Source organism: Aphelocoma coerulescens, chromosome 4 (assembly GCF_041296385.1).
Source record: "Aphelocoma coerulescens isolate FSJ_1873_10779 chromosome 4, UR_Acoe_1.0, whole genome shotgun sequence".
Taxonomy (NCBI): Eukaryota; Metazoa; Chordata; class Aves; order Passeriformes; family Corvidae; genus Aphelocoma; species Aphelocoma coerulescens.
The window spans coordinates 59,706,026-59,778,114 of NC_091017.1; positions in this window are offsets into that span (position 1 = coordinate 59,706,026).

Consider the following 72,089-nt stretch of genomic DNA (forward strand, 5'->3'; position numbering starts at 1 on the left):
TTATCAGATACTATCAGTCTTATGAAGAGGCAAGAATCAATTTACAGGACATTATTCCTCTATTATATCTAGAGTCATATTAAGTTTAACAGCACTCACCATGGAATCATAGAATGGTTTGGGTTGGAAGGGATCTTAAAGATCTTCTAATTTCAAGCTCCCTGCCACCAGAAGGGATGCCACCCACTAGATCAAGTTGCTCAGGGCCCCACCAAATCTAGCCTTGAACGCTTCCAAGGAAGGAGCATTCACACCTTCTCTGGGAAGCCTATTCCAGTGTCTCACCACCCTTACACTATAGAATTTCCTTCTAACACCATATTTAAGCATAGCTTCTTCTAGTTTAAAACCATTCCCCCTTTTCCACAGACTTAAATTTGCTTTACACTGGGGATCATCATCTGGAAACAGAAGAGACAAAATGTCTGGTAAATTGCATCAAGACTATAGGCTAGCAGCCTGATGGAGTTATAAAAAGAAAAGTCTGTTTATCCTAGGTTATATCAGAATATTTCCTGTAGTCAAAATCCCTCTTTCTACATGATAAATCTGTAAGAGCTTACAGAGGTTATTTTCAGGAATGGTTTTCTGAGAGTAACTTCTGCTGCAACTATTTCATTAAATGAAATCTAGATATAATGGAATATAAATATATATTTATTTGTATATTTAAATAGATCTAGATATAAATGGAATATTTTGCCAGCAATGTGTCCTTGCTGCAAAGAAGGCTAACAGTATCCTGTGCTGCATTAGGAATGTTCAGCAGATCAAGGGTGGTGAAAGAGCAGCACTGGTGAGATGTATCTAGGGTGCTGGGTCCAGGTCTGGACCACTAAGGTACTGAAGGGCCTGGAATATCTCTCCCCTGAGGAAAAGCTGAGAGAAGTGGAATTGTTTAGCCTGGAGAGGAGAAAGCTCCGGGGGAAGTCTCATTAATATATATCAATAGTTGAAGGGAGGGTACAAATAAGACCAAGACAGTTTCTTTTCAGTGGTGGACTGCAACAAGAGGCCATGGGCACAAGCTGAAACACAGGAGGTTCTGTCTGAACATCAAGAAAACACTTTTTCTTTGTGGGGGTGACTGAGCACTGGCACAGTTTGCCCAGGGAGGTTTGGAGTCTCCACCCTTGGAGATTTTCAAAAGGCATCTGGACATAGGAAACACTGCTTGAGCTGAAGGCCTGGGCCAGATAATCTCCAGAGGTTCCTTCCAGCGTAATAATTATGTGGTTGTATGAGTTCTGTGATCTTAAATGTAGATCCTTGTTCAGAGATCTTTGGGCAGGAACCTTTCCTGTTTCATTTTAAACAAATTTCTCTGCCTGGTTTTTTTAGAGTGGGCCTCTTCATGGCCTCAGTTTATTAACTGTTGATGGCCTAGCTTGAAAGTAAAACTGGCCCTAAAATAATTTCTCATGTTTGAAACTTTTAGCTTCATTGTATATTCGTGTTCTTTTAATGAACAAACATTTTTATAAATCGAGCTACACATAATTCAGCTGCAGGCTGTTTTCTTAATTTTATATTTCTTGACAAAATTCACCTGATTAAGCAAAATCCATATTTTCATTGACTGAAATTCTCAAAATGTTGTATTTGCAACAAGCTTTCAAAGAAACATCTGTTCAGATGGAAATACCATTTTTTTTCTACCATCAAGAACTTGCCTTTCTGCTCTATTTTTTGCTTTGCTCTTTAGAGCTGATACTTTATTCATGAGACCTACAAATATGCTTTAAAGCAATTTGACATTTTGTTTTAAACTCTAGTTCCTTAAACTACTATTTCTACAACTTTTCTAGCTGGTTTTACTATGTTTTCTGAACAAAACTAAAATGATGAAAAATAACTCATTTGTCTAAAATGGACTTTTGGCTAGTTTTGTTTCTTTATAATAAAAAGTGATATAATGATACCCTGCAATAGTGTATTCTGTAATTTCTAGGCCTATACCTGTGAATGGTACTTACACTTAAAAATTATTTAATTTCTTACGTTTGTTACTTTTTTTTTTCATGGGGGGGGGGGGAGGGGCGTTGTGCTTTTTTCAAAGTTTCAAAGGCAGAGGAGTTTGAAGGTATAAAGAAAACTTTTCAAATTCTGAAGTAATGCCACTGTCAGAGCCTTGTCTTTTTCTTAAGCCTTTGATATAGAAAAAATGCTTGTTCCATGATACTTTAGAGACTGGAGCATAGTGGTAGTATGGGAGGGAATCAAAGTACTGTGTTGTATAAGTAGAAACATTTTTGAGCAGTTTATCTGCTTAGTTTTCCTTTCATATGAGGAAGTCAACATTTCTTGTATGTTGATTAATTCATATTGCAGTTCTAGGGGAAAAAAAATTCCATAAGTTGTTCCATTAGCCTAACTTTTTTGTTTAATTTTGCATTTAGCAATAAGATTGCTTCACCGAAGGGATTCCTGTAAAGGTACTTACCTACTGTGTCTGGCCTCTTTACACAAGGACAGTGCACATTTTTTCACACAAAATTTCCTGTTGTGATGGTTTTTAGCCCAGATTTTCCTTTAGGAGAATGTAATCTTGAAATATAAATAACTCTCAACCATTTTGTTGCTTCTAGTTCGAGTTTTGTTATAAAACACAATCTTCACTAAAAGGGTGAGGTTTTTCCATAGGAAAATAGATAAATTGTTCTTCTGTAAAATTTTATGCAAGTCTACTAGTTGTTTATGCTTTTTTGTTTGTTTTTTAATTTATGAGCTACAAAAATATATCAAATAATTTGTTATCTATTAAGAACGGATACTGGGAAATCATGGCAACTAGAATTCTCTTTCTTTCAGTAAATAGTTTTAGAAAAGCCATTTTGGTGTGGGATTGTGGATAGAAAACTATAAGGCTCTGTAGATTAATCTCTGCAGATTAATTTTTTTTAAATTTTGGGTTTTGAGCTGTTTATATACATAACAAAGTAGCCTTACTGTGATGAAAGAAAAACAAAAGCAAGAACAAAAGCAAGAACAAATGAACAGCTGAAGAGTAACATTTACAGAAATACTGGAAAACCTCTTCCTGGTGGCTATTTATGCCTATTGCTGCATCTAAGCCTAGCAAACATCCATCTCTATACCCTGCAATTTCAAAGGTCCTAACCTTTAGCGTGTGTGTATATAGTCCTCTTAACTGTGTGAGTAGCTAGGCACATGTTGTTGTAGGCCACTTGGTTCCTTTCACTCTTGAAAGGAACTGATTAGTCCAGTAATCATTTTAAAACCACAGTTGAAAGGTTTCTTACTGTTTAGAGGATAGACTTTTCTGAACTGCTTCAAGAATAGTCTTCATAAGGAAATTCAGCTTAAAGTTAAATATAGATGATATTTCTGTATCTGGAAGAGGAAAAATGGATTCAGAAGAAAAGGAAGTCTCTCCTTCAAGCCAGTTAAACAGAACCATATTGACCTAGTGTTTAGTAATTCCTTTGTGATGGTGAAAATTTGCATTCTATTTATGGAAATGATAGCATCCTATTCATTCCCATTTTATCCTAATGCTGTCTATGCATTATACAAGACATTATTTTAAATGAGTGTCAGAGTCAGAAGGGTACAGTTACACACATTTATTCTTTCCTTTGCTCTATGAATCTAGATTTTTTTTCCTTATATAACACTGCAAAGCTTTACAGGAAGAAAATGGAGAATGACTTTCTCTTATCCTATTCAAAAAGTATATTTATACTTCTGGCAATTATCCGGAAAAGTACATGTTTTGTGCTGGCATACTCTTTAGCAGATACAAAAGCATTCAGCTCTATTTTTGTATAATGCAATTATACAAAAGTCTGTAAATATAGAAGTATTCTAGAAGTACTCCTGTGTAGTCATCTGCTTCTGTGAGGAGCCCATGTGTATAGAAATCAATCTCCTTGAGACCCAGTTTTCAGCTGTCTTAACATTCTTATGAATATTTTGACTTTACAGAGTCAAAGTGCCTACTGGCTTGGGCTCTATTTTAAGGCCAGATTCTCAGCTCTAGGTTGATTTAGATCTTCTTCGCTCTCTCTTCTTTTGAAGAAGGTATGTTTTCTACTTCTAGCAGTAATAGCTTTACTATTACAAGCAGCATAAAAGCAAAATGATCAGCATTATAATACCAGTCCCTAAACACTACGTTAATAACATTACCTTAGTAAGAAGTGTTAGTGTTACTCCCACTTAGTTAACATAGTTTTCACACAACAGCAATCGTGTTTTGTTACCATCATCAGATAGTATCCATTAAAGATTGTGAATACAATCAAGGGTCTTTGAACATTTTCGGAACATGTGTTTCAAACTTAATGTGTTCTTACATATTGGGGCATGAATATAGATCCTTATCTTGTTAGGTGTGTTTGACTGCAGATGCTTTAGGATGGTTAATTTACCATTTTTATTCTCAGGGAAGATGTGCATTTACTTCTGTGTAGCACCACTCATGAATAGGCGACTGCTAAAAAAGAGTGTAAAGCTAACATAAAACAGAAGTTGAAATTGTGATACATGAAAAAAGCCTGCAGCTTGGCCACTGAATTTATGGGATTGTACCAGAAATGCAGAGGATTTGAGGGAATTCTTATGTTTTATTTCCTTTAGATTTTATAGAACCAGCATGACCCAGGGAACTTTCCTGCAGTAATTGCTCTTAAAGTCACTTCATGAAATCACTACTCTTCTGTTCAACAATTGTGGGTCAGGACCTAGTTATTTCTGAAAGTCTGACAGTCTTTGAAACACAGTTTGCAGTATGTGAATCCAGCATGAAGTGGGAGTGAATTACAAACTTCTGCAGTATCCCAAAGTACCACATAATTTTTTTTGGTGAACATAGCATGATAATTACTCACCTGTAACTGTTGAAGTTTTTATTGCTGCAGAGCTTGAACATGTGAGGCTGTATTTAGTCTGGCTGAGATGAAGTTAATTTTCTCTACAGCAGCCTCATAGCTCTGTGCTCTGCATTGGTATCTAGAAAGGTGTCAGTAACACACCAGTGTTTTGGGTACTGCTGAGCAGTGATTCCACAGCACCAGTGCTGTCTCTCCAACATTCCACCTCTCACCAGTAGAGTTCAAGGAGATATGATTGACCCAAACTGACAGAAAGGGATATTCCATATCACATAATACATAATGTCTGCTCAGACATAAAAGTTAAGAATAAAGAGGAGGAAGGAAATCAGTCATTATTACATTTGTCTTCTAGAGCACCTGCTATGCATGCTAAGCCCTGCTTCCCTGGAAGGGTCTGGACATCGTTTGATGATGGGGAGTAGAGAATAAAATATTTTGATTTTTTTCTTTGCTTTGTGCATGCAATCTTGCTTTTGCTTTATGAAACTGCCTTTATTTTGATCCACAAGCAGTTTTTTCATCTTATTTTCTTCTTCCTTGTCCTGCTGAGGATCAGAGTGCTAGAGCAGCATGGTAGGCAACTGGCATTCATCAAGGCCAACCCATCATAGAACCACAGAAAACAGTTCTGAGATACAAGGTCAGAACCTTTAGTTAGAGAACTGCTAAATGGGTAAGCTGTCCACAAGATGATATGATGCGTTACACCTTAGAAAATATGTTCTACAAACTTATAAGCTAGCAAGAATTCTGTAGTCTAGCTTTGAAAATTAAGAATAAAATACTGGGCAGGAGCCAGTGTTAGCAAGAAATAACAAGCTTTTTTCAGCTTTTCAAGGCTCAAAGACATTGCCAATTTTGTCTGTTTTGGTCTTAGCCTGTCTGAATAAAATTAGTTTGCTTAACCATATCATCTGTTTTCTAATGAAGTCAATTATTACTCAATTTATTAATTTTAATTTAGATTTATATAATCATGCAGCATATTTCTTCTATAGATGGTAGTAGAAAGTAATTATCCTATATAGAAGGAAATATTTGTCACACTAACAGTAGTAGCAATATAAATGCAGATATCATAGAACAGCAGCAGTCTTGAAAGGGACACAGTACAGTGTAAAAGGGTGCAGACCTACAATATGAAAAGGAAGGCACAGGATTATAAAGGAGATCCCATAGGTATAAATAGCTCACCAGTGGTCATTTAAGAAAATGTAGACTTGATTGCTGTCCAAAAGCAATTTTTGAGATCAGTGAAGAAAAATTAAAATAATTATCCAATATATGTAAGATACTTCATATATTTGACTATAAAGTAGAATTTCAATCAAGAAAAGCAAAGTGCAAAGCCTTTAAAACGATTTTTTTTTTTTTTCTTCTTGTTCTATAAAAATTCAATGTGGGCCAATAATCATTGATTAGTCTTAAGGTTTCAACAAAAAAATTGGCTTTGCATATGAAAGCGTGTTTCCTGTTTTTCTCAGTTCCTGCCAAACATTGCACTTAACTGATTTTAGCGGAGCTCTGTTGCTTTGTAGCAATTAGAAAAATGGTTTATGTTGTTAGAACTCTTCCAGTGTTTTCAATGTCAGGAGTTGATTTCTGTTGTCAACAATTTAAAATGTTCTATCAATTCAGTATCTTGGGATCATCTCTCTGAAAACAGAAAGAACAGTTTCCCCCTCACTTCAGCTTTTTCTTAAAGGAGAAATAGAGCTCTTTATCATTGCATATTCAATTGGGCAAATGTAAAATTGTTGTCCTCCACTACACAGAGAGTATATTACCATACTAGTAACAGGCCACAGTCTTGCAATAAGTCCACAAAGGCTGAGAATTTTAACTGATCCAGCTTGCTTTTCCTGAATTTGGCCTACCTGGAACAGTTTTAGCAATCTCAATAGTTGCTGAAAAGCTAACTGTGTATTATCTAATTTATTTCAGGTTTAGCTTAGCATAATTTTTTAGTGTAACACCTACTGTTATAATATTTTTTTTTTGCTTCTTGTAGGTAATGGCTACTAATTCTGTTCTATTAATATTATGACTGAGAGATAGTAATAAGCAGCACTTATTCTGGGGAAAATTAATTATCTATGACTCTAGAGTAACAGTGTAAGGATATACACCCTGCATGTCTGCACAAAAGATAAGAACAGAGTCCCCAGGGTTTTAAAAAAATCATCAGTCGTCAACTACTAGGCATTAAAGAAATGCTACCTTGGAAGTTGGGTGGGACCAGTTTTAGAGACAACAAAAGAAGCAATGTCCATCACATTTATACTGTACAACACGCAACACTTACATAGAAATCATAGATTATGGACTAATAAAGAAAAGGGGAGCTTTAGAGCATATATGAACTTCAACAGACAACATCATTTCCCCTCTAATAAAGAACTTGAGAATATAAATGACTTGTCATTTGCAGGTGTGTATTGAGTTCTTTGGTTTTTTGATTGGGGTTGTTTTGGTTTGGGTTTTGCTGGTTTTCCTTTTTTTTCTTTTGTTCAACAAAAATGGGAAGGTAAGAATAACATCAAAGAAACAGGCAGATACTTTTCAGTTAGATCAGTTTTAACTGTGTCATGAAAGGGAATGACCAGTAATTGGATACACTGGTCTATAATTGTTACTATCACTGTAACTGTACTGACAAAAATTCTTCTTTTATTTTAATTCTTTAATTAGAATGTCAAATGCTTGGGTTTCTATAAGTTTCTCTAGCCCACACAAATTTTATGATGTAGTTGGTCTGGTACTGAACCTTCAGATTTGGTTCTAGTGTGGATACAACTATGTAGTGCACTACCTGCTATTACATGAAGTTGTGCTAAAGCTGAGTTGATAATGATATGAAGGGGAAAACAGAGGTGACAGAACTATATAGGTGATTTGAGTTGCCTATTTCTGATTTCTTTCTCACAAACAGTTCCAGATTTGAATCTGCTGACACTTGTAACCTTTTCCTTATTATCATATATTCATAATAAAGTGTGTACAACATATTGCTATTTCTCTGATAATGATATCCATAGAGGCTCTGATTTAATTAACATGAAGGACTGGACCTAAAACCCACAGGTAATTAGAGACCTGTCCGTGTGACCTCAGTGCCTAAGAAGACTACACAACAGATTATCTTGACTGCAGTTCCATGACACATACAGGACAACCAGGGAATCAGGGCCAGCCAGCATGGGTTAAGGAAAGGCATGTCCTGCTGACCAACCTGATCTTTTTTTATGACCAGCTGACCAACCTAGTGGATGAGGGAAAGGCTGTAGCTCTTCTCTACCTGGACTTCAGTAAAGCCTTTGATATTGTCTCCCATTACATTCTCCTGGAAAACCTGGCAGCCCATGGCTTGCACAGGTGCTCTTTTTGACTGGTAAAACCTGTCTTGATGGCTGTCCCAGAGGCTGGCGGTGATTGTGCCACATCCAGTTGGTGGCCAGTCACTGCTGGGGTCTCCCAAGGCTCAGTACTGGAGCCAGTGTTGTTTAATACCTTTATCAATGATCTGGATGAGGGCATCAAGTGCACCCTCAGTGAGTTCACAGACAGTGCTAAGTTGAGTGGGAGTGTTGCGTAGGAGGGCTCTGCAAACAGATCTCAACAGGCTGGATCAATGAGCCAAGGCTTGTGAGGTTCAATAAGGTGAAGTGCCCTGTCCTGCTCTTGGGTCACAACAACTCCATGCAGTACTACAAGCTTGGGGAAGAGCAGTTTGAGAGCTCTTCAGTAGAAAAGGACCTGGGGGTGCTTGTCGACAGCTGGCTGAACATTAGTCAATGTGTGCCCAGGTGGCCAAGAAGGCCAATGGCATCCTGACTTGTGTCAGAAATAATGCAGCCAGCAGGAATAGGGAACTGATTAGTTCCTCTTTAGTCAGCACTGGTGAGGCCACATCTTCTATCTTGTGTCCAGTTCTGGGTTCCTCACTACAAGAAGGACATTGAGGTGCTGGAGCGTGTCCAGAGAAGGGCAACAGATCTGGGGAAGGGTCTAGAGAATGAGTCATATGGGGAGCAGCTGAGGGAGCTGGGGTTGTTTAGCCTGAATAAACAGAGGCTCAGGGGAGACCTTCTCACTTTCTACAACTACCAGAGAGGAGATTGTAGCCAGGTGGGAGTCAGCCTCTTTTCTCAGGCAACTAGTGATGGGACAAGAGGAAATGGCCACAAGCAGTGACAGGGGAGGTTCAGGTTGGACATCCTGAAGAATTTCTTCACTGATGGGTTGTCAAGAATTAGGACAGGCTGCCCAGGGAAGTGGTAGAATCACCATTCCTGGAAGTGTTTAAGAATGACTGTACCTGGCACTCAGTGCTATGGTTTAGTTGCCATAGTGCTGTTTGGTCAAAGATCTTGGAGGTCTTTTCCAACCTTACTGATTCTATTATAGACTATATATGTATTTGCAACTGTAACAGCTGTTTAGAAGACATTTAAACTTTAAAGATATGGTACTGTATACTACTAAGTTACTTGTAACATGTAGATGGTGCAAGATAAAGCTTTTAACACTTAGCATGTTCAGAAAATTATTTTCTTTTTCTTTTGCACAGAGATACTATGTTTTAAAAACAGAATAAGAAGAAACTCTTTCAGAAAGTACAATTTTCACACAAATATATGGTGATAAATTACCTGTGAGCCTTTATTTTTGAGAGAAAGTGAAAGCTGTGAAAGTGTATCAACTTAGCCAAATGAGTAATTTCTGAATAATATTCATTCAACAGTAGATTTACATTAAATGCTACACTACTTCATTGTATGTCAAAGTCTTGTCTTTGTTCAGATTTTAGCTATTTTGAAAAGTTTAGAGGCTTTGTCTGAGCTTTGCCATAACTGACAACTGAGACAAAATAGAAGAGATGAACAGTTTTCATATGCAATGGGCAGAACTGCTGAATACTGGTTTTTTTTCTGAGGAGAACAGATTGGGTAGCAGAGGGATTATACATTATACATTGCAGGCAGAGAAAGGACTCATGGCTATAGAATATAATGAAAATACAAAACATCTTTATTAGACCTTAAAGACATTGCAAATATTAAAATTCCTCGTAACTTACAATATCATTTTTCTAATCTTATTCAGAATATTGCTTAATAAATGATTTGATTACTTGAATGCTACTATATCTATTCCTTGGTAAAATTTGAAGATATACCACCAGCTACAAGAAGAAGTATAGCCATATTACTGAGTTGTGTGGTTCAAGCTAATTACTGGGAGACACAGTAAGTGAATCCAACAAAATGCCTGCTCTCTACCTCTGCTGTTATGGTATAAGATCTTTTCTTGGAATGGTGTTCCATTGCACAGATGCAGCAGTTCACGACTCTTTAGAAGCACCAGAACTTGTTGCTGAATGAGGGTTGAAGTTACAACTTTGTTTTGTTTGAATCCTCTGTGGTGATCATAATATTGAACACAAGGTAAATATTGGCTTATCCTTTAATTACTGAAGCAAGGAGGTGGGTGGAAGAAGAAGCAATTTATTGCCCTGCTTTAATGTTAGGGTTTGTACAGCTTTATCTAGTCCCTTCTGTACATGGTGTTTGATTAGCATTGTAACTTCACAGTGTTGATTTTTGAAATACACTGTCTCTAAATACCACCTTAAAGCACTGGATTGCATTGTCCTTCCACTTTGTCAGACATGCATTTTATGATCTAAAGACAGACACTGCTGGGAAGGCTGGTCTAGCTCCATCAGCTTCCATTTCACTGGGCTCAGTGATGATCTAATATCACTTTAAATCTGGAAAGAGACTAAGTCAGGTGGGAAGGGAATCCTTAACAATCCAGCTTTATAACTAGTAGTATGGATCGAGCACCTACACTAATAAAGGACATTGTACATATAAATGTTTGTTTATTGACCTCTGAAAGACTTAATTCTTTTTCAGTTCTTTCTTTTGATGCAGCTTAAGTCTTTAGTAGGCTTATTAAGTTTGGTAATTTTTATTCTGCAAAGAGAAGATGCATAACAACAGTGTTCACAAAATACTTCTGAGACTGACAGAATGTGTTGCAATGAGGTCTCTCACCTGAATGTCTAATAAGCACATCCTAAAAACGTCAAAATCTTACACTGAAGATTGGAATAGCTTCAGGCAACCTGCAGCATTTTGGGAAAAGCCATAGAGAGATAGATGGAAATAGCTGCATATAATTAAAACTTACAAAACTAAATAATTAAATAGTAAACTTAGTTAAATAATAAATGCACTATTTTGAATCTATTAAGTATCACAATCAATGTCTGTATTTATGTATTTATTTATTATATTTATATAATACATTAAAGTTTCTGGAAGGCCTCTCTTTCAGAGATTAAAAAACCAACCACTCACTACCAAAACCAAAACAAACAAAAAACTAAACCAACCCCACAACACATTGAAAATTACAACTTTTTATTTATTTGGTGATAACACATGCTTACCGAAAACAGAGATTTCAAAGTGTTGTTCTTCCTTTTTTTTTTATTTCTCATACAGAGGTGGAAATATAGGCTAATGTACTTTGCTTTCTTGTATCTTGTCTTTTTCACGTTCTAAAAATACTGAAATAAAGGATCCGTATGTGAGGCATTGAATTAAAGATAATTGGGGCCCTACAAATCTGTGATAATAAGCAAAGGGAAACAAAAATGATCAAAAGACGTGATAATCACCATCAAGCAACAAAAATAACTTTGCACATTTAGTATTTAATATCAACAAGCATTCTAATGAGATGATAAAAAATTATCTGTTTGTTGGAGAAACCAAAAAAACCCATTACAGATAAAAATTGATCTTACCTGGCAATAATAAAAAAAATAACATGAAATTTCAACAGTCATAGTAAGGATGTTAGAGTTCCCCACAGCAGTTCTCTATGTTTTGGGGGGTTTTTAGTACAAGTAGGATTAATAGATTTTAATTGGAGGAGAAAGGGGAAAGCAGACTGGAGCAAAACACTTATTCACATTAAATATTGCTTCATTATAATTACTTGGTATTTTATCCAAAACAGAATATTTGGCAAAATTTTATAACATAATATCTACTGTTTCTTTTACTATTTACTGTAATATTTCTTATATTTCTTGATTTATAAAGGGTGTTAGTATTTGATAGCCAGAAAGACAGTAGTTACTGATATTAATGATGCATATCAATAACTTGAATGATTTCTTGGTGGTGGTGATATATTTTATATATATCCATTTAATTTTAAGAAAGGCTGCAATTTTAAAGTTGAAGATTCATTGACTACTTAACAATTTAAGAATTAGTCCAATATGGACAAAACTACAGCATTCTTGTAGGGTTTGTGGGAGGATAAAATAACTGTGGCAAACTCCATACCTGTCTTGAAGGTCAGTATGATCATTTTAGTAGCCACAGTTTTAACTGTTGAGCCTGTGTATGTAGGCTGAAGGAAAAGACGTCATGACTACAGCCATTAGTAGTAAAAACTATGACAAGGCATGATCCTAGACATCGAAACTCAAATGTTTTATTTAAAATATTACAACATTCATCATATGGCTCTGGCTCAGAGCTCTTCCTCAAATTAATTCCTGGCAGGATTAAAGGTTTAGAATGGCTAAAAAAACTTTCCTGTTTACAAAAGCCTGGGGAGTGGGTCATTAGTCTCCTAGTACACCTGCCAGTATTCGCAGTAAGGGAATAGTTGAATGCCTGTTGATTCATAGTGCTTCCTACTGCTTTAATTCAAAGTACATGTACACAATATATAGCCATAGATCCCATTCTATTAATTACCATGGCAGGAATTTATCTCATCCACTTTTAGATACCAAAGAGTTCTTCAGTCCATATACAGTCTAAAGTCAGCAAATCGGCCACCCTAGACTATAACACCCTAAAGTCAACAAATGACATGCTAATGTGGTGGTGGTCTTGATTTGCCCATGCAGGTGTACTGCTCTAAGTATTGTCTGCATTAGATGTGCAGAGATATCTACACGCTGCTATCTAAAATTGTGGTTCAGTTTCAGTTGAGGACATAATGTGGATCCTTTCTCACCTGAAATCAGTCCAAAACAAACAAAAAAATATTTAATAAATTATGAATTTAGGAAGTTAATTCAAGAGTACTGAAAATTAGTCTGAAATGTTCGCTGGATCAGGGAGAGATTCATGCATATGAATCACTGTATTTAGACAAAAGGCTGTCTTATACATAGGAGTTTCCGAATGACAGTTAAAGGCACAAATCAAGTAATATTGATTTTTGGGGACAAAACATGCTTTTCTACTCACTGTGTTTCCATTTTTTTTTTTTTTCATTTGAAATACTTCATAATGAAGCTTTGTCAATCTGTTAGGGATTTATGCAAATGTAGGTCTGATTCAAAAATCACATTTTCCCAACTTCTCTGTCTCTGTTAATGTGTTTGCAAACATCCTACTTAATAGGGAAATTAGAAGTATGATCCTTAATAAAAAAACACCTAATTCTTGCAGCTGTGATGCACTGTCTCCTAGGGTTACATTTTTACATTGAGCAAGTAAGCAGAATTAGGAAAAAAAAAATCTCATACAGCTCTCCTTAAAATTTTCAAGGCTTTTCAGCTTGTCTTCTCTCATTCTTTTTCCTTTGGCTTATGTGCATTTTCTCTCCTTTGTCTCACTTGCTATGAATAACATGTTTTGAGGTAAAAACTGTTAAGGAGACTCTGATCCAGGTGTCATTGTGAGTTGGTTGTGAATTCAGATCAAATGCAATGTCAATGAGATACTTCAAAACAGGAAGCCTAGAAACTTAGAAAGGGATGTCTTTTTTTTTTTTATTCCCAGGCCTTCTATGGCTTGTTTATTAACATGCATAATAATTTGGGGGAAAAAAAGAAAACATCATTGTTGTTTGTCTATTGACTAATTAAGTACTCCATAGCTGCACTTTTAGATTAGCCTTAAGACTTTGAATTCAGTCTTTGAATGGCTGGAATACACAGAACTCTGGCATGCAACCAGCCCTCTTTGTAGTGAGGCTCTTTTATGCAAAAACAGCTGAAACTTTCATTAAGTGTTTGGATGCAGCCAAGCAAGACAGAACAGTTAAGATGTAATGAAAAAGTGATAGAAATTATGATCTCCATTATAAAATAATCACCCGGGAGAAGGAGTTGTCTTCTGCTCCTGTGGTGACATTCACTGCAATATCTGTATCTGAAAGTAACAGAATTTCAGAATTAAATTGAGGTTACCCATTGTTTTCACAACTGCTTGATGTTTTCTGAGGACACAATCCAAAGAGACAGTAGCCTTAACTTTAAAGTGCTGGTACTTTTGGATATCATCAGGTCTTTGTCTGGTCAAACACAAAGAAACTCTTTTGATCTGTGCAAACATTTAACACAAATACAGTAATGAATCCTCATAAAACTGAAGTTACAGTTTAAGAAGTAGCTAATTACATGCGGTGACCTACGTCCAATAAATTTGCCTGTTCCCAACAGTTTTTAATGATAAGTTATTCAAAACTTTATTTTTTCTACCACCTTAATATGTTATCATAAATTCTGCCAAACAATATTTTTTATTTCAACTTCATTCTGTTGCATGTATATTTACATCAATAAAAAAATGTTAGAATAGCTGAACATCAAATACTCCAGATGGTTCCTCCTACATAGATACTACATTCCTCCTACATAGATACTGTGGAGATTCCATGTACTGTAGAGTAGTCAAAATAAAGGCCCTTTACTGAAGTGAGAAGCCCTTATTCATTATACTGAACTGTAATTAGCAGGGTCCCTTTTAAAATTTTCTTTTTTTTTTTTTGCTTATGATCAATTAAATTAAATTCACTACAGAAAATTGCAGCTCTATTTCAGCAGAAATCAAGAAGTGAAGTTTACATACTTTATTCTCAGAATCCAATTTCACTCTTATGAAGCATTTTGTGTTTCACCCCATGATCTGCAAAACAAATTGCTTTCAAATATTAAAGGTATCATCTACCTTTAACAGGCTGTGGAGTCATCACATTATATGTGTTATGGCATCTTTAATCTGAATATTTCCACTGTGGTGCCATTGACTGAAAGCTCTTTAGCAGTTGCTGTACATTAAATTCAGTTCTAGAGCACTTCTTTGAGTTTGGTTTCATTTGAAAGGTAATTAAGTCTGCAGGATTCAAGTTTAATCCACAGTGAACACCAGAATAAAGAAAAGGGATGGTATGGAAATCCTGCTCCAAAGCACTCTCCGGTTCAGAATTAAAACACTAATGTGACCATTTTACTTTGTGACTTTTATCTAAACAAAGTAATGTAGGTTTGTACTTAAAGAGAATAAAGAAGAAAAACACAATTTATAGAAAGATGTGTCATCTAGGCCTCAGACTATTCTGGTACTGAGTAAAATGGTAAAATACCTACAGGAAGAGAATAGTAAGACTGACAATACCCAAACTAATAGATCAAATATAGATTAGTAATAATATTCATATTCATGAGCTTAAGATATCTTTTACAACATTTTTAAACAGCATTTTCAAGGATGGCTTTTTTTCAAATATGCTAAGGAATCTGTGAGTGCTTTTGAAAAGTGTTTCCTACTCTGTTTGCTTATTGCTTTTTGCTTTGATTTTGATAATAATGTCAGATCACATATGGTATGGTTTCTTTTGAACATAAGTACAGAATTACAGCAATAATATTTCCATAATTGTTCATAGGGTGCACCTCAGAATGATTTTACTTTTCCACCCAGAGCAGGTTTCTGAGGAACATGCTGTGAGAGACTGGAGGGATTGCTGGGTCAAAACATTTCGGGTGCATGTGTGAGGGGAAGGGGCAGGTAGGGCCTTGCCCTGGTAAGGAGATGTCTTGTTCTGCACACCCCACCCCACAGGCCTGTATCCCAGCCTGGCAGTGGGCATCAACCCACAATGCTCCACACCTGTCCCTGGAGCCCCAATCTAGCCTCAGAGTGGCCAGATGAATGGAAGTCCCACCTGGGAGAATGGCCCAGGAAAGCCAAAGGCGATTTAACCCATGACATGAGGCAAGAACATGCCTTGACCTTACCTCCTCTTGGAATTTCTATCAGCTGAACACCACCAGGACTAGGAGTGGTAGCTATACTTGCTCTTTTCTATATATTTTTTCTCTTTCTTCTTCTAACTCCCTCTTCTCAGAGTTCTGAGTAACTTAAAATCAGATGGGCTTGGAATTTTCTAACTTGAAATGGCCTAAGTTAGTGCTTTGTGGAATGTTTTATGTTGATTGAATGCTGCTTTGAGCTTTTGCCAAAGTTCTCTGATTTTCTGAAGTTGCCAGTAAAGTTTTTTGTTTTGACCTCTTGAGAATATTGGTGTTTCTGTAGTGCATCTACCTCAAAGTACGTGAACAAACAGTAAGCTCTTTTAAGAGAATCATTGAGCAAGTTTTTGGGTTCTTACACATGTCTAGACAGCTTTTGAAGATCTCCAAGGACAGTTTGTACTTTTGCTTAGCTGCCTGAACATTAAAAAAGAATTTCTTTATGTCTAGGTAGAACATCCTGGACTTCATGTTTTGACCACTGCCTCCTGTCCTGTCACTGGATACCACTGTCTCTGTATTCTTGTGGTGGGTCTGCCTGGGATGGAATTAGTTTTTGTCATGGTAGCCCCTAAGGTGCTGGTTTTTGCATTTGTGGCTAAACCAGTGTTGATAACATACCAGTGTTTTGTCTGTTGCTGAATACTTAAATGTACAGCATCAAGACTTTCACTTCAACCTCTCTCTCCCACAAAAGCTAGTAGGCTGGGGATAGATAAGAGGCTGGGAGGGTACATAGCTGGGTCAGCTGTCCCAAACTGACCAAAGTGGTATTCCACATATATATAGCCATAATAGCCTATGACATAAGCATAAAGGTTGAGGGAAAAGGGGAGAGTACAGAGACTTTTGTGGTTCTGCTGTTTGTCTTTCCAAGAAACTGCTACTTGTGTTGAAGCCTTTATTTCCTAAAAAGTGGATGGTGTGTTGTGTTGATGGAAAGTAGTGAACAAAATTCTTTTTTATATTTGTTTCTATGTGCTTGTCCTTTTAAATTGTCTTCATCTCAATCCATGAGCTGTTCCATCTTATTTTCTTCCTCTGCCCCATTAAAAAAGGGTAGCAAGAGAGCAGCTGTTTGAGGTTCTGGTAGCCAAGCACCCACCACACTTTACACCCTCCCTTCTGACATTTGTATACATTGATGAGATCCCCTGAGCCTTCTCTTCTTCAGGCTGAATTAAAGAAATTAAACCAGTTATTTCTTGTGGTTTAAGATTAAAAAGATAAATCTTTCATAAAGAATAGCCAAAGGCTCTGACCTCAAAGACTTTCTCCTTGAGCAAAATGAAATTGACTTTCCCTTATGCAAGAGAATATATTTTTGTTTATATATTATTTTCTATACGCACAATTCTTCTGTGCCTTCCCAAATACAGCACCTGTGTGACAATATCTAGAATTACTGTGTATTGCAGCAGTTTTTTCCAGCCCATATTCAGGAGAACTATATTTTAAAAAATAAACCTTGAGAAATATTTGCTTTCTCAGTGCATTGAAATGGAAATCTAGTTAGAAAAACATCTTTAAAGCAATCCTCAGGAAACACTGGCAGAGAACACACACGGCTCCTGTACTTGTGTTAGGTGTAGAAGAAACAGGTTTAAATAAATAGACTGAACTGGACAAAGGGCACATTTCAGGGAAAGGTCTTGATTCCTGAGCTACTAATTTTACTTGTTTGCTTTCAGCTTCTATTTTAAGATGACACAGGTTACACGCTGGGATTGATTGGAGTGATCAAAAGGAAGTAGATTACCACTTAAAATAGATTCTTAATTTTTGACACTTTAAGTCAAATCACAAAACTGTATCTGTCTAAATGTTAGGTGAATTTAGTAACTGCATACACCTGAACCTCATATTCAAAATTAACAAATTGCTTGGAGGTTGTAGTAGGCAAAAAAACCCTCAAATTGTGAACACTGACAGGGACAGGGTAATTTTGTGTAAATGTTCAAAATTGAACTTCTGATTTCTCAAGCAGAAGCCTGCTTGCTAGCTACAATTGGTTTAGGCTGGCTATATATTTTGAGTAAAATGTGAGCTAAAGAAGAAAGTCCTGAATCCTCCAAATAACAAAAAATAAGACAATATTATCAATTAGAAGGCTGTTCATAGGTTCTGCACGTATGCTATTTAGACAGAGAAAACCCTAACCTTAAACTCTGGGAAAGGAGGTGAAGACTCAGTTGAAGAAGGGATCTGAGAAATGGTGGAAGAGCTGTGCAAGCAGGGAGATTTGGCTGGATATATCCCAGAGCTTAACTAGTAACACCTGGGACTAGTAAATCCCAACAGGTGCCCCAACAGAAGCAAACATTACTTTTTGCCTGACTGAAAACAGTATCTTCACTTGAGGAAGAGAAGGCAAGATCTAGGAGATGTTAGTCTAGATCCCATCTAGGAAGGTGAATAGCCTAGTTTCAGAATTTACTGTCTTATAAATTCTGAAACTAATCTAGTACCCATATTCACTACAGGTTTTTTAACTTTGTCCCACCTGTGACAAGGATTTAGTTTTACTTTAAAAAGAAAGCAGGTTTAAAGAAAAAAAAAAAAAGGCTAAACCACATATTATGGATCTTCTTTAACAATAATGTCAAAGGTAGACTTTACTACTTTATGTGTGAATGGCTCCTGCTTACAAGTTCCTTTCTAAGACAGACACTTCTCTTGAATTGCCAGAGAAAAAACCCCATATTTTTGTAGTGAGGTTTAGGGACTAAACCTAACAAAGTGACCGTAAGGCTGACTCTTGGCTGGCACGGATACAGGTAGGGCTTTATGAAACCATTATAATCGTATCACTTTCATATTCTGCAATTACATTAATAAATAATCTTACAGATTTAAGATAGTGGCACTCCTGTCTGCTGAGGAATTGATGGGGCATTTTCCTTATTACATCCAGTTGTTCAGGGGACTGATTAAAGTATTTTGTTAGGGAAATATACTTTTAAGTATTTGTGTTCTTCAACCTGTTACAGTTAAGCTTTCAAATTAGGATGTTCAGAAGATGCTGTTGATGACCTGGTGATACACAAAGTATTTATAGACTATTCATTACAAAAAACAATATGACTTAACAAAAGAAAGACTTCCTAGATGTTTATCTTTGTGAATGCAGAATATTCCTATTGATTTATTTCTCTTCTTTCATAACGCCTTCTCCAAAGTAATATTTCCAATTGATGATTTTCCAAAATTTACTTCATGTTGTATTTTTGAGAAATCATGACTGGAATTTATCCAGATATCTGATACAGATAGACACATATAGCACAAATAGGGAGTACTTTACCTCAGTCTTAGGACAGTTTTTGCAAGCATAAAATGTCTATTAACATCAAGCATATTAATCTTGCCAAAAAGGAATTGTACAAATTCTTAGGAGGGAAAGTATAAAGGAAATAAATGAAGACAAGTAAGGCTGTGAGGAAAGAGGCACTCTAAAACTGCTGACTAAAAGCACTTTGTGAGGGAAGGGGCCAGAATTATGTTCTAAAACAAACAAAGAGAAAATATAGCAGAACAGTTCAAAGAAAAATGCTCTGAAAGAATTTACTGCCTTGTGGCTAGAGGTGACATTGAAAGTAACATGGACACAAGCTGATTAAGCTGCTGTCAACATATTTGGCCCTAGGAATCAGTTACTATTGATTTCCAGCTTACAGTAAAGGAAAAATGCAGAAACTTACAAAAAGAGCTGTATTCAGTAAATTCTATTAGCATATTCTCTGCAAAGGCTGAAAAAAACAAGTTGGAATTAATCTAAGGAAAAATTCACATCAAAAGACTCTGTAAGAACCAAGAGTTCCCTGTGTTGCCAAGCCCATGAGAAAAATGAATGCACAACAGATATTTTTAATTATTTTTTACTTTCTGCATCCTTAAAATAATAGACTTTTTAAAAACAGTATTTAATATGTTAAATCAGTGTGTTTCTAAAAATAAAATATGACTGTTTCATTCATAAAACATTCCCAACATGTTTATTTAGACATTCTGAAATGTAAAACATGACCCCTCTTCCCTGAGTAAGTGATTGGCTTTTCAATTGTTTAGATCCAAATATGAATAGAAGCCAGTCAGACCTGCAGAACATATTGTGCCTGTCACATGGGGAGCTGTAGCTGCCAGGAGAATTGTCAAAGACTATCACAAAGCACCTTGCAGAAAGAGATACAGATAGTGTTACTGTAGAAATACAAATGGAAATACAGTTTTTTAGCAGCTATAGGTCAAGTAAATGGACTATCAACTAAAATGAAACTAAACTACAGACAGCATAATTTATAATAACAAGACTTGATAAAGTGATGCTTTAGTAAAATTTAATTAGGTTAATTCTATAGACAATCACAGAATAAAACAAAAAAAAAAGCCAGGTGCTTCTTTCCATCCTGATATTATATGGAAAAACACTCTTACTCTGTAAGTATGTATTTATGGGTATCATCTGCCCACTTAAGCACACCACGGAGATGCAACCCCACCTGTAGTTCATATTTGCGTATCTAATTTTTTTAACAGTTACAGATAGCACTACGTTTTCTTTTTTCTTATAGTTTTTGCTGGTTGGATGTTTCACCTGCAAATTATGTTGTGAATCACTTCATAAGACCTTTATTATTTTTATTATTTTTTTCTTTATCAAAATGGAGGTAATAAACAAAGACTGTTTTGATGTTGAATGTATGTTGTGTTTCTTGATTGTTTAATACAATTTCTAATTTATAATTCTGCTACATTTTCTTTCCAGCCCAACACATGCAGAAGAAAGAAGGAAAACATGCGGTTGTCTGTTCTTTTTTTGAAAACCGAAAGCACCTGAAGCAGCTGGATCTGCTCAAATGAGAAGTTGTAACAGACAGGGGCTTGGAACATTGGCCAGATATTTTCACACGTTTGAGACAGACAAACTTGAACTAGATACCGTGAGCTATGAAAATTGATAAAGTGCCCAGGAGAATGGATAGTCTATCATGCAAAAGAAGAGTAAAAATACTCATTTCGTGAAGCTAATAAATAATGTGTGAAAGAGGATATAGTAGCAACTCTGGGATAAATGAGGAACAATAAGGTTTTATTAAGCTTCAGGATAGTACTGTGGCAGCACTGTCTTATAAGATAAATAGTCCTTCCTGAAGTTTATCAATCTACCCTTCACCTAGTATGATGTGTCAGATAAGAATAAACGAGTATCTCTGAGGAGAGGTAGTGAGCATATGAGATAGTAAGGTGGTTCCAAGTATCAGAATTGTAGTGACACTATCTTAGACCACACTGCTTTCTCAGTTACTAAAGCTGAACTACTTTGATAAATATAGTTTCCTAGGGAAGTGAAAGTGCTACATAACTCAATCATTTTACTACAGTCAGGAGATTTTAGGTAGTGTGAACTGAGGAGATTTTAGGTTGTGTGAATTGTGTGATCTCATCCACATATGCAGTCCTACTCCACCATAAGCAGCTGTCTGAAGTAACAAGTTGCTTTAACAGATTTATTAAACAACATGGTTACAAGTTTAGCAATCTGCTTGTTTGCTCCTGCAGGCTCGGTTCTCACTATTGCTGGGAAGTTTTTACTTCAGAAACTTGCAAGTGTAGGAAAGATTTTTCTTTTTCTGCAAACTCAGTGAATAGTTTCTGCTGAGCTTTGTAACTCTATGGAAATTTAACAGACTTTTCATCCACCATGCAAGTTTTCTTTTCTGTGCAGACATTTTACTTTGAGGAATGTGAAAGTAATTTGATCTCACTCATGTTAGCAGAAAACAATTAACTGAATGAAACACAAGCATATAAGAAGAAATTCAACTTAATACTAGAGGTCAGAAGGTAGTTTTTATTTAAGTGTTCTCACCTCTAAATAAGAACTGTCAAAGGCAGGAAAATGGTCTTGGGGAAGTATTTCTGGATCATAAGATTGCACACTGCATTACCCTATTCAAAAACACGTTCACAGTTTGTGTGTGTTACTTCTGAAGGCACCGTGGCACATACAACTATAAATATAAATCAGCCATAAGCATTTAGATACCTGGAGAGAAAAGCAAAATAATTAACTTATCTACTGTTAATAATCATATATTTTGTTCTCCATGAGTATTAACACATAGAATACAATATTTTTTTGCAAAAGCAAGCATGTATTTCAAATAAAAAGGGAAAACAGACAATTACTGAAAAAAGGAAATTACTTCCAGGTTAGGGCAAAGAAATCTTTTAAATTTCCCTTTTAGTGTACACTAGAGACAGAGGCCATCTCCAATGAGATCTGAAGGCATATGCCTAGATTTGTTGTTTTCTATGATTATAGGGGTAAAGAGAGGTAGAGTTCTGCTCTTTGTTTCTCCATAAAAACTAATATTCTTATGCAAACTCATATCAATTCCTCCTTTTAATAGAGAGGTATTTTATCCAATAAAAAACATTTTATTAAATCACAAATATTCATTAAAGACTGACTCCTTTTTAGTAAGTGATGTAGAATGACTTCTTTGCTTTCGGACATATGGTTACATTTGCTTTACCAGACCTAACTTATCAAAGAACCAGTCTGTTTCATATGATTGGTGTAGTTACCATTTTCTTATCAATTAACAATATGGTTTTCTGTAGATAAGTTTTTGGTTATGGAGGCTGCTGATAAAAACCTTGAAACATATTTGGCTTAGTAACTATCCTGGTAAAATGCTACTAGCAACTTCTTTATTTCATTGGCATCTTTTATAGACAGGTATTTCCCAAATTATTTTGATTTGTCTGCTTTTAACTTATATGTTGTTTGTCATCAGAGCCTGATAATTGCATCTTTCAGGCACCACAATGTTAAAAACAACCTTGAGACTGAGTTTGTTCTAAGATGGATCACTAAAAGTCAATGGGTGGGATTTTCTGGAAATTATGAGATTGTTTGGACAAGAAGTGTGAAACTAAGGATATCCTACTGCTTTCATCATGCTTACCTTGGATTTTTTCATAGTTGGTCATATTCATTTTTAGCTACTTTTACTTGACACTAGAACAAAATAAAAGGTCCGTTTACTATTCCAAGCAGTGCAGTGTGTAAAATCAGCTTTAAATTTATTTGAGAGTACATCGAGCCTACATAGAGATTAATAAACAATATAATCAGAATATATGATATAGTAAAAAATGCAATTTCTTGTGAGAAGGCATTAATGAAAGTTGTGTAATAGACTCATTAGATATGCTACATCTTGGCAGATGATATTTCACTAGTGAAAACAGCAGCACTGACTTTAACAATAAATTTCTTATATAATATTTTGAATGTAAATTTACATAGTAGCTTCTACATTTATGTAGTAGCAGAACATGTTATTTTTTTTTTAATTAATAAGCTTTTTATCAATATAACAAAGCTAAACTAAAGTTCGATGGAAGCCTTTACAATTGCTTTCAGAGACTTTGGGCAACCCCTACGTGATATGTTAAAAGTAGTTAAATGAAGAAAAATATATTTAATGCAATGCCATGACTGTTTTAGGCAATATTGGTAACATAAGACAAGAAGTCATGGTGAAATAGAACAGGCGGGTAAGATTAAAGTGTACAAAACTTCTGGAACAGGAGTTAACTCCGCAGACTCAGCTCAAATAATAAATGTAGAAAAAGAGAGGGAACCTATAAACACGAAGAGGAATTTGGAAAGACATGCATTGAAAGTGTCAGGTTTTTTAATTTCTGATGATCTATAACATGGTGGAGAAAGACTGCAGAAAATAATGTTATACTCCTGCATGATCAGGAAGGTAGTGAGATTTTCAAATAGCATTACTGATTATTGTAATAATGCTTAAAGCCTGCAAGTCTGTTCTTTTCATTGTACCTATATCATGGCTAAGGCAAATATAAGCGAGAAAGGCAACACAATTCTATAGTTTGAACTTGATTACTAACAAAACATTTCCTTCATGCCACAATAGTACTTACTTCAAAATTAGTACACTGCAGCTTAGACTTCCCTGTAGTGTGCCATTATATGAAAGTCTGCCTTACTACTTATTGGTGCCAGGAAATAGTTCAATATTTATGGAGTCAAGTACTTAGCATAAGAAGGAAGTAATTCTTTCCATCATCAAATATAATCACTGAATGATTAGCAGATTTTGTTAACCATGTTATCATAAAAGAAAATTATGAAATCTATATTTTTTAGCAAGTTGAATAGGTAATATGTATATAATTTCAGGAAGAATTATATTAAAGGAAAAAACCAAACATCTATGTGTTAAGTTTTCTTGCTGGATTTGTGTAATAAAACCTTAAATGGCTTTGTCCTTGAAGAGACCTGACTCAGCAACAGTCTCCTGTATGTCATCGTTTATATGTACAGATCTAATCAGAACTTGCATATTTAATAAAATATCATAGTGACAGGTTACTTACAATGTGGTACAACCAGCAGCATCAATACTTGGCTAGGTATCTACTATACAACATGCAGAAAAGCATTGATGTTGATTTTTTTTTCTTTGGATTCCTCTCAGTTTTAAGAAATGTTGATCATTTTCCCTTCAAATTAAAAAAAAAAAATAAAAACAACAAAAAACCTTAAAATCTAGTTCAAACAAGATTATGCACAACATTCATAGATCAATGTATGTGCAGTAGTTATATAAAGACATTTTAGGATGAAAACAATGGAGTCCAACTTGACATCTTAGAAATCCAGTAACATAAAACTTGGTGGTGCAGTAATGAACTTGATGGGTCATGATACTGTTTCTCCTATATGTGGTTATTTTATTTTTACATGTAACATTTTTTATAACCTGTAGTAGATCTATAAGAGAAAAGAGGTTTCAGCTGAAGCATTATTCTATTTGATCAGTTAATCTTAATGCTCTAAGGACCTTTGTGTGCAATTAACATACATCCTCCATTGATACAATTATACACAGCAAAAATCCCCAAACCTTCATATTCATCTCACAGAACTGTAATGATGGAGAACTTACTTCAGATAATCCATAGGCTTGTGATAGTGTTTTCTCCACAGTTTTGATATTGTCTAAAGATCTATAAAAAAGTAGTTGAAAACAATGCAAAATAAAGTTTTTAGTCTTTTGTACTTTGTATTTCTTAGCCCATATAGATTTTTGTTGCTTTTCTTTCAAAAATTATTCATTACTCTTCAGTTAAGCTTCTAGCTGTGTCGATAATCTATTTTAAGTTAAAAGGTTTGGAATTCTTATTTAACCATAGCGGAAAAAAAGATATTTTAGGAATAATTAAGGAAAATAAAATCCCTCTAGGACATATCCATGGCTGATGTTAATTAATTTAAAAGGCTAACATTATATCTCTATCCTGATCTATTGACAGGGCAGAAAACAAAGAGCCACAGTTACACCACACTTGTAGCGAGTAGCAATTGCTTAGGTGGCAGCCATACTTACTTGTGATCAACACATCATGAGGGATATCCTCACACTTAGGAAAGCAAGTAATAACCTAAAATGCTTCTTGGTTGAAGTTATATACTATGGTTTATATTTTTATATTTATTTATCTGGAAAATGTAAGCAAACCTTTTATAAATCTGGGGAAAAATTCTAGTTTATGGTACACAACTGTTCTGTGAAAGACTATAAGAAGAATTAAAAATCGGAATGAAATCAGATTCCTTCTGCTAAAACTAAAGAAACAGATTATTATAAAAAAAAAACCCTGTGTAGTTCATATATAACCTTCTTTTTTGCTATTGATCTTATTACATATCCTACTAGCAAGAGCACTTTATAAATGGAGGTTCAAAAGTAACCTTATTAGTCTTGGTTTTGAACTCTGTGTTTTTGCATAAGAAGAATGCTGTTAGATGCTGTCCATTGTCTCATCTTGGGAAACAGTTTGTCCCATAAATGTACATGTAAAGTGGAATCAGAACAAGTGATCGTTCCCAGAATTTACTATTGAAGGTGAGTTTGCAAGTGTTGAAAACAGATGTATGAGTGAAATGGCAGAGTAATCTTGATAAGGAAAGTGATGTATAACACACACGGCACAATGGACCAAGAAATCTCTGTGTATGTACATGTAATATGACCCCAATTCTATTTTTCAGTGGGCTTTTCCTGCTGGAGAACATTCTTCTCATCCCCCATTCCTTTGCAAAGGAAACTGTTCTCCTGCAGTGTCTGAGATGAGAACCAAAGTTTATAATCTGATGGAGAAGTGGAGCAATTTTTAATCTCTAGATCATCCATAAGTTATACTTTGTTGTAAGTTACTCTTTTCACTGATAGCAAATGCAATTTAGTCTGTCTAGAGCTTTTATTTTTCTCACAACTTGTATTAAATATTAAACTAATACAGCCATATAGCAACTGTAAATGATTAAACCTACTATAGTAATTCAAACATTTTTTCCAGCTGAATAAAATCCTAATTCTAAAGACTGCTGTAATGAATAATGATATATTTGCATTTCAAAACAACAATAATGACAGCAGTGAAAAATATTTCATAATTCACTTTTTTTGTAAAACCAGATATGGCTTTAATCTTTATTATAATGTCATCTGCTGCTGCCAATATGCTTAAACATCTTTCATAGTTTTCCCATATCCTCAAAAATTGTTATTTTTATGCATATCACCTGTAAAAATCATTCCCAGCTTCACAGGGGTGTGACATCCTGTGCAAAGCAGAAGGTATTTTCTTAACCTGTTTACTAAAGAATTTTATTTAATCTGTTTTTAATAACTTTATGAACCAGTTGGTTAATTTCAACTAATACCAAATAAAATTTTTTAAAAAGCTGCTAGAAAATGACCATTTGCATATAAAGACCCAAGTTAGGCATCCCTGAAAGGGAGAGGGCAGAAATCTGTTTGCATACTTCTTTTATGATCAGCTGTCTATCCAAAGGCAGACACATTCTCATCATATGATTATCTGGAATTTGACTGCAGACTAGCATTGATGCAGCTGTTTCTTGCCTAGGATGAATATTGCTGAAATATGGAAAGACTTGTGGAAGGGGAGGGAAAAGGCTTTGACAGAACAGCTGGCAAGGTGACAAAGTACATGCAGTCATAGGTATTGCTTTCACCATTTAGAAAGAGTTTGGTTTTCTTTTCTGCTTTCACCATTTTAAGTTGGGGTAGAATAAAGGAAAGATTCACATAAAGGAATTCCTTTCTTTGAATGTTTTTATTCTGAAAACAAAACAAAAAAACCTCTTGAACATAAGGTGTAGTTCGTAACTACAGGAAAAAAAACCACATTAAAAGTTCAATGATTAACTGTGAATTGGACACTTCTAAAAGAGATGAGGGATCAAGCTCCTCACATTCCTAAGTTCAGTAAAATTATTGCCAGGTTTTCTAGGAATATATGATTATTCTTTCAGCCAGAACATTCTGAAACAGCTGCATAGTGTCATGCAGCTCAGAGTCCTCTTCTCTGTCTTAACCAGGGTAAATCATGCTTGTACACATTTATCACAGTTCCAAACAGACAACAGACCATATAAATCATTAGGATCTGCAAATATAGGCTCAAGGGTTCTGTCAAGCCACCCACAGGATTTCTGCTAGAGTTGGCTAACATCTAACCTACTGAGATGGCACGTAGGTACAACTGACTCCAGGTGAACATGTACACCATGAACACCTCCACCCTGTGTGGAGGCAGCTACAGTGACAATCTCTGCGGCTTACAAAAACTTCTAGTTGTGAAAAATAACTTTATTAAACAAGCAAATACCAGTTAGATTCACAAGTTATATTCTATTAGGAATGCAGGTGCTGTTAATATCCATAGTTTAGCCAGGATAAGCTCAGATTGAATGGTAATTGAAAACTTATCCATGAAGTCAGCATAAAATATTTGATACTTAGTTTGTGAACCCAAAGGAAATGCATGGGTTTGTTGCTGAAAAGTACAGTTTAGCCTTGTGAAAAAAAAATGTTGCTTTTGAGCAACATTTTATTTTGGTATATCTTAGAAGTTCAATCTGTTAGAAGCTCAAGTAGTTAGGTAAAGACCCATTTGTTCCCCATAACTCTCAATCAAAAAAATCTACCTAAATTTTACTTTAGGCACTGGAGCATGTTTTTTAAGGTCCATTTGTTTTCTATATCCCTCATCTTACTTTGCACATACATAGATGAACAGACATCCCTAGAAATGTTATGAGTTCACATATGGTCACAATTTGTAAATGAAATAACTTCTTATCTAAAGCTGATAAATATTCTCAAGGCATCTTGCAATTTTAACCCATTATAAAATTCTGTTGAGATAAAGGAATGCACTTTATGCTTTCAATCCTTACTTAAATCCTCACTTAAATCCTCACTTGAACTTTGTCTCCTTTCAACAGTGAGTAGATTCATTTTAGGGCAATTAATTGTTCTTATCATATCTCAAAGGCTGAAAAGTTTTCACCACTCTTTTATGGAGTAATTTTCAAATAAGTACAATATCTCCTTTTATTTTCCCCTGCAGAATAGTGTAAGGAAAATGTTTGTTTACAAAATAAGTCTTTCCAATAATTAAAAAAAGACAAAGCGATATCAACTACTTAGGAAAATGCTTACTGCTCAGTTATATCAACTGTAAAAATAGCTACCAAATTCATAAGAAGGGAAATATTCTAGAGGAAGATGGATGTAGGATGATAAAGGAATAGAATGAAGATTCAGTCAGCATAGATATACATCACTAGATTAATTTCAGAATCTTTGCATGATCTCTTGCATCTAATAAGAAATATGGTATGTAGAATTAAATCCTAATATAAACTTAAACAAATTTCTGATAAAATAAAGCTCAATTACAGACTAAGAATACATGCCTCATTTTATGCTTCTGTGTTAACCATTAAGTTAATGAAGGCACAGCACTATGCTTCTCATGATTTATATGATGAAAGCATGTATCTGGACCACAGCTAGTATTTACACAAACACAGCCCTATTTTCCAGTGGAATCAACTGTCTAGTGGATTGTGGAACAAGCCTTATTTGTATTGTGGGTCACTTACTCATCTTAATATGCAACTGGAAGTTGCATTTGCTTTCCAGCTCTGCCATATAATGAAAATTCATTGTACCAAATAGCTTGTTTGAGCTTACTTAGCAAGAAAGATTTATTTTTGTCTTAAAATACACCTCAGCTGCAAGTATATGAACTTAACTAGGGCTCAAGGAAACATGGAACAACAACCAAGGATGGTTGTTTGTACATCCGACCCAGGGCTGACTCCGACGTACAAACATAGAATAAAGAAACTGTGGATTCAGAGATGCAGCTCCACCAAAAGGATTTCCTCTTCTCATCCATTCTTACTGACATCTTAGTAGTAAAATGCAAAGCAGATGGTCCTATTTGGTAGTTTTATATTTGTGAAATGCAACCTTGTATCACTTAAAGAGTTCTGAGGGGAATTTTCAGGATTTTTTTAAAGAAAACTGTCCATCATAATAATGTAAGAGTCAGTGAGCTCAGGATTAGATACATTGCTTAAAGGAACTTATTAATTAAGTGAGGTTGAATAGAACAGCATGAAACAGAAGAAATATAAAGTACCTTTTTTTACTCCCTGTTTCAGCACCGTGGTGACTAATGTTTATTAAGTCCCCATAGAGAGATGCTGAGAGGTTTTTCTCAAGATCTCGTGCTGTTTTAAAAGGAAACAATGGTTTGTGGTAAAGTCAACTCATGCTGAGCTACATTAACTGCACCATGTTATCAGCTGATAATGGTGTTATTAACACATTACCCACTGTGTATATTTCTGAATTAGGATATTTCCTTGTTAATGGAATTGAGCCATTTTCTTTAAAATGGCAAGCATTTTGACACCATTTTGGAGAGATTGAGAATACAGTCCCATTTATTGGGTGGATTTTTTTTTTTGGATCTTCACCCTTTAAACTTCAGGAAGTACATCTACTTTTACTCCACTGTCTTGCTTTGAGATTTCATTGAGACCATTGAAAGGGCATAATTTTTACAATGAAAGAAAAATATAAAAATATGTTATGTTGGAGAATACTCACACCATAAATTCTGAACATTCCAAAAGGTCACCACTAATACCACAGTAAATGATGACTTTTACATTGCATTATTGAAAGTCTGTTGCTGAAGTATAGCAATTGGTTTTTTTCCTAGTTAGGTGGCACTGGCCAAACTCTGGAGTGTAGTAGAAAGCCCAGTTTCTTGCTCATTAGAGGAGAGTTGGAGGTAAACACATTTCCTGTAAATTCAACGTAATCAATAAGCCTACCCGACCACACATTTGTTACACATGATCAAATAAAACAAAATGTACTCTTCCTAAAAACAGTGAGTCAAAACATGTTGCTGTGATTTTCATGCTTATTTGCTTCCTTCGAACCTAAGACCATGACATGAATAATGATATAATCATTATATAAATACAGGGAAGCAAATGACAGCACAATTATGTGATTAAAAATTACCTTTATTTGTGCTTTCCTGTGTAAGGAAAAGTACATACTGTTCAATTTGTAAACATCAGCAAAAAACAAAGCAATACCTTTCATCTATGATCATTTCATGAACTTGCAATAGGAGGCAAATTAAAGCTTTTTTTAAAATATTTTCCAGGTAAAAAATCCAAGGACTAGTATTCCAGACTAGGAAACCCTGAAAGAAAAAAAATTATTCTATATTTCATGATATAATGAAATTTTAGCTCTCTGTCTACTCACAGCTTCATATTTTTTTCTTGAAAATATTTCCAGCTGAAAGTAATTAAATAATTAAATAGTCTTAATGAAAGGTACATCTTGCTGGAAGCTGTAAATTTTCAGGGTAATCAAAAGATTTCTGTCTTTTAATTTTGTTGTGCAAAGAGGGTAAAGACTCAAAATCAAACAATATATGTTGATATAAAGCAGTACTATGTAATCTATGTCATATCATAGAAGTTCTTCACATTTCAGTAGCATAAAGCTATAACCATAAACCAAAAATATCTCAAATATGTAGCTTAATCATTATCGTCTAACAGTTTTGTGAATTAGCGGTAACTGACATTAAGAAAATATTGGATTATCTTCTAGTTCTATTATGCATGTTCTTCAAGCTCTTGGGTTCCTTCTTTATCCTCTCTGATTAAGCTCCTAATTTGTATCGTGGATGTAATAAATTTTTCATTTGTCAGACCCATTTGTATTTTTTTTTTTTTTTAATTTAGGCTTCCTCTTTCTATACACTTGCAGAGTAACAATCATAGTACAACTCATCTCTACATAAGCTCCTAAATGCTTCTACAAGAAAAATAAATCATGAGAGAATATAATTTCCAGTGCAGACAATTGTATCTAAAGGTCTTAAGTTTACCTGGGACCTCTAAATCTCCTTGGATCTCCTGGGCCACTGAAATGGAGATATGAAAGCTGTCTTTATACATTCGAGAAAACTTTAGCTGAAGTCTTTTTGTTTCCTTTTTCTAAGCCAAAGGGGGGTAAATTTTAACTGTTTTGTTGGGTTTTTTTCCCAGATTATACAATATGAATGCAAGACAAGACCATCTTTCTTTTATGTGCCTTTTTTTACCTGAAGATCTCTGCTGCAGACTATACAGTTGAGCGAATGCTTTGTTCTAAATACAAACATTGCATCACACAATTTTCAGCATTGTGATTAAAGTTCTGTGTAGTTTTATAGTCATTTTCTAGCATATAGGCCTTAAACTATCAAGGTCTTTACATTTTTTCATTCTGTGTAGCAAAGTAGTCCCACCCAAATTCCACTGCTAGGTATGAGAACATGTTTAGAGAAAATTCATAATGACTTTAATATAAAAATATTTTTATATATATACGTTGTATGCTTATATGTTTATATATATATATACTATATATACTAATATATACTATATATATATAAAATATATACTAAAAGTAGACCCAGCACTACAAGAGATTTCCAGTTTCGATAGCTTGTATTTATTTGTTGCATAAGATATAACATTTTTAGTGCTTTCATTGATATTGCCATAGTATACACATCACCAAGAAAACACGTGGCAAAAATGTCCTTTCAGAGAAAGAATGCCCTCATTAAATATTGGTCCTAAGTCTGACCAAGGGAGAAAATATATTATTTTAAATAGAGTCTTTTCTGGTTCCTTCTTGATTGGTTGTCCTCTTCATAAGCAAAATAAATCAATGGATACTTTATGCAAATAACACAAGCACTGAAGAATTTGCAACAGATAACTTAGGTTAGCATCAGTTAGAATGTACACAGTTGTTATACCTGTGAGGGGCTGTGCATCTGTAAGAGTTTCAAGCAGCAAAGTAATAATCCCGCAAATATTTCAGAGTGAGCTGACATCCCTCTCAGGTGCTCACCCATTTAAGCTCTTCGAAAAGGTGTTACTTTTCTCCTTGCTTTATACTGCCTTGCCAAATGGATTTTAAATAGCATCTGTAGAAACTGCTCCTATGACCATTCTTGGAGCTCATAGACACTGAATACTATACAAAATGATCTTTCAATAAACGTTAAAAGTTGGGTAGATAATTCAGAGCTGGAATTAGAGTTAGGAAAATAGCCCAAAAGGAAAGATTATAAGGGCTGACAATAATAAAAATATCTGATAACTTCAATCAAAAATAGTTGAACTCATGTGTCAATTTCACTAAACAGATATAACTTCACAGCCTACCTTTGCTTATTCATACATTTTGGTAATGTGGAGAAAATGTCATTTTTCATGCTAATGAATAAGTGGAGGCCAAAGTATCATAAGTGCAATGATGGAGTTTTGCTGTATATCTCTTACTCTATAAAGCTTCTTCTTGGAATGCTCTGTATGAAAATCCATTGCCCACTCAGGAAAGCTGGTACAGAAGGTGCAGGAAGTTTTTTATTGCCATCCCTCTTTGCTTGTGTGTTTGCCTCTCCATTTTCTCCACTTATATCTGGCAGGGAACTGGAAAGATAAGACAGTTTTTTTTGCAAAACTATGTAATCATATTTTTAATAAGTAGACTGGAAATTCTTTTGTTATATTTATTTCTAAGTACATTTATTTGCAATAAAGCAAAGAACAGGAAAAACATATTTCATTTGCAATTGAAACAATATAGTATTGTTTTCTAAATGTGTGATGCTACTTAATTTCACAATAACATTTCCTTATTAATTTATGCAGTTCATTAAGTTTAACTGGCATCTACAGAAAAAATGATTTTACAGTTTGATTTGCAGCAGGGGGAGATGTACTCATAATGAATATCTTGGTTGTGCTTTCCCCACATATTTTTAGCTGGGAAAACTATTTCTAGAGGGGTGTCCTCTAAACAACAACAACAGAAAATTTCTCTTTGCATTTCTATAAAAACAAAAACAGTGAAATGATGAAAAAACAATTATGTACTTTAAATTTTAAGTATTTAATTACTTATTTCTAGATACATGTTCTCCAATTTTAAAGCTATTCTGAAATGAAAAATAAATGTAATTGTTTTTATGACTATGGTGCATACATATCTTGGGGATTGAGGACTAATTGGAAGAAATGGGATCTGCTTGAGTAAGAAGGCTAAGTGACTAAGTCGGGGGACTAATAATTCCTCATATCAAGTAAGGAAAAACAACAACCAGTATGCAACTGGTAAAGTCAAAGTATGTACTTAAAGAGACTGCTATAGATAAAAATTGTTATTTCAGCTGGATTTTGTTCTTAATATGCATTTTCTTAAAATCACCTGAAAATTTATAGTTAAGGATTAGCTGTGTCTGTATATATTTCACTATGACTGTGAACAGCAAGACCATGAAGGGGAAATGTGTCATGCAGTTACAAAGTACATTATTATGTTAATTATATTATGAATGGTTAAATATACCTTTGCTTAACTAAAAATTTTGTAAGTACATAATCAAGGTAACAGAAGTTCAGTAAAGCAATGTAAGTAGTAATAGGAGGAATCTGGCAAAATGAGCATTGTTTTGAGATTTAGAAACCATGGCAAATAGTTCTTGTTATGAGAGTTTCTCTAGAAGTATTGTGAAAGACATCACTTATAAAGCTGAAAAGAGTAAACATTGGCAAAGCTAATATGCAGCCTCTGAATCATGATCTTCTTTGTAGTTAAAGGGAAAAACAAACAGCAATTTAGGATAAACTTTCTTCTTAAATGAATACTCAAGTTCTCTGCTTTAGACATGAAAAAATCAGGAATAAGACAATAGAAGAAAGAGTGTGGCTTAGGTAAGTCGGTGGAACTAGGTTTACTTAAAAGTCTGAGATATTATTATTGTATTACAATGCAAATACATTTTGTCAATACCAAAGACACTTGATGAGAAGCAGTCTCGTGTCAACAAGTGTTACCCCTGAAAACCTCTGAACAGCTGGTGTTTGAATGAACTAGGAGTCTGGTAATTCTAGGACAGTTCTAGGCAGAAAGAGAAAATGCTCTATAAGGGGGGAAAAAAAGTCAAATTTTAATAGTGTGAACAAAATGCAAATGGCTGCTACTGTTAATTCATTTACAGTGGTACACACACTCACAGTCCAAATTTTCTACTTAATACAAAAGAAACCTCATTAGCAAAGCTACACTTAGCAGCTGTTATAGCTTTAGAAAAAAACCAAACCAAACCTACCAAACCCGTATGAAAGCTAAACTTCTTTCTCATTTGCCAGGTTCAGAGACAATGACCAGGGTCAGATGTAGTCCAGTGACTGCACCAGGTTGTTGGTGCCAAGGCAGGGATGAGGTCAGGCCAGGGCTTCAGCCTGTAGCTCAGGGTCCCTGTCTGGATAAACAAGGTAAGTGACCCAGTCATGCTGTTAAGGGCCCAAGATTAATCTCAAATGAAAGCAGTTCCCATAGACAGAAGAACAGCCAGAGTCTCCCTGCTGGTTGTCTGGGAGCATCCTCTGACTCCTCTGCTAGACTGTTCTTTCAAAGACACCACTGCGCCAACTCTAAGTTGGCCATGAGCCTCAGCAGCCAAATCCACCAGACGAGGGATATTTTCATGGCCATTCCCAATATTTTCAGAGACCCCAAGCCAATTCTTTTAGCATGGGTTCTGAGGTGTCGTGATAAATTGTTGGCATTCTCTCAGCATCTAAGGAATGGGATGTTAATTATGGGGATGTCTTCCTCCTTTTTGTCAGGAAAAACACATTCTTGAAAGTGACAGTTTTCGTCCTCGCTCTAAGGTCTACTTGGGACCATTTTTATCTGTTTTCCAACAGACTTTATCCTTTGCTCTTTCTTTACTCTTCTGTAGATCTGTGTTACATATGACTTTGCCATAAATGGTGTCTTGTGCATATGTTGGATACACTTGCTTATTTCTGTTACCACTAAAATCTGTTTTGCTCAGCTTATAGGTTTGTATTATTAACAGAGGAGCTTTCAATATTGTTAATAAGTCAAATATGGTATTGTGTCTGTACTCTAAAGGCCTCTGCTGTCACCCCAGTCCTGTACTCTTAGATGCTTCATGATTATTATAGGGCTATGGAGCACACCTTCTCTACAAAATAACTATGTTCCTATCTATGCAGAATTTGTTAACAAAGTTGTAACACACTCATGTAAAGCCAAAATAAACAAAAATGAATTAATAGCCACTTGGTCATTAGGTAATTGCTCTTTCAGCTTAACTGATTACAACAAAGCTTCAAGCAAGTCAAGATGGAGTCCAGAAAAGGCAAGCCTCACAGCCCAGCCTGAGGCTTTGCAAAGTTAGTAAAAACTCTTATTACCAGTGGCAATACTGAGTTTGCATGCTGTAGCTATTTTTTAAGTAAAAAGATACATTTAAAAGTTAGTAGTCTTGCTCACACTTTCCAAGTTCAGATAAATCATTTAACCTGTCATTTACCTTTTGGGAAGTTGGTGTCAAGGTAATAGTTTTCATACTGCTGGTTTTCCAGGACATGTCTTAGTACCATGACACCACCTAAACTCAGAACCTATAAATGTGAATGTAACAATTTACACAGTAAGTAGCGCTTGTTGACTATGTTCCTTTTTTTGAAGTGTGTGTTCTTGTTGAAAACAGGACCAGAATGGAAGAACATAAATGAATTATTAACTTTATTATAATATGTCATATTATTTGCAATAATATGTCTATCATAGATTGGAAATAGGGAAATTCCACTTGTCTTGAAGTATTTCTGTACTATATCTAGGACTCATATGAATCATTAACATTGTTTATCATTGATATCATCCATGAAGATTATTTGTCTGATCTTTTAAATTTTTCAATATTTGCCTTTAATAAATATGTCACTGACCCATAAAGGCTCCATAAAACCTTTCTCTTTATCTGTGATTCTGTTTAGGACCTATTGTTTCACTGTACTGAAACAATGATGGCAAATCTTTAAAGACAGTTATTGGATCCAAACCTATCTAAAAACAAGAGGGCACTCATTTCTACAAGCAACACCATAAAAATAATTCCTTTCGATATCAGTATATTCCTCTTTATAATTTGCATAGGAAAACAAATAAAAAGCAGTCATTCTTTATAGAACATGTTGAATAATAGAACTTGTATCAAGAATCATGTGTGGATTCAAAAGTTTTTAGCTTCAGATGGTGATGGATAAGTGAAAGTGTTTAAATATGCATACAGCATTTCCAGCTCAGAAATCTGTGATCCAGTGAGACTAAGAAAGTATCCAGGGGAAGTATTGCTACATATTTTTATAGTCTTGTGCTTTCTTCTCTGTGTCTGCTTTTGGCTATTATCAGGGAAAAGGCTGGATTAGATGTACCTTTGAGCTAAATTAGTATAGCCATCCTATCTTTCTATATTGCTTGCCACAAAGGTATGCCTCATTTATAATCATATCTAGTTATTTGCCTGAAACCAGACAACACAAAGTAAAGAAACTCTAAAAGACATCATGAACACTTTCTAGTTCTTTATCAAGTGACATTTAATACTTGGCTGTTGAAAACCAGATCAACACATTTTAAATTTAGATAAAATATTATTACCTATAATCTCCTAAGTTAGAATCACTACTGATACACTAATCATCCTGTCTCTGTGAGCCATCTGAAATTTTTTTCAGATGGAAGACTCCAGATAGAAGATTCAAGACAATCTACAGAAGGTCCCATGTGTCCTCCAGAAATAAGATCTCTTCCAAGAATTTCAAAAACAGATGTTGCCTCATGCATGCAAGAATTTTTTTTTTGACTGGGAAAGAACGTGATATGAAAAATCTGAGATAAGACAAAGATGGTAGCATAAGTGACAGTAACAAGGAGAGTTCACAAATGGAAAAAAGAAATTATACACCACCACAAAAAAACCATCGACCAAATAAAAAGAACCAAAAAAAGTTAGGACAACCAAGAAGTTGACACATTAAGGTCAAAGCTGTAACAATAATAAGGTCATTGACAGACTAGGATGAAAGGGGATAAAATGCACTTAAGACATTAGAAATAGTAAACAGAGTGAGGAATTAGTGCTAGAGTGGCATGGGTACACAAAAGAAGAAAGAATGACTGCAAAACAGGAAGATGATGCAATTTAGTTAAAAGATTTTAGAAATTAAAAAGAAGTCAGGATATTGGGAACAAGAGTGGAGGCTGGAATTAACAAGGAGAAGTGGAATCCTTGGGATGGACAGAATGAGGTATTGTGGTGGTGGTCCTGTAGAGCTGCACTGCAGAAAAATATCATTTAGTCCAAATTGATTACTAATATTCAGTGAGAAAAATCATGTATGATCCAGGTGTTAAATCCTGTTGCAGGGCAAATCAAGGTTAAGAACTTCAGAAGTGCTATTTCGGTATAATTGTTGAATGTTATAGGAGCTGGACTGGATTATTTTTGTGCACGAGTGAGAAAATAACAGTGTGAAGAAATTAAGGAAAATATGAATATCATAACGCTCATAGTGATTTCATTAAACGTGGTGGCTCTTGAGATGCATAACTTCTCTTTTGTGCCTCATTGTGTATCACATTAAGGAAGTGATGGCTGGAATTCATTTTGTAAATAGATCGGTAGCAATGGTCAATAAATTCCTTTCACTGCTTGACTGTGTATATGCATCTGTGACATCATTAATATATAACTTTACAAGCAAATGTTGGCAAACTCCAGAGGTTGTTCTTTTGTCTTTTTCCTTTTCTTCTTTTTCCCTGCTTTTCAAATGTGAAGTTTCAAAAGTAATTTTGTTCCAACATAGTAGGATAGAAGGGCAACATCCAAAAACATTAACTAATTTTCAAGACTATGCCCCTGGCAGTATCCACCCATCACAGTGTAATACTAGATTAAACATGTACCTTACAAAGAAGTTCCTTAATGGGACTGCACTACTGCAGGTCTGGAATTACGGTAGGTGTGCTATGTGACTCTTTTATAGAGCGCCTTGAAAATTTTATATCGCCTCATAATTTGAATTATATTCTTTCTCTCTACTCAACAAAAATGTGTTTAACCAAATAACAGTAAAGATCTCATGTGGCAAAAATGCCCAAGAATTCTATGTCCATGAAGGATAAAAGTATTTTCTGCCAGTTCATGTCACATATCTTAGAATTTTCTTACCCAAAAAATAGAATGCATGTGGAATTTTAAGAAATGGGAATCCATCTGTGCTAGGTTCACATTTAAATTCTACATCTGTCAAGTCCTTTTTACAACTATGTTAACCTGCCAATTTCTGTTTATTTCTGCAATATGGTTTAAACATAAGTAGTTATACATGCCTACACACCTATGCTAAAACTTCTCTGTTTTCAGGTAAAAATGCAATCTAATTCTGGAATTATTTTTTTTACTTAATATTTTCTCAATGTTTTCTCTTCATGCTTCTTCATTTAATTTCATTAAAGAATTTGAAACAGAATTATATAGAATATTCACTGAGATTTCAGTTCTAATAATAAAAATGATAAAACTCTCTTTTTCTTCCCCACTTGAGGAAAGGCAACTGGTCCCCGAATCCCATTCTCAAACTGAGATCCTTCAAGTTTTATCTGCCACCTGCTCCCCTTTGACATGAAAAAAATTATCTCTGGTAGCAGTACAAACTATATTTTTTGAATCTTTATTTTTCCCTCCATTTTGTGACCTTCTCGTTTCTCTCTTCATACAGCTCTACTAAGGACCATATATTTGTTATTGTTTAAGACAGAAAGCAGTGTTCAGAGTTGCCTGGCAGCAAGTTTGTAATATTCCCAGTAATTAGGTCATGGGAATTGGGAGACAGAAGAAATGGATCTTTCCAGCCCAGAGGGAAATCTGCTAGAGCCTGACTGATTCCAGAGTTTTGGCATGGAAAACTTGGCATTTGATGATTAGTTTCCAAACCTCTCTTATGTCAAATAGTGTTGTTTGTTCATAAAACATTCTACAATGGTCTCTCCCCAAGGCTCACTAGAACAAACTATGTGACAACAGAAAGTTGCTGGGAGTATCAGTACTTGCAGTCAATATGATTTAACTGGCAACACAGTTTAGAAATTCTTTGCCTAACTGCACTTGTCCTGTGCATAAAAGTGCAGCAGAAGGCCTGTAATCAATATGTATATCTGTATACACACAACATATATATGTATATTTAAACATTATTTATAGTGTATTGTATGCACTATAAATGTTGAGTTTTTTTTTAAAATATAGAATAGATCTGGAAGTTATACGCATGTATTTTATAAGTGTATATATTAATGTAATCTTAGTGATCTTCCAGGCTAAGGAAGTTTCAGTATTACAAACTTTAGAAAGACAAAAATAACTTGTAAAATATTTCAAAGGATTACTTGGGCACAAATTGATGACTTGAATAAGTCATCATTGAATGCTTCTTTCAGATTGCTGCACATTGCTACATAAAACCAGGATATTATACAGTAAAATAAAAGCAACAAAAAGCATTTTCACTTCTGGTATATTCAAAACCAGAGCATTTTCACATAATTCAAAATATCATAAGACTTACAAACTTATCCACATAAATTCAAGGACAAAGCTTAAAAATTTAACTGTTTATTTAAATATTAAATTTAAATTTAAATAGCTGCAAATTTATTTGTATAATTTTCTTCTTTCAAATTTACACAGTAGGAAGTTTTCAAAAATTCCTACACATTGTTAGGTTCCATACTAATTAACAGTAGTGTGAGGCAAGGATTCCTGAGTATGAGCATAGAAAGATAGAACAAGCCCTGAAAATACAGTGGTAGTATGATAACCAAGGCTGAGTAAACTTGGGTGCCACAAGTGTGAATATGAAATTATTTCTACAGAGCAATAGAGTACAGACTGGATACTAGGTAATTCGATCTTACAGTCTGATCTCAGGACACTCTGTTACTCTCACAGCAAGAGATTAAGGTCTGAAATATCTTCCTGCATTAAGAGTATAAAGGATGATGTTAAAAAAATGACAAAGATGATTAACCCATGTGCCAAAAAAAAAGTGTCATTAGGAGCTGGAGAACCCAGTTTACGGTGCTAGGAAGCCCAGTAGAAAACAGGGTAGGAACAAACTGTGGCATTAGTACACATTTTGTCACAGACCACTAAAAAACAGGGGCAAAGGGGGCACAAGTAGATTTTGTCTGTTAATATTCCCAGTGAAAAAAGCGATACTTGCTAAGAACTTAATTCTGCGATGTTATATTGTTCATAAAAAATAATAAATTACAATAGTAATTATAATAAAGTGAAAGCTGAAAAGCTTTCATAAGTAATAGCAGAGAATAATCATGGTGTCTGAAAGCATCAGATGCCTTAGCATATTTAAGGACTGATTTCAGAGATAAAACTATCATAAGAACTGTCACTGACCTGCTAAAACAATAAGGAAATATCTCAACTGTTTTAAATTATCATAACTCTATTGAAGTAATTGAGGAAATATTATTTTTTAACAGCACAGGCTATGTTACTTTATTCTATATCAGTTCAAGACTATTATTAGGTAACTGACACCACAAATATAACAGCAGTAATAAAAAATATTAACAGTTTTGATCTTGTATCCTGATATTATCAGATTGAATTCAATTGAAGGAGAAGAGATAAAGAAAATTAAAATCCTTTGTGAAATCAAAGAATTATAGAATCATTAAGGTTGGAAAGGACCTCCAAGGTCATTGAGTCCAAGGTCTATCAAGTGCCAGGCCCAGTCATTTCATGAATACTTCTTTGAATACTTCCAGGAATCATGACTCCACTTCTCTGGTCAGCCCATTCCAATGCTTAACTACTCATTCAGTGAAGGAATTCCTCCTGATGTCCAACCTGAATCTCTCCTGATGCAGCTTCAAGCCATTTCCTCTTGTCCTGTCACTGGTTGCCCGGGTAAAGAATCTGATCCCCACTTGTCAACAATTTCCTTTCTGGTAGTTGTAGAGAGCAGTAAGATCTTCCCTGAGCCTCCTTTCCTCCAGACTAAACAATCCCAGCTCCCTTATCCTCTTATCTATGCTTTCAGTCTTGGATTCTGTCATGCTAATGAATGATCCCATTTAATCTGTTAGGTGTTACAAAGCTAAACGGGTCTAGGGAATATTAAAGCTCCTCCATCATAAGATGGAATGATGGCTCTTAATGTTTAGGATGCCAGTGTGGATTGTCTGAAAATGAATGTAAAACAAATGATAACATGACCTAGCAAAAATCCTTTTAGTCAAGGAAGGTGTAACAAGAAAGTTACCTGAGACACTATGTAGAGTAAGAAGTCAGGCTGTAGATATCTTTGTTCTACTATAGATGAGTATTAACGACATAAAACTGTAATGCTGCTAAATATATCAGATGTAGATAGAGAACTATTTGCAAATCTTCAATATTTGTAATATACTAACCATTCATATTCATATTCACAGTTTCAAACTTTTTCTCTGCCATAATAATTAACTTTTAATTTGTAACAAAATTTCTCTCAGATATGCATATGATTTTGGAAGAATGTAAAATAGATGACTAGGTTTTATAAAACATGAGGCAATTGAATCAAATTTGTCTGTAATAGTTTAGGAGGCACTTGTATTATGTAGCTAAATTTATAGAAAATATGGTTCAGACAGGCAGGCAATGAAAGAGATTTCCCATGGTACTGTGTTTGTGTGGCAAGATTTTGGTAGTGAGGAGGCTACAGGAGGCTCCTGTGAGAAACTACCAGAAGCTTCCCCCATGTCCAACACAGCAATTTCCACCCAGCTCCAAGATGGACCCACCACTGGCCAGGCCAAGCCCATCAGCAATGGCAGTAGTGTCTGGACAATTGCATATTTAAGAAGACTAAAAAAAACTGCTTCAAAACTGCAGCTGGAGAGAGGAGTGAGAATATGTGAGAGAAACTTCTCTGAAGACACCAAGATTGGTGGGGAAGGAGGGGCAGGAGATGCGCCAAGCGCTGGAGCAGAGATTCCCCTGCAGTCTGTGGTGCAGACCATGCTGAGACAGCTGTGCCCTGCAGCCCATGGAGTTCCACTATCGAGCAGAGATCCACTTGCAGCCCCTGGAGGATCCCATGCCAAGGCAGGAGTTGCCTGAAGGCAATTCTGACCCTGTGGGAAGCCTGCACTGGATCCAGTTCCTAGCAGGATCTCTGATATGGTAGAGCAGGTTTGTTGGCACACTTGCGACCTCATGGGGGACCCACATCAGTCTGTTCCTAAAGGACTGCACCTGGTGGGAGGCATCCATGCTACAGCAATTTGTGAAGAACTGCAGCCCATGGGGAGAACTCACAGTGGAGTAGTTCTTGAAGGATTGTCTACTGTGGGAGGGAATCCTTACTGGAGCAGGGGAAGAGTTTGAGGAGTCCTCTCCATGAGGAGAAAGGAGTGGCAGCATGTGATGAACCAACCAAAACCACCATTCCCCATCCCCCTGTTCTGCTGGGGAGAGGAGGAGGAGAATTAAGCTAAGCTCAGAAGGGAGGGGTGGACAGAAGGTGTTCTAAGACTTGATTTTATTTCTCATTACTCTACTCTGATGTGATTGGTAATAAATTCAAATAATTTCCCCACATTCAGTGTGTTTTGCCCATGTCGATAATCAATGAGTGATTTCTCTCTGTCCTTAACCCATGAGCCTTTCATATTTCCTTGTCCAGCTGAGGAGGGTAGTGACAGAGTAGATTAGGTAGGCACCTGGCATCCAGCCGATGTCAAACCACCACATCTGTTCAGAATATTTTACTTGAATACAGAACTAATTTTTCCTGTTCATGTAACATTAAAAAAGGTGACATGTGATAGGACTAGGAAGCAAATTTTTAATTTATGAGATGACAGTTACCTTGTGCACAAAGAAAAATGGTTTGTTTCATAAACAAGATCATCAGAATTGTTGCGTAATAAACACCCTATTTTAAGCACGTCTATATTTCAGCATTCTCAGTGCATGGTGAACATCAAATAATGAGTTCATGTTTTTAACATAATTTTAATTAGATAACATCTGGGTGGACTTTTTTCATATTCAGATGGATTTTCTTTCTGCTTCACTTATGAGTGAAGATTGATGCTATAAATTTTGGGACATATATAAGAAACTTTATTGTTCAGCCAGGCTAAGATAAGCTGTTGTATTAAACTACTAGTGATCAATTTCCTGATTGTCAGCAGTCTAGAGTAAAGTGAAAGTTCCAGAAAAAGAAACCCAAGGAGTTATATTCCTTTATAACAAGATAAAAATCAGAAAGTATCTAATTGGAAACTTTGACAAGTCTGTGTCACTGTCTGTGAAGTCTGAGCTATTCTATTGACACATACCTGTTGAACAAGTCAAAAAAATTCTAGTTTCACATCTTCTAGTAAAATTTCATATAAATATCTGGTTATATGGCTTACATTAACTTGTCTTCATAATTTTTCAAAGTCACTTCTTTATTACATACCCCTTAAAACATTAGCCGTTAAATTAAAAATAAGCAAACAAGGTAATGTCAGTGTAGTAAGCAGGGCAAGGTGTCCTCAGCAGCAGAATTTCTACCGTAATATATTTTATCTCACAACTAATTCATCAGTATTCATTTTGTTACCTATCACAGCCTGTAATGATTTTGCATTCATTTCTTAAATGTTTCCAAGAGCTCTGGAAGAAGGTTATAGGGGAAAAACCTATAAAAAAGCAAAAACCAGAAAAGCAGAATAACTAGTAGATAAAACTTCTGCTGAATAACCTTGAAATGGTGATGTTTGCAATTCTAATATGTTTTGCAGAATTATCCTACAATTCACATGGCACGTTTTCTCCTGGATTATCATTTCCGGAGCAATACTCACTTCTAAGGTAATCACAGGATACTTTAGGACTTAGTTGTTCAGGAAAATTATTGTGAAAGACCTGTCAGAACTAGTTCCGTCCTCCCTAACATTTTTACCAGGAGAAGTACATAGGGCCTGCTTCCAATTTACTCTAATTACTTTAAATATGAAGGTTTTTACTGATTCAGTTTTTTGAAATTATATTGCTGTTCCACAATTAGATATGATAGGTTAGGCAGGTGTGTTACAAACTAGATCTCACTAAGTCATTTACTCATGATCCAAAATCTCCTGAATATACTTGTCAGTTCTGTGTCTTTCATACACAAATCAATGTTTTAGTCATACAGCATAATATAATGTTGAAACATGGTTGATGACAGAATACCTGGGACTTTTATGTAATGATGTCAATTTTTAAACTAAGTAAAGTTAAGTCCCAAGTGAGCTGATGCATAACAAGAAAATTAAACAAAGGAGACATTTTTAAAATAAAAAATAATATTTTCCCATGGAATTATTTATTAAAAAATATTATTTATTTAAATCAATATATTTTCAAGCTGTAAATTAAATGTTTATTGCCTTTAACTGGTAAAAGAGTTCCAAATGGAATGCAAATGAGTATGGCTCCCAAGAAAACCGATTTACCAACACCCATAGCAGCAATTGTCATGAATATCATTTATCATCTGTCAGCATAATATACTAGATACAAACTGTGAGGTGACACCCTGGAAAAGTTCTTTTTCAGATGTAAACTAATGCATTACAAACTGTCAATCTAGGTCACAAAACTAAACATTTCAAGACAAATCAGTATATGAAATATTTCTCTGCTGAGATATTTTTATTTTGAACACTGCTTCCCTATACTTGATTCTCTTTATTAACTACCTTTGTTTTAAACTATTTTTTTTTAACTGTATAATGAAGAAAATGGGTGTAATTTTAGGTTCTTTTAAGTCATTGTTAAAATCCCATATATTTACTAGAGACAGAAGATAACTGAAGAAATACGTATATTTCTAGTATGCTTATAGGTACCAATAGAAAAAAAAAAAGATTTTTATAAATTAAATAATTAAGTCTTCATTCTTTTGCAAATTAAATACTTTCTTTTTATTTCAATTATCAAATGATATTGCAAAATCATGTCTATGTTTATTATAAAAACTATTATACATTGTTTGTATAATAAGCACAATGCTTTTGTCACATTATTGACAATATTTAGCCTGTGGTACAAGCATAACTGCCATTATACTCACACTTTTAAAGCAATAAGTACTTGGAAGCAGAGTTTTTTCAAGCCCCAAAACTGGTATACAGTATCCCACAAAATTTAACTTTTTTCTTTGTTATTCTTGAAGCATTCACTGAGGAGATGATATTCTGTAGTCCTTTTTCATACCATAATTCTTTTTCTTTTAGCTTGCACTTCGTTGCTGGTTCTATCTGCTATATATCCCTTATACCTGAAGAAATAACTTTACAGGCTCCAGAGAATTTAATGAGGCAATATTAACATTACAAGTATAAATTAAAGAGTGATAATAATATAGTCTATATTCTCATCCCTTCTGAACATCAGTCACTCTTTTGAGGGTGAAATTTGGTTTTGAGTAGAATAAAAGAATACCCAAGAATTGGACCCTCCTCACTTAGTGCAGGATCTATTTACTTCCTTTTCTCTATGTATCCTTTTCCCCCAAGTAAAAGCTTTAATTTCACTACCTCATAGAAAAAGACAACTTTTAACAAATTTGACCTGGTGTATTTCATGAGAGTAGAGGTATAAAGCTAACTATTAAAACATAGTATCTACCTGTTACGACCTTTTGTTTGGATACTCATGCCAAAATAATGGACTTGTTTTCATAGGTTTTCATCAGAAACAACTGTACCATCAAGTTTTCACAGAAAGTGAAAGGGATTTTTCTCAACTGGCTACCCTATTAGATGAACTTTGTATAACTTCGTCCTCCTATTCCAAGCGGCATTGGCTCCGACAGTTAGCAGACTTCTGCCAGTGGTCTTGGGTGTTTCATCCATGTTACTGTCTAAATCAAGGTCATTGTCTTTTCTATAGCAATTTATATTGTTCCCTCTTTTTTCCCCTCATATTTCCAGTATTTTGTTACTTGTAGCAAAAAAAATACTCTTAAGTTGCTGTCATTTCTTTATTTCTTTTCTGGATACCAGCAGATTTTTTTCTGTATAAGAATAGAAAAACAAGTAAGCAAGTGTTCACAAACACCCAGCAATCTCATCTATTGACTAACCTGGCAATAGGCCAAGAAAAAATATTAATTGCACTAGCAAGTTACAGGTCATGAGTGAAAATGAAACCTCCAGGTTGTTGGCAGGATAGGTCTGTTAATTCCCGCATGCAGGTAGCATGGTCAGTGTGCCTCGTGATGGATCACAAAGTCATTTGTAGAGCAGAGCAGACTCTGTGCTTGTGTCCACCCTTTAGTTCTAAGAAGACATATGCTTTTCTAGGCCTAAGAAAAACTAAACTTGGAGGAATACTAAGCCTAACTTTGCTTATGAATGTCAGAAATGGAAGCAAAGCACAAAATAATTTTTTCTGTAAAAGAAAAATCTAATTGACTGTAAGATCTTTTCTACTTCCTAAGAACATCCTTAACCAGGTTTGCCTAGGTTTCATCTGACACTCTGCTGTGGGGTTGCTTAAAATTAGTAAGTCTAAAATGTTTTGAAAAATGTTTAAGATTCACATAATAAATAAAAATTGAAAAATCCCCAGAAGGTTTCTGACCAGCTTTATTCTTGAATTCCCAGTAGAGTTGTTTATTTCTCCAAGAGTTTTTAGCCATGCAAAATCTGCTGTTAATGGGAAAGACATAAGAGATAATGCCCTCGTACAATTGTTTTACTGGTTCATTATTAATTTATACTTGTTTGTCTGTTTGGGGTTAAAATTCAGAAATGGTGCCAACATTTGATATCTACATTCGTTTTGCTTAGTGCATGCCCCCTGAAAAGAGACTTTGGGCGTGAACAGTAATGGAAAATTATGCTTTGGCACTGACTCACCCTTCTTGCATGTTGATACTGATCTGGACAAGCAATTCTTACTTTTTTCTAACCAGAGTATTTCTTCCAAATTTTATTTTTACCTGCCCATGTGGTGTAAATACATCCTGTAAATCAGTCTGCCTAAATTAATCTTTTTCAATAATTTTATAATTTTTATTATGTTTTTTCTTCTACACCCATAGCTATGTTATCATGATTTCACATATCACCCTGGATCCCAAGAGACATGGCAGTTTAGAACAGTTAATGATCTGTTTCATAATTATCCGGAACAGAATACTGTGTATGTTGGCACACTGCAATAAATTTAAATACCCAGAAGCTAGGAAGGCCATATGTTCGAGTTTTCTACTTAGAGGTGTATCCTGGCAGAATTTCTTACAATTTCTAATTTATCTCGAAGTACTGATTTTATAGGTGGATTAGAAACAATGAATTTATCCTTGTCTCAGCATACATTCACTTCAGTCTTTCATCTGGTCTCCAGACCTTCAACACCTCTCTCTTGAGTTTGCAAAGAGGATGATGGCCCCCTGAGTGTGGAAGGAGATGTAGCACAGCTCTAATACATGTTTGTGAGTCTTGGTGGAGCCTGGGCACTGAGAAAATGCAATCAGCTGTGGTTTCATAGAAATGAATTGCACACAAATACAGTCAGATACAGTGAATCAAGTTGCATTGCAAACTTGATGCTTGAAAACTCAAAACATTGGAGACTGTATTTGTAGGTTTGGCAAGAGTTTGGGTCTGCTGAAATAGGAGTAGCTAGGGAAGATGAACAGGCATGTAAATTACCGGAGACAGAGTTTGGTTGTCATCATGAAGTTGCCTCTGCCTGAGTACCTGTAATATGTTCTTTTGGGGGGCACACGAATAAAGTGTCTGTTCCCAGCTCTCCTCTCTGTCTTTTCAAAACCTCTGCCACTAATATCCTTCCCCAATATTTGGATATTTTATTTCTTTTTTAAATTTCAGAAGTATACTAGGGCTGGTAAATATGCTAGCTGCAATCACTGCATACCAAGGACAAAATTGTGTAAGTGTGCTAATTAGAAATCCAAGACATTCTGAGTGCTCCACGTGTGAGTTAAGACTTTCTCCTCACAGAATTAGCACTATTATCCAGTTAAATAGAAGGTAGATTTATTTGGACCTATAGAATAAAAAAAATTCAGGCTTTAATGTCTTCATCACACATTTACTGAAAGCAGGTTTAATGTAGTGTGTGAATTGTATACTGAGATATAGTGAGGTTTTTATCCAAGAAATCAATAAAAGAACAAAGAAATAATTTAAAAGTTCAATGAATACCACCTTATATCTCTGCCTCTACCCTGACTTATATTGCATTACAGAAAACAAACATGCAGGTTATGAAATATAAGTCTCTGTTCATATCATGCAAAATACTAAAAAATGCAAAACATTAAATTTCATTAATATTAGCATACACCACATGAGAAAAAACATACAGATGTTAAGAAATTCTTTGTTCGGGGAGATACTTTTTGTCTATTACCTCCTTATTCTATTTTTTTAGTGGATAAAATATTTTAATATTATTTTTATTCTATATCAATGTGTAATGTTGGTTAAGATTATAGTTAGTCTTCCTTTTGCTGTCAAAATCATAGAACAGTAAACTGACTAAAACTCACATTTTTATTATTTTTTTCCATACTGAAGAGACAATCGTATGCTGAATCTGACTAAATTAAATCAAAACCAAAATAAATAAGAAGGAGAAATACTTACTCTATGATGCTAGACAACAGCCTCCACATAGTTTAAAATTAACCAGTTTTTTAGTTCATTATTACAGAGCTTTACATTCACTTTATGTTTTATTTTATATGTGCTAACATTCTATTTCTCCTAGGTGATTTATATTGATAAGATTAAAGTCATGGTGTCAGCTCTGTAAAGATGCTCAAAAAAACTCAAAGGGTACGTGAATCCCTGGGCTGTAGGGATATCTGGTTTGAGTGAGAGTATTGGATGAGTAGTTTACTTGCTAGTAAACAGAACAACAGATAGGAAAAATAATAAGTAAATACACATAATGCACCAGGAGATAACAGAGAGCATAACAAAGATAAGAGCTCCCATGCCACCAATGGCTGAGCCACTAACACAGACGCTCAAGTGTCACCATGAAGAAGCTCAAACATAACTTTGTAACTGGTAGGAAGGGGGAAGCTAGATTACCATGGGACTCATGGGAATGAATAAACTTTTTATGGGATATATCAGGGTCCTGGTGGATTATCCAAAACTTGGTAGGGGATGTAATAAAAGGAGTGTGGAAATGTGCAAAACAACTGTGGGGTGCTTAGAGGAAGAACCAAAAGTGGGGAAATGGAGGGAGAAATTTGGATCAGGGTGGAGCAATAGCAAAGTGGGGAGAGGGGAAGAAAATATCACATTTAAGCAGAATGCTGACAGTACATTTTTTTGGCCAAGCACTGTGTCAGTAATATTAAACTTACAAGTTTTGTAAAACTTATTAAACTCTCTTCCTATTTTCTATGCAATTTAGCCCCTATTTTCTGTGCAGTTTAGTTCACTACTGTGTGTGGGGGTATGTGAACTTCAAGGTGGACTAACTGGTATGTAGAAGACCACACTTGAATTCAGGCTGCAGGGGAATACCTGCTCTGGCACATGGAACACATCCTTCTCCTTCTCTGACTGTGATGTTCCCTCTGCTGCTTCTCACCCTTTCTGTTCTGTCTGCTTCTGCCTGTCCAGCATTTTCTGCCCTTTCTTAGACATGTTTCCACTGAGATGCCGTCAGCTTGTCTGGGGGGCTCAGCCGTGCCCTGAGGTATGTCCACTGGAATGGGCTGGAGCTGGCTGTGTCCAGCACAGGGCAGCCACAGACTCTCCTCCCTGAGGCTGTTCCTCAGCTCCAGCTGCCAGCACCTTGCTATGTATATCCAGTAAACCTTAGTAGTTTATAGCAGATAAATACAAATCTCATTCCTGAACTTAAATCAGATGCCTCATGTATAGGAATAACTGAATGTGTAACACTTTTTAAGGAAAGCTGCAAGCTTTTAACTAAGACGTATCATAAAAGCGTGTCTAACATAACTTACATAGTGCTGCATGAAGTATAGAGGCATTTCACAATAATATTTAAAATACTTTTTCTGTGTTCAAATTTAAAAGATGATTCATGAGTAAAATAGTCATATTGCAAGATAGAACTTATTTGTAAAGTACTATGTGATTTTATCCATAGAGACAAAAATGCCCTTACATGCTCGTGCTTGGGAATTTCCAGTTAAGAAGAGACGTAGCTATGCTTTCATTTCTCAAAAGTGAGAGCCTGACTGCTGTTATCTTTCCCCTTGTAGCTTGGGACAAAATCAAAACAAGGAGATGCTCAGCATATCCTACTCCAAGTTCCCCTTTCTCCCAAAAGTAATTCACATTACCATGTACCTCATGTCCAAGATAAAATACTGAGATGTCGTATGATAGAAGAAAGTATTTTGATGTCACAGACAAAGTATTTTCAGAGTCCTTTATGAATGGTTAAGTAGGCAGTATTTCTTTTTGAGCTAACTAAAAAGTGAAGGGAGAAAGAAAGCATTTGTTTCCCAAAGGTAAGCACCTACCTGTAGCTCCACATAAGACCCATGAGATTATAGCTCCAGGAACAAAGCACTCTGGGATTTAGTTGCTGAGTTATTCCATAGAAATTGAAAGGTTGGTTCAGTTAATTTCCTTAAAAAAACTAAAATACTACGTTAGTGCCCTTGTGTAGGGAAATAGGGAAATCTGCCTCCTGTGTCTCACCAGCCTATGTTACAGCTCACCCTTCTGGGCAGTGCCATGGTTGCTCACACACGTGGATAGGTCCTCTGGGCTTCTCTTCAAGCTTTTTTTGCCACTGCATTGCCAAGAGTGGAAAGAGTGGAGACCCTGTGAGGATACAAGCAGGCTTAATTTATCTCTGGAATTCTAAGGTAATTGAACTTCTTTTGCTCATTTCTACTGACGTAGAATAATCTTCTCACCACAGGCCACAGGGGTGCAAAGGGAATATTTTCAGTACTATACTTTTGTACATTTTTAAGGATATTTTCCAGTACTTTTACATTTAATATGCAAGAATTTATTTTCTTTTCTCATTTATTTCTAATGAAACCATCAAAAGAAAGGCTGATACTTTTTCTTTTGAAGACAACTTTGGATTTTCTTGTGTAATATTATTAGGACATTATCTGTAAAGCAGTGTAAAAGTAAACATTATGCAGAGTTGCTAAATTACAGCAAAAAGCAAAAGTTCCTAAACCACTATTTTATGAGCCTACTTTTAAAAATTACTTTCTCTTGGGTGGTAGAAAGCAGTAGGGTAGAAATGTTCATTCAGTCCAAATTATTTTTAATACTCATCAGTATTCCTTAAAAATAACAGAGTTAACCATAACTTTGAAGTAAGTCAACATCATAAAAAAGGAAGACTCACACACCTGGTTAAGGAATGTGTTGACTGAAACAGGATGCCTGCAAAATACATAAGAACCTGGAATTTTCTTTTTTAAGGCAATTGATAATTAATTAATTTTTTAAACTGTGAATAATAAAAGTGTATCTTCTGTATTTTATTTACATGTTTGCAACCTTTGAAATGATACAATTATTAAAATAAGCATTCATGTCTCTATTAAAGCAGTAAGCAACCAAAAGCTAGGACCTTCTCTTTCCATCTATCTAATAAATGTGGCTCTCACTAATGACACCTCATAAATAAATGATGATTTTTATGTTAAAAATTGTTATTTTCAGTTACTGATTCAAAACTGAGTATTACATGTTACAGGAGATTTTCATAGTCTTTAAGTGACTGCACTGCTGGGATGCATTACCCTTGACATTCACCTGCCTAATTATTTGCTGGAAATGTACACAAACAGTCAAAATATTTGGGCTTGGGCTTTAAATCAGTAGAATTTTTTTAATATTTTAGCCTAAAATTGGCAAGTTTTAATTTCTTAGCTGACATGCTTGATACGGTACGTCACCCCAGATTGCAACAGTGTGATATATAGGAAAGTAATAAGGTAGAAGACAGGTGATGCAACATTTCTTTCCATTCCAAACAATGGCATAAACTTGGCTGACATCCCTGGTTGTACTTCCAAAAATTATTAAATGATTTGGAAGATCCTTATGGCAGTGAATTTGAACACAAGATGTCAAATACATATAATTTTAAATTGTGCAGAAAATACATAAAGTCTGATCTCTAAAATATAATCTTTCTAAGATGACTTAAAAAAGAAGCATATAATACTCTTGTCAGTCCAAGTACATCCCAGCTATGTACATTTAACACTGATGAAACTTATGTGTAAGAGCAAAGCAGTTAATAAAAGAATATGCAATGAAAACAGAATGCCTACTAGAATAATGCAAGGTAACTTGAGAACTTTACAGCAAACTTAAGATCTTTAAAGCGAATTTTAATCCTTCATTGAAATTACATTTATTTCCTCTTTCTGATCTCTCTAGGCAAATAAGTTATAGTAATTTTGTTAAAAATAACACGCATAATAAAACACAGGAAAAAATTAATTTCTATTAAAGGAAAGGAAAAATCCATAGCAAAGCCTAAAAAAACCTTTCCATTTAAATGTTTGTTTGTTTCATGGTTGTCATTAGACTGGATGGACATCTGCCTTATTTTAAAAGACTACTGCAAATGTGCAGTTACTGACTCCTTTTCTTTCTTGATTTGTAATTTGTCAGTCTTAGGTATTTTTCTGTTTGCTTCTATTTTATATTTGACATCATTTAAGAATTATGTGCTCTTTCTCAAGGCATGAACTGGCTTGGGCCAAGACTCCACCTTGATACAAAGCCACATCCAAAGCAGAAGTTTCCAGATGCACTGAATTTACTGTTCATGTACGTTATCCTGTGTGCTGTGACACCAACATGCAAGACTTGCTGTATAAAATTCTCCAAGAAAAGAAGTTGTGTGCTCCAGTCCTATTGAAGTCAGTGACTTTAATGATTGACTTCAGAGGGTGATTACTCAAGACCCTGCGACTGTGAGACAAATGCAATGTATACGTATTTCTTTTTTAAAATCTGTTACACAGTATCAACAATATTTTTATATAAGTTCATTTCACTTTTTTGTAAAATCCACACTTAAAAGTGAATCATAACACAGATTAGCTACTTATCAATTTTAACTGAAGTTGAAAAAATTTGATGAAGTATCCACTTGGCAGTACTATAGTAGACTATACATGTCACAGTCAGGCAAATATTTATCTGCAAATAGAACTTCTCAGGAAAAAAGTTAGTAAGTGAGTTTTCAGTGTTTAACTCCTTTTCAACAGAGATTTTCCTCCCCTTTCATTCTCCATAAATAGATTTTAATGCAAAACATTAATTTCTAAATTTTGACAAATGTCTGTACTTTCATCCTGCAGTTTTCTTTAGTTATAGCATAATTTTAATGTTCAGACAGCACAAAGAAATAAAATCTAGCTGAAAAATTGAGTAGCTAAATTGGAGATAACAAATTCCTCTCTAAAATAGAAAAAAAATCTGAATAGATAAATGGATAAATAATGGATAAATTTGCCATTATTCAAGGATGGTTCCACCACAGGTTAAGTACTGTAGTATTTTCTCTTTATAGTATTAACTTGTGTATTGCCATCTCTTTATGAGAATAAAATTGTCAGTTCTTTAATTTCAGCATATAGTGATATTTTATTGTTATACTTACTTTTCTGTGAGTAATGAATCCAATTATCCAGATAGTATATGTATAGACCACTGGTGTATTTTAAAGGTTCAAGCTATTTCTTACTCTAGTATGTAGTATACTTTTTTATTATATTGCATATAATTATTATGTAGCAATACATAGTTATAGTAGTGACTGTGTCCAGCAGGTTGGGGAAGGTTATCCTCCCCATCTACTCTGCCCTAATGAGGCCACATCTGCCCTAATGAGGCCCATTTTTGATCTCCCCATTTAAAGAAAGACAAGGAACTACTGGAAAAGGTGATTTGTGGGACTGGAGCATCTCTCTCAGGAAAAAAGACTGAGAGAGCTGGGCTTGTTTAGCCTGATGAAGAGACAACTGAGAGTGAATATTATCAATACTAAGAAACCTCTTAAGGATGGGTGTCAAGAAGGTGGAGCCAGGCTCTTTTCATGGCACTCCTGCCCAGTGGCAGGACAAGGGGCAAAAGGCACAAAGAGAAACACTGGAAGTTCCATATGAATATGAGGAAAAACCTCTTTATATTGAGGGTGACAGAGCACTGGAACAAGCTGCCCATAGATGTTGCGGAGTCTTCTCTGGAGATACTCAAAACATGCCTGGATGTGTTTCCACACAACCTGCTCTAGGTGAACCTGCTTTACTGGGGGGTTGGATTAGATATCTCCTGAGGCCACTTCCAGATGCAACCATTCTGTCATTCTGTGATTCTGTGATAAATGTAGATCAGACTGTTGTCATTTGCAATTTATGAGACCTAGTGAGTCAATAACTTTAGGTAGTGTAAAGTAAAAATCTTGTAGAAGAGTAGCACAATAACAGTTTTACTTAGATTAAAAAGCTACACACTTTTAAAGGATTAGATGCTTCATGATATTTTGCACAGAGTATGTTTCTTAATTCCACTCTTTTGTGTAAAACAGTAACCAATTCTGTTTTAGCTTCTTATTCCAACTTTTAAATATCACTGAGATCTACAGCATCTACTTATCTGCTGTTCTAAAATATCTGGAGTCAGTCTTGCTGTCAAGACTGTTCATGCATTTTATATTAATAGCCACTGAACAAAACCAGAAATGACCCTGGGACTCCCAAAACTAGTGAATAATTAATTTATTTTAAATAACTAATTTAAATAAAAAGTGAGAATCAGCAGAATGGATTTGATTTTACTTACAGAAAAGAAAATGAATAAAGATAAAATAGAGAAAATGCTAATACTAACGTCAGTTGGAGTAAGATAGGGACGTGTAAAAGACTATGCCCAGGAGACAGACTACTGGGAGAGGAACAGCTCATAAAAGCATTTATTAAATTGAAGTATTCAATACAAAAAAAAAAAAAAATAAAGGAGCAAATGTAAGTAATTAATCATTGCAGGGCCAACAGAAACATGAACATTACATTTAGCAAAACACCATGACTGAAAAAACATACTAAAGTACATTTTGTGTCTATAAATAAAAATTCAAGTAAGAACAATGTGTTATAATCTGCAATGCAATGTGAACAGATAACATAGATAAAACAGAATACATTTGAATCAGGTCTGGTGTGAGCCAGTGTGGTGATTTGACTTTGGGTCAAAATCCTCTATCACCCCCCTTCTCAGTAGGATGTGGAGGAAGAAAATAAAAAAAAAATTTAAACCCCCTATTTTTAGTCCTAAATTAAATACAATAAAGTGTTAGGTTAACTGGTATTACTGATTTTAGCTCCTAAATTAAGTGTTTAACTGCATCTCTAATTTTCCTCAATGTGAACATTTCTGATTAGCAAGGTTTTTTGGGGTGATGCAAGACTTTATTTTTAAGTTTTGTATGTACTACCAGCTGACACACATTTGTTTGAGTTTCCCTTTTAAAAAGAATTTGTAGGGAAGTTACTATATTCTAACACATTAGGGCTGTCTGACAATCAGCATTAGCAAGTTCATTGTTTCCGAGAAAAAAATACAACTAACAAATTCCAGGCTAGAATTAAGAAAATTAGAAGCTATAATTTTGGATAAAGTAAATTCTAGAAAGATATTAAGCAACATAATGTTTAGATCTTCTACAATCTTTCCTCCTGATAGATTTTTAATTAGATTATCATCTTTATCAGATTTAAAACATACACTGAGGAGGCTGGTCTTACAATACACAGTAGTCACTGAGGTTTTAATGTCATCTGAGGACTTCCCCATGCAGAGAGCTGGGAATGTAGAGTCTGACAGCCAACACTTGCAAAGCTTACAAACTTGATCTGTTGCAAGCTGGCTTTGAGTGTCATGGGAGTCAGTAGGTTGTATCCTTACAGGTTTCACAACACCATTCCCCTGCACTGTCCCAGAACGGACAGTGAATGATAATATTTTGTGACAATCAGGAAAATACCAATTCTATTGGATAGCTTTTAGACTTAAGTAATATAAAAAGTGTTTATGGAGCACCTCTTTGAAGCAGACACAACTGTTGTTGTTATATATAAATTATATATTGTATTGTTTCATTAGCTGTATTCTTAAGTAAAGAATAACTTTCTGAGAAGAAATACATGAAATTCATGTAGCATGTTTAACTTATATTAACTACCAGAAAACCATGGCACTGCAAAGGTTAACAAAATAAATTAAGATTGTTTAAATCTTGGTTTTCAGTGAACCACAGTTTCTTGAAATTCTCAATCATGAAGGTTCATCAGAGTGATGAATTGTTCACTATTATGTCAGCATGGGGCATTATGCAAGGAAACACAATGTTCTTTTTTAATGGTGTCTAACAACAGGTTATCCCAAGAAAGATGCATCAAGTCCAACAATTTAAAAAATTCATAGTTCACTGAAAGTACTGGTTAAAAATATACCTATTTCATAAAACATAAAGAACTGAAAGAGTTTAATTTTAAAACATTAATTTTTTTTCCTTTCTCTACTCATGGAAATTTTCTGCACTGGATTAGGAAATTCAGTATTTGCTCTGTGTTTTATATTCTTATTTCACAGATTTTTTTTCATTGGTTTGGTCTGCTTCCTCTTTCAGGATTTTACGATGATTAAAGAAAGCTTTCTGTGAGTATTTTTACACCCTGTTAAGTCAGATTTTGAATGTTTTTGGAATCATTCACTCAAGAATATATTGATGCCTGGAATATGGATGGCTTAAGGATATTCCATTGACCATACAAAATAAATCTCAAGCAGTTAATAAAGGGGTATACACACAGAGACACACTTTCATGCAAGAACGAATTTCTTGTTCAACAATTTAATTTAAATAAAATTCTGAATTACTTTCTATGATGTAAACTGTTTGTTTTAAAGTTTAGCTAAAGAAGAAGGGGGAGATAAGAAGTCTTAGTTAATGTAGCATACCCTTCAAGGATTATCTAATACACTATGACAGTACCGCTAGTCATAAGAACTAAGAATTAAGAATTGTCACATATGTCTTTACATGTCTTTACATATGAGCTCCATGTGTGTTTACCCTCCAAGAACAAAGAGCAGAGTTAGCAAAGTGCTGATCAGAAGCAAACATATCCGACCTCAGCATTATTTGCTAACATAGAGGTTAGTGATAAGTGCTGTGTTAACAATTTTTCACACACATGTGGAGCATGGACTGAACATGACCCTGTCTGCCTATGAAATTTAACAGTTACCACCACTACATGTTATTACTCTTTGGAAGCTTTCCATCACTCACAGACATCTGTTCTTTAAAAGAATGTAGCAGTAGAGCATGTTCATCAGTTACAAGGAGAAAAAGAAGAATGAACTTGATGATATTTGCTCATAAATTTCACAGATACTTGTTCACAGCAGAGGAATAATAAGATTTCAGAATTCTGCTTCTATTATACATAAGAGATTTTCTTGAATGTGGATTCTTCTACACACTTATTTTTTTCTTTCTATTCTCTTTGAATCTATTCTTTGTTCTCACAGACACATCTTCTATCATCCTACTCAAATGGAAAGTCCGGTAAAATAGTTTGGTTTTAATTACATTTACACTATGCGGCTCTTCATAACTCATTGTTCTTTAGTGTATAGCCTTCATTATGTAATGTACCTCTACAAAAAAGGGATAAAATTAGAAAAACTAAGAGACAAAATGAGTTCTTTGTAATGAAAGGAAAAGATAAAAAGAATCTTTTATGAATGTATTATAGAACAAAGTAAAATATATAGGTTAATTACTTATGTGAAAGAGAACAAATTATGATTTAAACAAAGGAGGTTTAAGTAGAACTTGCTTCAGTCTTTACGAATTTAATTGTGTCCAAACATATTACAACACTAATCTTAGCACAAAAATAGGACTGTAGGCCAGAATATAGAAAGAAGACACTGAGGAATACTTTAGTTCAAGTCTTCAGTGCTTGATGAACTAAGGACTAAAGGAACCAACACTACTTTAAAAACACTGGAGTAATCTGAACTTCTAGTCATGCCTGAGTCTTTCATTCTGAAAGAAAGAAAGAAAGAAAAAACCACTTAAAATAGGTAGGAGAAGAAAATAAATGTAAGAGAAGACAAAAAAAATAGAGCCGTATTTCTGTCTGTGGAGCAGTTATTTAATTATTAATAATTAAATGAATTAATAACATTAATAATAACAAGAAGTGGTAAAAAGCACCTTATATTGGTCAGTAACATACTATGTCATATCAATCCAGTTTCTTTTCTGTTATGCTAACAGGGTAGTGAATAAGGGGGAAGAAAAAAGTACAATATTTACCCAGTCTGTAGTAAGATTTGGGGACTATATAACACACTTTTATAAGCAACTTCACAAAGTATGGTTCACATTTTATGGGTACAAAATTGGTGTACAGTTGGATGAAAACCTACATTTAGTATTATTGATTCACTGTCTGTTGGAAGGATTTCAAGTGAAGTACTTCCAAGTTTTTTCTATGACTGATTTTATTTAATATTTTAGTTCATGATTTAGATGTTGATCTATAATAATGTGTACAGATGGTGTTAGGAGGGGTTATGAGTGCTTTGGAAGATCAGAATTCAGTGTGATTTGGAGAAAATATAAAACTGACCTGAAATCATCAATAAAAACAAAGTACAAATGTCACAATTAAGAAGCATAAATAAAATGTGTACAGATATGAAATTAAATTGTCTAGGCATTAATGCTGTCCAAAATAATGTACAACTGCAGTGGGGCCACAAATTAGACAAGATTTTATGTACTGCTGTGGCAAAAAAGGCAGTTACTTTCCAAGATTCACTTAGACTTGAAAAGTATTTTGCATCACATGTGGATGATAACATTTCTGTTTGCATTTGGTCACTGGCACTGTCTATAAAGGAATTATTATTTATGTTGGGCATAAAGGGACAAGCACTCTTATGCCTGGGACTGTCTGAAAGAAAGGGGGATGTACAAATTGAGATAAAAATGGGAACATAAGAATAACCTTTCTAAATCATAGAATCATAGAATCATAGAATCATAGAACAGCTTGGGCTGGAAGGGAACTTAAAAATCATCTGGTTCCAAACCCTCTGCCAAGAGTCAGCACATATTCCATTAGACCAAGCTGCTCAAAGCCCTGTCCAGCCTGGCCTTGAACACTTCCAGGGATGAGACATCCACAGTTTCTCTGGGCTACATGTTCCAGTCTTACCAACCACACAGAAAGAATTTCTTTCTAATAAATAATCTCAATCTACCCAGTTTAAAGCCATTCGCTCTTGTCCTAGTGCTACATGCCTTTGTAAACACTCTCACTCCAGATTTCTTGCAGGCTTCCTTTAGGTACTGGTAGGCTTCAAATAGATCACCCTGGATCCTTCACTTCTCTGGGTTCAACAACCTCAATTTTTTCAGCCTGATCTCATAGGAAACACGCTCTCTCCCTCTCTCCAATCAATTTGGTTACTCTCCTCTGGACTTGCTGCAAAGGTTCATGTCCTTCCTGTGCCTGGGACCCCAGAGCTGGATGCAGCACTGCAGGTGGGGTCTCATCTGAGAGAAGCAGAGAAGCAGAATCACTTGCCTTGGTCTGCAGGTCACATTTGTTTAGATTCAGCCCAGGACACAGTTGGCTTTCTGGGCTGCAAGAGCACATTGACAGCTCATGTCCAGCTGCTCATCCACCAGCACACTCAAGTCCTTTAAGGCAGGGCTGTTCTCAATCTGTTCGTTCCCCGGCTTGAACTGATACCAGGGGCTACCCTGACCCAGGTCTTGGGTCTTGTACTTGGCCTTGCTGTTGTAATGTAAGTTTTCCTCACAAAGGAGATGCCTTTTCAGAAAGAGATACCAGCTTGCTAAATGAAAAAATGCATTTCAGTTTGATAGTAAGAAGAAATGGTCTAACTGTAATGTTGGTCCTGAGTGCAATAGGCTACATGACACTGCAGAGAAATATTCTTAAATAGGACTTTAAGGGAAGATGAATTAGATGGTCTCAAGTTTGATTCTGAATATAAGCAATCTTGCTTTACTGAAGAGGGATCAACCACATGGTCTTTTGAGGTCATCCCTAGAGGCCTCTTCTTCTAATTCTATAATAAAATTATATTTATTGTTTTAGTACTTCATAACACCTGGGAGGCTAAATTATTGAACAGGAACCCTGCTGTGAGATATTTAACTTTTATTAATGTGATTTATATATACCTACAGAAATATTCTTTGATGTGAAAAATAAAAATTGTTTCTTTATTTTAATTGTTAATAGTATTTTATTCCCTCAAATGCTTTTTGATGGGTAGCTCTAAGATCCTTTAGTACTTCTATGTATTTTGCGATGTTGTGTTATTGTTAAAAGTTATTAGTTGATTTAGAGATAAAAGGTGAGAAAGTAAACAAAATTTTAACCTGCAAATTAATTCAACTGTTCATCACTTTGAAAACCAAGTTTCAGCTGACATCAATTATTTCCTGGTTTACTTTTGAATTGTGTTTTTTTTAAATTTATCTCAATAAAATGAATTTATATATTGTTATACGGAATCTAATTCCCGTTATAGGTATTGTAGATAATTGTTTTTTTCATAGCTTTTTTACTATGTCCTACTGGAAATGACAAAAAATATTTGTAAACTGTTTATTTTTGATGCATTAACTACACACTGATGAATAGGTAAATTATTTTTCAAAGAATACCTTCAGGACTATGCATCATTTCAATTTACTGAATCCATACTGAAAATCACTAATAGACTATAAAATAATATATTCTTTAAGATAGAGTTATTTTCTTCCATTTACTGTTTTATTAGACTGCGGAGGCCAGACTACTGGCAGAGGCAGGAGGTATGATATTATAGGTGAGAGAACAAACCCCCTGACAGCACAGCTTTGACAGTGTTACTCATCACACTATCCACAGCTTATGTTAAATGAGTGACTAAAATGTTTCCAAGGGAACTCTGAACATTGCAAGCTTCCTTGGCAACCAAAAGTGCCTACAGACAGCCCTGCCCATCACATTTTATAGTCTTTCTCTTTTCACATCATCTTGTCACTCTGAAGCGCCAGTGCAGTGTTCCTCCTGCAGGGACATTTTGCAGTTCACTGCTGTCTTCTCCCTCCCATTCCTGTCTTCTGGAATGCTTTAATTCACAGACTTCATTTGAAATCTTCATCTTAATGTGACAAATACTGCTAAAAATTGAAAAGAGGAATTTTGCCTGTGTTGTTTGATTCTGCTATTGATGGGAAAGGCTAAGGCTAATTCCATACAAATATCTAACTGCCATTTTGTCCTTTTAATACCTTTAAAACTGTTCAGAACTTTTGATGTTTGACCTGATGGATGGCTTTCTGATTCAGAACTTCAAAGATATTAATTTTATTGAGAATTAATTGCAAAGACAGTTAGCTTTTGCTGCAAATACTTTGCTCAACAAAACTACCTGGAGGTTTAAAATATCTGAGGATCTAATAGAGCACCCAAGAATTCACATACTTGCTGCTGAGCCTTAGCTCAGCCCCTGTCTAAGTGACTCTGAGTCCCCCTGTGTCTTTTTTTCTTTTTTTTCCCCCTATCTAGGGTGTATTTCAATAAATCAACCTGTGTGGAAAACAAATTGCAAAGATATTTTACTAGTGGTAGTACTAATTACGTACAATACAGCAGCAACAGCAGTGATCCCTGGGGACTAAAAAGAACTGGATATACCTCCCATAGGCAGTGATGGCAGAACTTATTACTGGGTGTGTGGACATTGTGCATTGAATCATTTTTAGTCTCTTCTGTGAAGTTTTTCCGATTTTTATTAAAAAAAATATGATGATAGATTTTTTTTCTTTGAAGGAATTAAAGATCTTTAGATAGCTTATGTTGAATTTTTCATGGGAAAGGGAATCCTGGATTGTGCATTCAGCTTCAAGGGTTACATACTCTGTGAGAATCCACTCTGAAGATGGTGATTCAGGAGCCCTTGGACATTATGGAAGCTCTGGAAATCCTCAGTCTACTCCATTGTGCAAATCTCATTCTTTAGATATCTAGTTTGCTATATTCAATCTCTACTTCAGAACTGTTGTTTCCAAACTGTTGTATTTTTAAATCAAATAAATTTTACATGTTCTTCTAGGCATGCAGTTTCCTTTAAAATAAAGTTTTAATTATCTGCACTTTTTTTTAATAGTATGTCTTTTGTTTTGGGGGACCACTCCATAGTTACAATTTGTAATGACTTTCTTATTAAGGATAGTGGTACTTGCATTATAATCTGAAAGATTCAACTAAAGCTTACATACTGATAAATGGGATTAAAAGAAGCAGTGAAAAGATGTAGGGAACTGTATATTCAATTTGTTTTATGAATCGGATGCATGAGGAGGGTTATGTTCATGCAAAATTTTCTGAGTAACCTTTTTTAACATAATATTATATCTAAATTGCTTCATTGAGGCTCTTTCCTGAAACTTTGGGTTTTTTTAAATTTCAGCCTGCAGCAAATCTTTTGACCTGATTTATAAATATCTGAAAATAAAACTAATATGATACATGAAAATATTGACGGATCATCAACTACAAGAACACCAGGGAACATTGCACAAATTAGATCTTGATATGTTTTCCTACAAGAATGTATTCCTTCTGCTCTCTGCAGAAGAAAAGAATGTTCTTGTTTTTCTCCACTGCTGAAATTGCAACACTAACATATTTGAACATGTGAAAGGCCTCTTGAACACAATTCCTTGTGAACAATCTATGTAGCAGATGGTAAAACACCTAGATTGTGTCTGAACGAAGTATGTAGACTCTTGTCTTCAATTGAAGTCAGTATTGAAACATCATTTTTACTCTTATGGGAGAGTTCTTTTAATAGAAATCTAACAGTAAGAGATGTTAATTAAAGAAAAGTTTTCTTTACAAACAGGATTGTGAATAGGATTTGGAGAAGCACAGGGACACCATTTTTTCCAACTGAAACAACTTAATAATGAATCAAGATTCTTTTCTTCTTTGAAAAAGCTTTCCATCCGGCTGTTTGAAACATCCAGGTAAGTTAAAAGCATCTATAGTTGCACCTGTATTGATATATCATTATTTGTGCATGTATATAGTTAATCTGTCCACGTATATTTATTTATGTCTACATTATATAAGAGATACAAATACATTGTAAAAACTTACTGTATGTTTTATAGATGTCATTTAACATGATGTCAACAGGGTTATCACAGTAGTTGCTAAAACAATATTTCATATGTTCACTGATTGTGATTTTTTCAAAATGTTTTTAAAGAATCACAGTTTACCTTCTTTTATTTTATTATTTTTTATTCAGGTAGAGTTGAAGACAGTAAAAATGGTGTTCAAAGAGCCTAAAGAAATTTATGGGCACAGGACTACAGAAGTGGACTATATTCCAGGTTATTTGGTTTGGTTCTTTCATCATTTTATACCTCTATGATATAACATTATTTTCATGAAGTGCTTAAACTAAAGAGGAACTATTTATTTAGTTAGTTAGTCATTTATTAATGCATCCTCATACTGGAAAGTATTTCCAGAATGTCTGTCAGTTTTTCATAATTTCTTATCACTGTTCTGTTCCTAAAAACTTCATTTTCCCAGGAAATTTCATAATAATTGTGCAGATTGTTTCAAAGAAGCATAACAAAAAAGGTCTCCAAAACTTTGAAAAAAGACGTAAATATTTTCCTGTCTATCCTGGAACCCTACTCTGGATGAAACTTAGCTCCTACATCATAGAATTGCACTTTCCTGCCAAATAGGTGCATCCTGCAAGATCTGAAAAGTGAAACTGTAACCAGACAATAATCTTATATTTTCCCTTCATCTTCTGTTTCCAGCAGGTGAGTTACACATCATGGTGAAAATTACTGTTATTAATCCTGTGGAAGTTTTCCCTTTTTTGAATTTGTATTTAACCTATTTATAATTGAATTTTAGGTCATTTTTATTACTTTCGTTCTCCATGTCATACAGTTATTTCTTGATGTTTTGTATTAATAATATCACTTAACTTTGTCACTATCTGCTTTCATTGTTACACTCACACTCTATTATCTCATTATAACTAATGAATTTACTAACCAAGGTTCATTCCAAGACTAATCTTTAGCAACTTAATCAGCAATCTCATCTAAGACAGAAAGTCCCTTTTTCCACACTACCTCTTTCTGCTTCTTTTTTTATCCAGTTTCTGTGTTAAAGATGTTTGGCCAGTCTCTATTACTTTACTTATAGTCTCATGTCTAGCACTATTTCAGATATTGGGTGAAAAAGAAAATTATATATACTACATTCCAATGCCTAAAAACCAGTCAAAGAAAGAAAGTTCATATGTCAGCTGCCAATAATTTGAGAAGAATTCTGTCACTGTCACTTCAACAAGTATTTGTTTTGCACTATTACAGGGTAATCAGTCTACAAGCTGTAATGCAGTTTGATGAAAAAAAACCAAAAAACTCTTTTTTAACAAAGTTATTTTGATTTTTTCCTACTGACCCTCCATTTTTACAAAAACAAAACCAACACACAAAAAAAAGAAAAAACCTAAACCACCTTTCTTATATTGGTCTTTAAACAATCTCTGTTACATTTCTTTTCTCTGTGTACACATTCTGCATGATGCAGAAGCAGAATCAGGCATGTTTGTTTGTAAAAATGTATTGTCTAATATTTTGAGGTTGGCAGCAAATTGGAGCAAACAGGTAACAGAAATTAGTTTACTACAAGTGTAGTAGAATATGAGTAGATAAATAAATATCATTATCCATTGCTCAGATATATTTTCTCTAGTGCTGACTGCAGGATATTTTTGCTGGTATGTGATTAGTGGTAGCTCCGGAACACTAAAACCTGAAACATCCTACCTGGTTTTTTTCTCTTCAATCTTTACTTCTTTACTGATAATTTGCCATTCTCTACAAAGCATAATAACAAAGAATACATTTAAATTTAGCAAGTAAAAATGATAAAGTTTGGTGGACTTATTTTAGTTTTGTGTAGAATCTTCTGCAAAATTGGTGTTGAATATGTGAAGGACTGAAACATAAATAAAGTTTGGCTATATACATGAGGAAACTAACAAGTAGTTGATGTTTTACAAATATTCAGAGGTGGTTGGAAGGAGAAATGTGGGTGTCAGGATGAAGAATCTTGTGGTAAGGATTATTTTGATAAAGAAGGAATGAATAAAAAAGGGACAAAACATATACAAAAAAATCACTATAATAATGTTTATTTATTCCTCAAAATTTTAACTTAATAAAAATCAGATTTATATTTTTTCTTCTCAGGATTAGGAAGAGACCCGGTGTAATAATAGTCTTGTTTGTTGACCTGTTGAATACAAATAGTTAGTCCCCTAAAGTACTCCACATTTTTGTTTTAAAACAGCACTATAGAAAGGCTTACATGATATTCACAATGCTTAATGAAAGGATAATTTTATGAGGACATTTTCATTGATTTCTCCAAGTTTTTATGTTGACAATCTTTTTCTTTAAAATAGATAATTGATTTTTTACCCTCCAGCATATCTGATGAACATTCTAGCTGTATGCCCCATTCTTTGATTAAGCATTGTCAAGCAAAGTCCTTTACTGTAGATCCCACTGGAACAGGGTGTGCATTTAATCATGTGTTAATCATATAAATAATATAAAAAAAACAGTAATCTAGTGACTAGAATGTAAATACCAGACTACAAACAAATATTGAAATAAAAATATAACTATAAAAATATATAAAATATACAAATAATGTATATGAAATACATAAATACATTTAAAAAAAAAAAAAAACCTTCCAAAAAAAGTGCTTCTTAATTCAGAAAATATATGGCTTGAACTGCACCAAAGATACAGGGTTTTTTCATTTTGAGGAAAATCAATAAAATAATATATTTAAAACAGAATAGGCATCAGGAAATTCTGCAACGAATAGCATTGAGGTGAAACTGCACAGAATATTTTCTGGAAGCAAGTTGCTTTCTAGTAATTTTGCAGAGGCATCAGGCTTGACAAGAAGGGATGAAAAAAAAGAGGAGACATTGGTAATAGTAATTTGCATGTTTTTATTCTGATATTTTCCTCTCTTGATAATAGAGAAAATAGCAAAACTCTACATTTCAATGTCAGGACCTTGGACATTAGAAGAATTAAAGTAAATGCACAAATCAGAAATTATCACAGCATAAGTATCTTAACCACATACCTCTGATATATCTTCCTCAAAAGAATTTTAAGGAAGAGAGGCAGTATTGGTTTGGCATGGCCTGGTTTTGGGTAGCAGGGGGGCCACAAAGCTGGCTCCTGAGAGGAAGCTGCTGGAAGCTTCCCACCATGTCCAGCAGAGACAATGGCTGATGGTTCTGAAGATGGACATGCTGCTGGCCAAAACTGGGCCAATGAGAGAGGTTGGTAACGCCTCTGTGATGACATATTTAAGAAGAAAATTTTTAAAAAGTCACAGGATTTTGGATTCTAGTCAGAGAAGAGAAGGAGGTGAGAACATGTGAGGGAAAACAACATGGCGACACCAAGGTCAGTGAAGATGGAGGGGGAGGAGGTGCTCCAGGCCCTGGAGCTGAGGTGCCTCTGCAGGCTGTGGTGCAGACCATGGTGAAGCAGGTTGTTCCGCTGCAGCCTGTGGGGATCCACAGGGGATGCAGAGATCCACCCGCAGCCCATGGGGAGGTGCTCTCACCACAGCAGGTGGATGCCAGGAGGTGGCTGTGTTCCAGTGGAAGACCCAGTGGAGAGAGAGGGCCCTGCTTCCAGGCTGGAGCAGCCTGTCCTTGGAGGGCTGCACCCCATGGAAAGAGAGAGCCATGGGGCAGCAGTTTTGGGAGGACTGTGTGCCCATGGGAGGGACTCACGCTGCAGCAGTTGCGGTGTGGCTGCTGCTCGTGAGGGTGGACCCACGCCAGGGAAGTTCATGGAGAGCTGTCTCCCGTGGGAGGGACCCCACGGCCTCACAGGGGAAGGACTCCTCTCCCGGAGCAGAGGAAGGAAATCTCAGTGATGGACTGACCAAACCTCCATGCCCTGTCTCCCTGTGCTGTCGGTGGGAAGGAGGGAGGGTGGGGTGGAAGTGTTCTAAGGGCTTATTTTACTTCTCATTATGCTCCTCTGATTCTGTTAGCAATAAATTCACTTCGCAACTTAAGTTGAGCCTGTTTCGCCTTGAAGTGTTTCTCCCGGTCCTTATCTCACTCATGAAGCCTTCATTAATTTTTTTTTCCTTTTCCTTCCTCTGCCCAGCTGTGGCAGGGGAGGGTGAGCAAGCAGCTCTCGTGGGTGCCTGGCGTTGGGCCAGTGTCAAACCACGACAGAGGCATAAGGAGCAGCTAATATTCCTGTAATAGTCAAGATGTTTTTGTAAGGTGTCTCTCTGACCATTTCTGCCCATTTTCACATGGGAGATGCAAAGAATAGTAAGCATAGAAAACTTCCAATAGAGTATGACAATTCAGTCACACATTGAAAAAAAAATATTTTGATTTCACTTTACCTACACAAAAGCAGGATGAAGGCTTCACTGGAGTTCATTTTATGGTGGGAGATGAGTCATGCACTGAAGAATTCAGAATCTAGAGTCTCCTTAAAGTAGAAATACTACTATACTAGAAACCTAGTATATTAGGACCAACAATCTTTTTAAAAATCCTTCACTGTGGAGATAATGAAGTAAAAGCCATATGAAACTCTAGTGGATGAGTCACTACTGGGAAGTAAAGTGACTTCTATTCAAAGAGACTTCCTTAGGCATTTTCTTTTCATGACATGTCAGTATTTCTCAGTTCTCATATGGTGTTAAATTAAGCTTAGCTGTTTGTGTCTGCCTGGTTTGACTTTTTGACTCGCTCCTTTTTCCAGCAGATGCAGTGGTTTTCCCCCAAAATGCTTAGATATTTCATAACATGTGCGTGACAGTTAGTTTCATAACATCTTAGTTTAAAAATCACTTTTCTCTTTGATTTGATGGGTTGTGCTGAACTTTCTAAACTCACTAAGAAAAATAAAGTGTAAAATAGGAAGATTTTACTATATTGCTGTTAGGTTAGGACAATACTAACTTAATACTTTCATTTATTGAAGACTCTGCCCATGGTTTGGATAAATAGGATCATTCACACATTTATTTATAATTCTAGCAATGTAGAATTTAAATTATAAAACAATTTAACATATAGAGAATTTGAAAAAATAATAATAGCATATTTTATTATATTCAAAATATTATTTCATTTTCTGATTAAAAATATGCTAAAAATATATATTGAAAATACTTAGAACTGTAATAGTCATCACTAATTAAAAAAAAAAATCTTATGAATTTCAGAGAGTGAATGATAGTTGTAAAAGCTGCATGTTTCAGAAGTTAGCTTGTTCTTCCACCAGTTCCCTCCAAACCCACAGATGCAGCTTGTCAGGTCCCATGAGCTTGTACACTTTCAGGCTCATGGCCTCAAATCTGATTTTCTCTTATAGTGGGTGATTCTTCATTCTCCCGGTCCCTGCCTTTGCCTTCTGTGACTTGGGTGGTATGGCTGGAACAATTGCCAATGAAGAGTGAAGCAAAAAAGTAATTCAGTACCGGAACCTTCTCCATACCCTGGTTAAGCTTTCCTTGTTGCCCTTGATGTCCATAGCCAGGTTTAAGTCCATCAGAGTTTTAGCTTTCCTGTCTACTTGGAAAATCTCTCTGTATTGCTCCAGGCTGCTTGTACTTGCTTCCAATCTCGGTAGATTTCCTTTTTGTGCTAAGCTTTTCTGGGAGCTGCATGTTCACCCATGCAGCCATTTTTACCCAATATCTCTTTGATGGGATGCATCACTCCTGAATTCATAGGAGGTGATCCTTGAATATTAACCAGTTTTCTTGGGCCACTGTTCCCTCCAGGACTCTATCCCATGGTACACTACCAAACAGAAGAGCCCAAATTCTGCTCTCCTGAAATCCACAGTGAGCTTGCTGTGTGCTCTCCTCACTGCCCTAAGGATCTTGAACACCACCAATTCGCGGTCACCTGTCATGGGTTAGCAAAGCATAGTCTCGGAAGTGATGTTCTTGCAAAGGGGTTCTTACAGCTCCTCTATGACCTAACAGAACCTATCAGCTGGCTAGTTTGAATATGGACAATTTTTTAAGCCACTTAAAATTGTGACCACCTCTGTGGTCCACATTTAAGAATAGACAAACCCCAGGCAGAGCTCTCTCCTGTTTCCGGCACTGGGACAGGTACCTGCGGGCCCCGTGCGGGGGCCAGCGGGCCCAGCCCAGGCCCTGCTCGGGCTAGGCCGGCCCGGGCCACGGCCAGCCTGGAGCCATGGGCCTGTTCCAGCCGTGGAACCCCCCCACAGCTCTGCTCTGTGCAGCCGGAGTGGCCCGACTCCCCCTCTCCACTGCGGCCAAGATTTCAGCAAAGCGGCACCGCTGTCCGGCAGAGGCCAGGTGACCAACTGCGATAAGCCACATTCCAGCTGCAAGGCTGAGGTGAGATTAACCCTTTTAGTGCTGTGAAGAGCTGAAAACCTGAGGGAGGAGAAAGAGGAGCTGCTTATAGCTGAAATTCTGTTGTAAAGCTATGATATATCAGAGTACCCGTTGTAATTTCATGAAGGCATGGGGGGTGGAGCATTCAACTTGTGAGCAAAAGCATCTGTGCTGAGATAGGCAGACGCTGAGGCAGCTGTAATTTGATGACAAGTTTGAACAGGGAGTGATGGAAGCAATGAGGACTCTTACTCCACATGGAAAGGGGAAGACCTCTGTTCCTAGAGATGCTCCCAGAGATAGTCCTAGAAATGAAGATGAGGAGGACCCTTTGCTCCCGGGGAAGGAGGAGGGCCTCTGTTCTTAGAGATGAAATGCTCCCAGAGATGGGTGAAGAGAACTTCTGTTTCTGAATGGCTCAACCTGAAAATTGTACCCCAATAATTCAAGAGTGGACCCTCAAAAGCAGTTGTGGGAAAAGCTGCAAGTCGGGGGAAGGGACTCACATGCGAGCAGAGAACCAACCCGAGTGGCTGTCTCATTGTGATAATGTTTTCATAGCATGGGCCGGAGTCCTAAGTGAACTGAACAAGGTTATTATGGAAGTGGTAAACAGACTGAACATCTCAAGGGTTGTCTTTTTACATTGTCAGTGGGAGAAGGGAGAAAGGTGGGGGGGGTGGAGAAGAGTTCTGAAGGTGTGGTATGATTTTATTTTTTTCTTTTTCCCTCTTTTAGGTCTCTTAATAAACTTCTTTATATTCTTTCAAGTTTGGTGCCTGCTTTGCTTTTCTCCTAATTCTTATCTCACAGAAGATAAATAGTAATGAGTATTTTGGACCAAACCACTAGATCACCACAGCCAAAGTTATCCTTGAGCTTCACATTCCCCACCAGCCCCTCCATGCTGGTGGGACCCAGGTCTGGCATACCACCTCTCCCTTTTGGTTTCTCTATCACTTGGAAGTTCTCATCACAGCATTCCAGGAACCTCCTGAATTGCCTATGCCCTGCTGTGTTGTCCCTTTAACAGATACCAGTGTGCTTGAAGTCCCCTGTGAGAACCAGAGCTTGTGAACATGAGGCTACTCTGATCTGTCTATAGAGGGCCTCATCCACACAGTCTTCCTGGTCAGGAGGCCAGTAGCAGACTTCCACTATACTGTCACCTGTCCCTGATCTCATTTTAATCCTGATTCATAAGCTCTAGGTCACCCATTTTTTAATTTCAGAATGTTGAGGGTAGTCCTATGGCTCTGAAATAACTCAGCATATTTGTTAACTTTATTGAAAATATTTTTTACAAAAGTAGGAAAGACATTTATGGTTCATAAGATACCTTTCCATAAGATATAGTACTAAGTAAGAATGGATAGGGTCACCACACTCCCAAGACCAACTACTCATGGCAATATTATGTTGAGAAAAGTGTAGCTACGAATGCACAGACAAGATAGAATCTGATCCAAAACACTAAGGGAATGTTTGCTGGTTACTTTTCATGTTGCTAGGAGAATTGAGCTGCTGTGCCAAAAACTGATAGAGGAAGAGATTGGCTTGTGGTCCCTTGGATGTTACATGCTCAGTATGACAGATGTTCCCTCACTGGGCATTATCTCTGACAGTGTTGCAAGGAGCACTTCAGCTTAGATAAAGAAAGTACAGTTGTTTTATTAGCAGGATCATCTTTTAGGATTTAGGAAGTCTCCTCAAACCAAAGAGTGGATAGGTATATACCTTTTCAGGACTTCAACAGTGATTACAGGGTATACACTTGCAAAGTTGGAAATGTACAAAAAGCTAATCTAGCAATAATATATGAAGATTTTAATCTTTAAAGCCTAGAAATATAGAGAATTTTACCATATGTGTTCACTACTGCTTTGAGCACTTGGTTCATGGGTCAGAATGCTTGCTTAGCCCAACCAGTAGAGGTGAACTGTTAATATGTGGAAGGTCAAAGCTGTAGAATAGAAGAACCTCAGTAAGATGGAGGAATGAATCAACAGGTTCCTTGTGGATTTAGCAGACACGTGAAATCTGACATCTTGCATCTGAGACAGAGCAATTTTCTGCACTAATGCAGGCTGCAGACTGGCTAGAAAACAGC